A 72089-nucleotide genomic window follows, 5' to 3' on the forward strand; every position below is an offset into this window, starting at 1 on the left:
ATGTTTCCTTAATTTGCATAATTATGAATTTGATCTACTTAATACCTGTATGCATTCGGTTTGTGGTTAGTTGACGCATGTGGTAGAGGTTTCCTTTTCTCGTTTTGCCCATAAACTCCACACTGCCAAAAACATCTTTTTTGTCCCATTTGCTACATCCTACATATAGCCTGCCCCTGTCAAGCTAGTAGTCTGGTTTTTGGGATTGTTACTCGTTTTTGGTAGCCATTGTTCTTTTGAGATGAAGTTGGGAGAATGAAAAGAAGGAAAGAAATAGAAAAGAAAAAAAAAAGAAATGAAAAAGAGAAAAACGTCCTGTACTGTTCAGAGCAGTCGATCGACTGCTCATTTAGGTCGATCGACTGATGTCCGTGAAAGAAAAAGAAAAAAAAAAGAGGAAGAAAAGAAAAAAATCAATTCGCATAATTTAATCCTTATCTTTTGGCGATTTTTGCTCCCATGTTTCGTTTATATCCTATGGGGAGTTTTATTGATTTGATAGTTGGAGATTGTGAGTTTTGTGCTTGTTATAGCACCGTTCGCTTGATTTTGAGCAAGAAGTTGGATATTGTCCCTTGGTTCCGTTTTGGTACTAGCTTGATCACCTGTACCTCCACTTTTCCATAAATGTTTTGCCTCTTCTTACCCATACCTCACATTTCCATAATTATACCTCGGCATGTGTCAATGGTCATCTGTTTGGTTGGAATGCGTATGTACGGTCGTAGAGATCATTTTCATATTTTATTGCTGGCATGTTTTCATAGGTCGCAGTTAGGTGAGAGTCATTACAAATTTATTCTTCCTATCTTACATATATATCACCTGCGCTTATTGAGTGATTTGAGTGACCCGTGAGAGTCCAATTTGATAAGTCTTTACAGTCAACGGTTCAGCAGCCTTTTAACGACTTTATAATTCGTTTGCATGATTCACATTACTAATTGATTGTTGGTTGTGCATTAAATTGGTTTAGGCCCTACGGTTTGCATTTCGCTCTGAGATTGAACTCGTTCCATCAGGTCGTTAGATCAAGTCTAGTTCTTGCTTGGGGACAAGCAAGGTTTGGTTTGGGGAGATGATGCGTGTCAACTTTATGATGTTTTACATCTCTTTTTACACGCATTTCAGAGCTCATTTGTATAATATTTGTTGCTTTTCTCCCTATTTCCGTCTACTTCCGTATTTTGTACTTTATTGCAGAAATGTGAAGAATTCGACGGGAAATCAAGCCAAATCTGTTCCCGAGTAAGCTGCATTGTAAATGACGTGAAGAAATTGCTTAAGGAACGAGCTTGGTGCGCGATCCAAGGCCCAAAAGACAAGTCCACGTAGAATAAAGAAGTCAAGTAGCAGCTAATCCGGTCGATCGACCATCCACATCAGTCGATCGACCACCTATCGGGTTCCAGAAGCTACTGTTGCTGAGGAGCAGTCGATCGACCAGCCTGAGTAGTCGATCAACCAGATTTCGATTCCAGACGGAATTAAAAGATTGAGAAACTCAAGGCCCGTGAAGTTTAGGTTTTAGGAAATAGTCGTTGCGCTTATTTACTATATAACGTAACATAACTTTCAGTTTTATCATCAAGTTTCATATCACATACAGTACTTTTAGTTCTAGCTTATTTCCGAGTTAGGGTTTTGGGTTATCGACTTTAACGTTGGATTTCTGCCTTTGCTCTTAATCTTTCCTCTGAAATTCTCGGTAATCATTCTGCTTTAATTCCATTTAATTGTTTCGCTTTTTCCTTAGTATTAGAATTGCTAGATTTATGCCCAAAGCCAATTATTGTTATTGTTATTTGCTATCTATTTCAAATCATGAATTCAGTACCCTATTGTCTTAGTTTATTTGTTGTTTTTACCTTCGTCATGAGTAGCTAAACCTATAGTGCTAGGATGTAGGCGATTTATGGCTAGGCGGCAATAGGTTAGACACGGACTGAACCCGCGTGTCAGTCGATCGACTGACATTGTTGGTCGATCGACTGACCTTGTAAGGATATCTTCGTCTTAATTGTTTTTAATCTTGTATCTGACGAGTTGAATGCATGCGACCAGTTAGATACCTATTTTGTGACCGACCCATTAGACCGAAAGGTAGGGTAGGTTATTTGACCGTCAATTAATTCGACTAAACTGTGCTAAAGATCGAAAGATAGGTATAGTTTAGACCATTAGTCGCTTTTCAGGACGAAAGTTAGTATTAGTGACATTAGGGACCTATAGCGAGATCGAGAGATGCTATTTGATAGGAGTGGACCGAGAGGACCTCTTATTTCCCGCCTTACTTGTGTTTAATTCAGACCGACCTAGTTTGCTGCCGCCGAAGCTGTAATGACCCGACCATCCTAGTACCTTTCCTTTATCTGTTTAATCCACATCTTTAGTTTATTTTCTTCTTATTGTTATTAGTTATAGACCAATTCAACCAACCCCCATAACAGTTACCTTTGACTGATCATAGAACAACTAAAGTTTACAACTGCCTCCTTGCGGATCGACCCTGTTACCACTAGCCTAGGTTAGTCTTAATAGGAATTATAAATATTATCTTTGGTACTCACAACGACGGGTATCAATAGACTTGTAGCCTAACCCCACCATCCTTGTGATCGACCTCGACTTACCAAACTTTACTAGTTAGGTATCGAGCTTTATAAATTTGTTTTTTATAAGGGTGTGATGACTTTACTCTACTATCACGTAGCTCCCCCTTCATGGGGACCATAGAACCCTTAGTCACTTTCATTACTGCCCCATGAGTTTTATATCCATAACCTTCGGAGTCCAGCTGACTAAGTGAAATTAATTATGACGCAACATTGGAACATAAACAACTTTTTCCAAAGTATGCACCACCCCATTTGACATTTGATTTTTACCATTCCAATGCCCATGACATCGACCGTTGAGTTATCAGCCAAACTTAATTTCCCAGCCACGCCTTCTTGAAGCTTATCAAAACTATACTTCCGGTGCAAACGTGGTTGACACAACCAGAATATAATATCTATTCTTCCTTGGAACACACGTCGTTCACATCCGTGACCTCAAATATGTCACTACCATCGGTAAGGAAACAACTATTACTTCCTTCACCAACAACCAAGTTGGTGTCGCCCTTGTTTTCTTCATTCTCGTATTTCTTAGGACAGAACCGCCAAATATGCCCAAGGTCACCACACTTGAAACACTTCACATCATTATTCCTAAAAGCGTTCCTGGATCGAGACCTGCCATGCTTCGATCCATCCTCCTTGTTAAACGATCGACCTCTCCTATCCTGAGCAACTGTAACTGTACCCATACTGTCGCTCCATACCTTAGCTTTGTCCTTCTTCCACGCATCAAAGGACAACAAAGCAATCCGTGCTTGCTCCACCGTGATGGTGTCTTTACCGCACAGAATAGTATCCACATAAGTCTCATATGTGTCCGAGATAGAATTGAGGAGTAGTAACGCCTTATATTCCTCCTCAAGCTTCACCTCGATCTTCTTAAACTCGTATAACAGTCCATTGAACAAATTCACATGTCCAATTAAATTTTCATCCTCGTCCATCCTCAACAGATATAACCGTCGCTTCAAAAGCAACTTGTTGGTCAAACTCTTCGCCATGTAGAGCTTCTCCAACTTTTCTCATATCACCGATGGAGGGTCGTCATCAAGAACACAATTGATGATGGAATCTGAGATGCACAACCTTATAGTACTTGAACACTTGGTGCAAACCTCTTCCCAGTTGTCATCACTCATCTTCTCCGGTTTACCATCATCTCCTTTCAAGGCTCTAGCCAAGCCAAGATGTACAAAGAGATCCTTCATCCTTCTTTGCGTGAAGCTACTTTTACCGTCAAATTTTGGTACTGCAAATTGAGACCCCATATTTGACATCCTTGCCAATTAAATCAGCCAACAGACCGAGCCTAGTGGCTCTGATATCATGTTGAGAAATTAGCGCCAATCTCCCAAGCGCAACGGAAGCAACCAACCGATAAGTAAACCGTAAAAGTAAATAAACGTAAGCAATAAGAAGATGAGACAATATTTAGAGTCAAACCTTGGGCAAAATATTCCAAACCGGAAGTAAAACCCACTAGTCAAATTGACTAGAATCCACTATAATAATATAATACCCGTACAACGTAACCGTCCCGAATTGATACCGATTCAAAACCCACAATAATATAAGATAACAATCTCTAGCCCTCCAGTAATATTAGTCAATGCTACTAATAACACACCTAGAGTAACCTCCTAAATTATTGTATAAAAACATATGTTGTACTCCACCTCACCCTCAAACCCCGACTTTTTAGTCACTTTGTTTGATTACATTTTGTGAGATGTTGTTGTGTTGTTTTCCAAATGAAAACCATCCTTTATATAGGAAAGTCTATGAAACAAATTCCATGTAGTAACATCTTCATAAAGACATTAGTCCCCCTTCATAGCTAATACGGAGTACAATAAATCAAATATAATTCATTGAACTCCACAATGTACATTGTAACTTTGTAATGTATGTACATGTAACATCTTATAACATTGAACAAAATTTGTGTTGGACAATTGTGTCTTACCCAACAATTTGGACACTAGTATATCACTATATGAGGATCAATAGAGGGTCAAGATGCGGGTAATAATGTAACATAATAATAACATGGTATTAATAACCGGATAGGCTTAACTGGCTAAGGCCCATGACCTGACCATATTACAAAAGCGAGAGAATGCTCCAATGCCCCATCATTCCATGTGGCCTGGCCCTGATGAACAGAAATTCTTAGTTGTTGTTGCCACACTATTTTCATGCTATTCAATGTTATCAGACATGAATGAATACAACTATACCTCAACTCCTAAACCATGCAAATATTCCATTCTACATCACTCATCAACGATAATGCCACGACTACGACGTCCACACGAGTATGCATGTCTAATAGGAGTAACTGAGTAATCCTTACAATTAAATTTGACAATAATTTAGTTTTAGCAAGTTACACATGGTTTACGACATGTGAATAATATTTCAAATCGAAAAATTATAGTCATATAACATCTTTGAAGATGAAGTCAATATTACATAATTGAAATTTTAAATTTATTAAAACATGTTAAACGTATGATTGGGAAATAATGCTATTGATTAATTGGCAAAGGAAAATTGTGTGTGTATACACTGATTATAATCCTATATATACAAAAGAATAGGATCAAATATTTACGGAAATAAATATTGCTAACAGCTACAATTGTTATTTACGGAATATGCATAATATCGTTGCCTTGTTTATCGCGGATATGGATGTTGATTGCAACAGCTCTTTTGCAACGTTCAATTCCAACGTTCAATTGCTAACACCCCCCCTCAAGTTGGCGCGTGGAGAGATGAAACGCCCAACTTGGAAAGGAGTTCTTCAAAAGAGGCACGTCCTAGAGCTTTGGTAAAAATATCAGCGATTTGAGCGCGTGTGTGAACGTAACTCGGACTTATCGTACCTTGTAAGATTTCATCCCGAACGAAATGGCAATCTACTTCAATGTGTTTTGTTCGTTCATGGAAGACGGGATTTTTCGTGATGTGGAGCGCTGATTGATTGTCACATAATAACTTGATGGGTTGTTTGTGTGAAATACCGAGAAATCCGAGCAACCCTTTGAGCCATTTTAGCTCGCATGTAGTGAAGACCATAGCTCGATATTCAGCTTCGGTCGAGGATAAAGCGACCGTTGGTTGTTTCTTAGTTTTCCAAGAAATAGGAGATTTGCCCAAGAAAACTAAGTAAGCACTGATGGAGCGGCGAGAGATAGGACAACTAGCATATGACGCATCGCAATAGGCATGTAGAGAGAGATCGTTGTCGGACCGAAGTAGGAGGCCCTGTCCTGGGGCGTTTTTAATATAGCGGACGACATTGAGCGCGGCTTGCCAGTGTTCGGTTGTGGGAGCATTCATAAACTGTGCCAAAATATGAACCGAGTATAGAAGTTCAGGGCGCGTAATGGTAAGATACACCAATCGACCCACGAGCCGCCTATAAGGCTGGGGATCATTCATAAGCGCTGCTTTAGAGGTGCCGAGCTTGTGGTTGGGTTCCATGGGAATAGAGTTGGGTTTTGCACCAAGGAGACCCGATTCGGATAATATATCGAGAGCATATTTTCTCTGGGAAACGAAAATGCCTGATGGATGGCGGGCAATTTCGAGGCCAAGGAAATATTTGAGCTTACCCAAGTCTTTCATATGAAAGCATTCGCTGAGGTATTGCTTAAATTTGTTGATCATATTGGTGTCGTTGCCACAAATAACAAGATCGTCGACATAAATAAGGACGTGTACTTCCGTAGTGTTATTGGATATAGAAAAAAGTGAGTGGTCATATGGGCATTGTCGGAAACCATAGTGAGTGAGAGCGGAAGCGAGTTTAGCGTACCAGCATCGTGGAGCTTGTCGGAGCCCATATAATGATTTTCCTAGGCGACAAACTCTGCCATCAGTAGATGAGAGAAAACCGGGAGGAGGTTTCATATAAACTTCCTCATTTAATTCGCCATGAAGGAAGGCATTGTGGACATCCATTTGATGGAGAACCCAATTTTTTGCGGCGGCAATGGCTAATAAAGTCCGAACTGTGACCATTTTTATAGTAGGTGCGAATGTCTCGTTGTAGTCTACACCTTCAACTTGTCTATTTCCCATAACTACGAGGCGAGCCTTATAGCGTTCGATCGACCCATCTGAGTTGTACTTGATTTTATACACCCACTTGGAGCCGATGGCCTTTTTATTGGGAGGAAGTGGCTCAAGTGTCCATGTATTATTCCGTTCCAGAGCGTCGACTTCAAGTTTCATAGCTGCTCGCCATTCAGGAACCTGCACTGCATCTTTATAAAAGCTAGGCTCGTGGTGTTTAGTCACGGCCGAAAGAAACACACGATGTGTAGGTGAAAATTTAGAGTAGTCGAGATAGTGAGAGATGGGGAACCGAGTACCTGAAGACGGTGTTGATGCGGTGAGCAAGTGTGACGAGGGACGGATTTGTTGTAAAACGAAGCCTTCAAGATTTGAATTTGGTATCTTGATACGGTGACCACGGCCCAAATTGGTGGGTTCAGGGACCGGGTTTGATACGGGGCCAGATTGTGGAGAATTCGTGGGTGAGGTCGAGGAGTCAGGTGAGTGGGCTGTGTTTGACGAATTAGGCTCGTCATGGGGCGTGGTATTGGGCTCTTTGGCCGAATTGGGCTCGGGTGGGGAAGGGGTGGGCTGATTAACAATGATCAATTGGTCAATGGGAATGAGTTTGTTATTTGTAAAAGATGACAATTCGCTTTCAGAGTCGCGAATATTAATTGATTGGTACGAAAAATTATTTTCTATAAAAATAACGTCACGAGAGTCAAAATAAGATCCCGTGTCTAAATCGTAAAGCTTCCAACCTTTTTTGTCAAAAGGATACCCGAGAAAAACACATTTGCGACTGCGAGAGTCAAATTTATTTCGGGTCCGATTTTTTGCGTAAGCAAGACAGCCAAACACGCGTATGGTAGCCATGGGTGGAGGAGTTTTAAAAAGCATTTCATACGGGGTTTTCCCGTTAAGAAGTTTGGACGGGGTGCGATTAATTAAATGGACCGCCCCTAAGACACATTCGCCCCAAAACAAAATCGGTAGACTTGCTTGAAAAAGAAGGGCGCGAGCAACATTTAAAATGTGACGGTGTTTACGCTCGACCCGACCGTTTTGTTGCGGAGTGTCAACATTTGAGTGTTGAAATAAAATTCCATTGGTTCGAAAAAACGATTTTAGAGGTTCAAATTCGGTTCCGTTGTCACTACGCAACATTTTGATATTTTTGTTAAATTGACGGCTAATCATAGCAAAGAAATTCAATAAATTTTGTTGAGCATCACTTTTATTTCGTAAAAGATAGACCCAAGTGGAACGAGAAAAATCATCTACTAATGTTAAAAAATAACGAGACCCACACGACCCGTTTTCAGAATACGGACCCCATAAGTCACAATGAACCAAATCAAAACTAGAAATAGCAGTAGACGTACTCAAAGGAAATGGTGTTCGAGTTTGTTTTGCTCTAATGCAAACCTCGCAGCAATTATTTTGTAAAGTGCTAATATCAGTTTTTGAAAGAAAATTCAAATAACGAAAAACAGAGGGAGATGGGTGCCCAAGTCTACGGTGCCAAAGTTCGGGGTTGTCAGCTGATTTTACCATACACACCGTGGCCTTCTCGTCATGGACACCTTGAAGGTAATAAAGTCCCTCGCGTTGCTCACCCGCACCAATCACTATCTTCGAGGAACGGTCCTGTATAAGGCACAAATTATGAGAAAATTGGATCGTAAGTGATGTGTCGAGAAGCAAGCTAGAGACGGAAAGTAAATTACATTGTAAGTTTTCAGCATATAATACGTTGCGTAAAATTAGACGAGAAGAGAAACAAATATCGCCACTTTTAGTAGCTATGGTAAGGTCACCGTTAGGCAAACCAACTGATAACGGAGAAATTGTACGAATATTGGAAAATTGAGATAAAGAACCTGACATGTGATGAGACGCTCCTGTGTCAATAATCCAAGGAAAAATCGAGATTTTACCGTGAAGAGTGTCGGAGGCAGTGGCGGATTTGCGAGCATGCCAGAGCTTTGTAATTTCGGCCAATTCTTGCGGGCTCATATTGTTGAAGTCCAATCTGTCCAAATTTGAGAGAGGTGTTCCAGATGACGACGCACTGGTGCTGCCATTGTTCTGTCCAGAACTACCTGCCGCCATATGCACTCGAGGAGGATGTCCTACTGTGCTCTGTTTTCGGATTCGATCATAGTTTGCTCGACCTTGTACATCCGGTACAAAAGTGGCCTGGCTTAAATCTGTAGCATTGGGATCAACATAAATTCGGTCGCGGGGACGGTCTCCCCACCATTCTGGGAATTCACCGGTGACCCGATAACATTTGCGAAAATGGTGACCAAGTCGCTTACAAGCGATACAATAGGGACGATTAGACGAAACAGAGGAATTCTGCCCGGCAGAGGTAGTATCACGCCCCCCTCCCCCTGAAACCTTTGGTCCATTGAAAGCGCGGGCCGCAAAGGCCATTGTGTCGGGTGTAGTTTCAGATTTGGGTTGAGATAAATTTCTCACCCCCTCATCCTGTAACAAGCGGTTATACACGACATCTAATTGGGGGAGAGGATTAATACTAATTATTTGAGATCGAGCATTTGAAAAGCGGGTATCTAGACCCATTAAGAAATCGCGTACCCGTTTTTTTTCTCTTCGGGAATTGATTAGATTAAACCAATCGCAGGAACACGGGTTACACGAGCACTTGGGAAGCGGATCATGTTCCATTATCGCGTCCCATATGGTCGTCATTCTGCCATAGTACTCCATTAAAGTTTCTGTCGGATTTTGACGACAGGCCAGCAATTCCGCCTGAGGTTGATAGATACGTGCTTCATTAGTTTGACAAAAACGATTTTTAATGTCCTCCCATACCTGCTTTGCCTCTGGTCGGAGCGAAATCTGCTTTCGCACCGAAAATTCGATCGTATTAAGGATCCATAAAGTGACAAGAGCATTTGTTGATTCCCAAGTTGCATAGGAATCTGAGGTAGATGATGGTTTTACGATGTTGCCGTTGATATAGCCAAGTTTGCCTTTGGCCAAGAGAGCGAGGTAAAACGATCTCGACCAATCGTCATAATTATGGCCGTTAAATGTAACGGTGGAGATTGAATGACCCGGATGTTCAACATGAACAACCGAGTATGATGATTTGGGAGGATTAATGACTTCAGAATTTGTCATATTTTGATTGGAAAAAAAAACGGCAGAGAAGAAGAGGGAAAAAAAATGGATGAAACCTAATCTCTTGATACCATGTTAAACGTATGATTGGGAAATAATGCTGTTCCGGGTGTAATTCCAGAGCAAGTATCGTTACCACCCGTGGCTTGTAGAGTAATGTCTTTGGTTGGATTCTTCTTGTCCTTATCGTTCCTCTCGGCCTCTCCTGCAACAATGAACGAACTGAGGGCTTGGCTTTGTGCCAAGCGTACTCACTCCGACGCCCAAGTCAGTAAACTTAAAGGATTAAGCTGTGATACTTGGCTAGAGGCGTATTGTAGAGAGATAAGGGAGATATTACCAGATGAATAGTGTATTTAGGTTAAGTTCTGAGATCCTTTCCTCAATGAAGGTTGAGGAGTATTTATAGGCTTTCACCTTTTGTCACGTAGTGGCCAAGTGGCCAAGTGGCCAAGTGGCTTATCAGGTGGAAAGACCGTTCTACCCTCGGCCGATGGCCCTACGGCAGGCCGGCCGAGGGTCTTGGATGTGAGTACGCGGATATGTGCCCCGGCCGGCGGGTTGCCATGCCGAGACCACTGCTAGCGAGCCGATGGGCTGCATCGGCTAAGCGATCTAAGTCGTTGACTTCTTTGTGGATATCTTTGACCTTGCTCAGTGTGTTGACTTGGTCAGCGGTGCAGAATATGCCCCATCAATTTGCCCCCAGCGTAGTCTATGCCGTGGTATGGGCTCCGATGTATGCTGAGCGTATATTCTGCAGAGTAAATTTCGACAATCTTTCTGTATCGGTGTCTTCTTGTGTACCAGCGTGGCCCTTGCTAGGCCGCTCCATATACCATATCCCCCCTCCACATGGATGCGTAAAGGGTATCCGATGTGGAAAAGGACATGATGCTGGCCGAGACCAGGGCTGAGAGTGCCGGTTGATTTGGATTGCCCCCGGTCGGTGCTTCCTGGCTTGGTTGATCGGTAGCCGGCGGAGACTAGATACCTAGGAATTTGTTTGAGGGAGATGAACAGTCGAAGAGATGTGAATAGGCGTGTTGAAGACGTTTGGTCACTGTTGCATTGATTGACATTCAACTGTTGCGACGATTGACATTCCGCGGTTGCATGCTTGACACGTGTGTGTTCGCTGATTGGTTGACGCTTCATGGGCTGTGCCCTGATTGGTCCTTCTTCATGGGCTTTTCTCTATAAATAGGGTAGTTATTCCGTGATTTTGGCCTCCATTTTATTTTCGAAAATTTTTCTCTTAAAACCTTCATCTCTCCAAACTTTCAAGGGTTTTCTTCTTCTTAATCTTCGGAGTATTTGATCCGGCGAGTGTTTTTCTTTAAGGTAAGCAAGCAAACTTTTCATTTTCCTTAATAATCTGTTGTGAATCATGTCTTCTGCTGATGCTGGACCTAGTAAACCTACGTCGGGGGGCCCTAGGTCTCCTTCTCCTGAAGTTGATCCTCAAATTCTGGAGGAATGGGAGGATTCTGACTCTTTTGGTGATCTTGGTGATGATTTTGGTGATGATGCGGAAAGGTCTCGCCCTAGTGAGGGGAGACGGTACGTCATGGATCACGGCTATGTCTGTAAGATCCACCTTGATCGTGCTTGGTCCCGTAAGCTTGCCCGTTGCTTCGGCGGGAAACTTCTCGAGGATCATTTTTTCTTTGGTAGGGGGTACGAAATTGTTATCCCTGAGGAGGGTCAGGCCGTATGTTGTCCTCCGTCGGGCTGTACTGGCGTATACCTCCGGCATTTGGAGTACGGGCTCCGGTTCCCGCTGAATGGGTACGTTGTGGCCATAATTAGAGCCATGAACGTTGCTGTCGCCCAACTGCACCCGCTGGCCATGAGGACCATCATTGGCTTTGTCTGGCTTTGTCTTTTTAAAGGAGAGGCTCCGACGGTGAATTTATTCCGCCGACTCCATCATCTCAAACCGTCACTTTCTGGCCGTGTTGGATGGTACAGTGTACAGATGGAACAGGGTTATGTCTCTGCTGACAAACCTTCTTGCAAGGACTGGCAAGGTCGGTGGGTGTATGTTAAAGTGCCGAATGACTATCCGCTGCCCCGTTCCTTTCAGCACCAGGTTAATTTGCGGTGTGAGACTAGGGCGGAGCATGACAGATGGGTCACTCGGAAGCATCTTAAAATGGATGCTAGCAGGGTCCCTCTTACGGAGGATGAGAGGCTGGCAATGAGGCTCTTTGAGGTGGACAAGCGTGGGATGCCGAAAAGATGGATTCCCCCGACGCAGATCGTTCTTCAGGATGAGCCGCTTTGCTATGTCGGCCTCATACCGGCCCTAGCACGGGGTGAGTGGGGTCGGTGTGAGGCCCTCCGCCGCTCTCAATGTTTCTTTGTCTTCGAATTTCGATTCATTTCTTCTTGACTCTTGCTTTGTTTCTTTCGTAGACCACTTTGGACCGGACTTATCTGAGGATCTTCTTCGGAGAATGGGGCTGCACAAAGATAAAACCGTTGCTGACTTGCATCCCAAGGCTGCAGCCCATGACCGCAGGATGTCGCCGAACGATCTCATGGAACAGCGGCTGAAGGTCTTGAGCAAAGAGGAGGCGCAGGCGAGGGTTGTTAGCGGCGTGGTGCGTCGGACGCGGAAAACAAGGCCCTTGGTGGCAACGGCGTCGACACCGGCTTCAACTCCCATCCCCTCCCTTAAAAAGATGGAGATTGTTGAGATTCCCGATGAGGGGGATTCTGACGCAGAGGGATCTCCCCTTATCCGTAAGAGGAAAGGGACAGCTTCTACCGGTGGCAAGGAAGTGCCTTCTCCGGTCAAGAAGGCCAAACATGGTACCTATCTAGCTCGTGGCTTAAGTTCAGCCGTGCCACTAGGTATTTCTGATGGGTCGATACTGATATTGATGTTTTAACTGAATTCCTGCAGATCAGCCGCAGTCGGCTATTGCTCACGTTGGGCAGCAGGTGGTGGGGTCCTCTGCACAGGTTGGTGGTCAAGGCACCACCATCAACCCTTCATCCCAGAAGACTTTCGTCTCCCAGCCGCAGGCTAGTGGTCAGATTGCCACCACCGTCCCTTCATCCCAGAAGGCTTCCGTCTCCGAGCTTATAGAGGAGGGTACGAAGCTTATTAGGGAGCTGGCGAGGTGGAACGTGGCTACCGCTGCTCGTCTCAGGGAGCAAGAGAAGGCCGTGGCTCGGGCTGTTCATGAGCGTAATGCCACTAAGCAGGTGGCTGCGTCGGCGAAGCTGGGTCTCCTCAATGAGCAGAGGCTTAGGGAAGAAGCTGAGAAGGCGCTCTTGGCAGAGGGAAAACTCAGGGAGGACGCTGAAAAGGAGGTCCTTGCTGAGAGGGCTAAAGCCGAGGCTGCGGCTGCCGAAGCTGCGGAACTGCTGAGGAAATGTGAGCTCGCTCAGGGGCGTGCCGACCTCTACCTCAAGCGGGAACGAGTCCGGGACTGTTTAAGGCTCAGGCGGAGGTGGTTCGGGGCAGAGATGCCATTATCAAGCAAAAGGAGGCGGACATCGAGATGCCGCAAACCGACATGCTTCCCAAATCGTGCGCCAAGTTCCGGATTTGGCCGAAGATGCTGCTAGGGAAGTTATCGGGGAGCTTTTCCCTCTTGATGGTTCCTTCCCGTGGGGCAGGTTCGACGCGTTGCTTGATGACAAGCTCGAGGCTAAGGAGAAAGCCGCGGTGGAGGAGGCCAAGGAGGTGGTGAAGGCGAAGATGGAGAGGGAGGCGGCCGCGGAAAAAGCAGCTCTTGCTGAGAAGGCTAGGGTAGCTAAAGAAGAAGCCGAACGGATGAGGGCAGCTGAGGATGCTGAGGCCAAGGCTGAGGCTGCTAGAAGAGCTGCTGGGTTGCCTGCTGAAGAAGATGCGGCTTGATGAGAACAAGTTTACAGCAGATCTGTTTCACTCCCTCACGTGCTATCACGTCTTTGCTGATGAGAACAAGTTTACAGCAGATCTGCTTCAGCTGTCCGGGGGCCAACTACTCAGCCCTTCCTTCCTGCTGCCTCTTGATACATGAACATAGTGATAGTTTTTGTCTTCTTTTTGTACAATCTCGGTAGGTTGTGTTTCGGCTTATCCCTATGGGGACGGCCGTCGTCCGTATTCTTTTCACTTGTAATTTTGTAACTTATCTTCTAATAATGGTTCGTTTCTTTCGCCTTCGGCTTGGCCGAGGTCTTTATCTCATCTTTGTCAGAATTGTCTTCCTGTATTCCTAATTGAGCGCCCCTTTTGTTTCCGCCTCGGCTTGGCCGTGGTCGTTTTAGAGTGCGTATCTCAACCGTGTTTTCAACGCTTCCAAGACACTTCGTCTGTTTTTGCGAGTGTAGTGTGTGATGGCCGTTACTGTCATGGTATCCGCCTTATGAGGGTGATTGCCGCTCTTGTCGGATGGGCAGTGTGGGCCGGCACTGGTTTCTTGACAGAGACCGCCGCTCTTGTCGGTATGACAGTGTGAGCGGCGTCTCTGTTTCTTGATAGAGACCGCCGCTCTTGTCGGGATGACGGTGTGAGCGGCGTCTTTTCTTGATAGAGACCGCCGCTCTTGCTCTTCGGTATGACAGTGTGAGCCGGCGTCGCTTCTTGATAGCGTGTTACGTGGCGTCTACCACTTGGGTGATGCGACGGCATCAAACCTCTTGGGGTGATCTAGTGGCGTCTACTACTGGGGTGATCGCTGACGACGCTAATTTCTTGACAGAGAATGCCGCTCTTGTCGGTATGACGGTGTGAGCCGGCGTACGCTTCTTGATAGCGTGTTACGTGGCGTCTACCACTTGGTGTGACTGCGACGGCATCAAACCTCTTGGGGTGACTGCCGTGGCGTCTACTACTTGGGGTGACTGCGACGGCGCTAATTTCTTGACGAGAGAATGCCGCTCTTGTCGGTATGACGGTGTGAGCCGGCGTACGCTTCTTGATAGCGTGTTACGTGGCGTCTACCACTTGGTGTGACTGCGACGGCATCAAACCTCTTGGGGTGACTGCCGTGGCGTCTACTACTTGGGGTGACTGCGACAGCGCTAATTTCTTGACAGAGAATGCCGCTCTTGTCGGTATGACAGTGTGAGCGGCGTACGCTTCTTGATAGCGTGTTACGTGGCGTCTACCACTTGGAGTGACTGCGACGGCATCAAACCTCTTGGGGTGACTGCCGTGGCGTCTACTACTTGGGGTGACTGCGACGGCGCTAATTTCTTGACAGAGAATGCCGCTCTTGTCGGTATGACAGTGTGAGCCGGCGTCTGCTTCTTGATAGCGTGTTACGTGGCGTCTACCACTTGGAGTGACTGCGACGGCATCAAACCTCTTGGGGTGACTGCCGTGGCGTCTACTACTTGGGGTGACTGCGACGGCGCTAATTTCTTGACAGAGAATGCCGCTCTTGTCGGTATGACAGTGTGAGCCGGCGTCTGCTTCTTGATAAATAACTGATGGGAAAATTCTGTTTTGATGGAAGGCGCGGGTGGTTTTTCACTAGGTAAAAACATGCGTTGGGGTGTCCACAGCTATCTTGGACACCTCCGTAGCTACATAAATTTTACAAGATTACCAATGCCCTAACGGCTCATCCCAGGCACATCCCCCCCCAATCAGCCACTAGTCGCATCCATGGGGTCGCCTCCCTGCTGTAAGGACGGGCTTTTTCCTTTTTCGGACTTCTTCGCCTCTTTGAGGGATTGCATGTTGCAGCCTCGGGCAGCTATCTGGACGTTGACCACCTCATCCTTCTCGTCTTTGGAGACGAGCTTATGCGCTTCCCCCCGGTCCGAGACATACATCAGTGTTAGGGCCCGGATGGACATCACTGCGTCAGCCTCGCTCAGGGTGACTCGGCCTATGAGAACGTTGTAGGCGGATGAGCCGTCAATGACGACGAACTCAGCTAGGATGTTTTTAGCCGCGTTCTTCTCGCCGAACGTCACCGGGAGTTTAATTGATCCCAGCGGTACCAGCCCGGCCCCGAGAAGGCAGATAGGGGTTGGTGCGGGGGCTTAAGTCCTTGACCTTCGGTAGCCGAGGCCGAGAAAGCACTCTCTAAACATGATGTTCGTGTATGCACCTGTGTCAATCAGGCACCTCTTGACCAGGTGGTTGGATATGTCCAAATTGACTACAAGCGGGTCGCTGTGAGGGGCGATGACCCCTTCGTAGTCCTTTCTTCCGATAGTTATATCGGGGATGCTTGCAGAGGGGATCCTCGAGTTGGGCACAAAGTTGATGGCCTGATATAGCTCGTTTAGGTGCCGCTTGTGCCCATGAGCGGACCCTCCGTTCTCGTTGCCCCCGATGACAACATGAATCACGCCTATCCGCTCGAAGACGGATTTCCTGTCTGAATTGCTGGCGTCAGTCTTTTGGCCTTTTGCAACGTACTTGCCGAGGCTTCCCTTCCGGATCAGCTCCTCTATAGCATTCTTCAGGTGGCGGCAGTCGTTGGTTAAATGGTCGGTGTGGCCGTGGTACTCACAGTACTGGCTCGTATCACCGTCACTTTTGGGCTTGGGGGGTCTCTCCCACTTCTGGCCCTCGTTTTTGCTCAGGGCGAAGACTTCGGCGGCTGATACGACGAGAGGGGTTTTTTCACTATACCGCCTCTGGTGGTACGTTCCTGAATTCCACCCGGCACCTGCCGAGTCTTGTTTCCGGTCGGATCTGTCCGTTCGTGATCTGTTATTCTCACGGCGTCGACTGTCGGACCGCGAGCCGTTGTTGTCGCGGCGTCCTTCGTCCTGACTGTCCTGCCTGTGACTCTTCTTTTCTGATTGCTCGGCTTCGCGGGGATCTTCCCAGGTCTTGTGGTAGTCTTCCACCTTGATGGCTTGGTCGGCCAACTTTCTGGCGGCGTCCGAGCCCGGCCTCCGCTCTTGATGAGCTCGTTTTTAAGGCTCCCCTTGGGAGGCCCTTCATCGATCATCGCGAAGGCCGCCAGCTCGGGGTTAATTTCTCGAATCTGCTGGACCTTTCCATCGAACCTCTTCACATAGCTCCGGAGAGACTCCCCCCCCTCCTGTCTGATAGTTAGGAGGTCAGATGTCTCTACGGCCCTTCTCTTGTTGCAGGAGTATTGGGCTAGGAAAGCGCCCTTCAGGTCGGCGTAATAGTACACCGAGCCATCAGGAAGCCCTTTGTACCAGCTCTGAGCCATCCCATGCAAAGTTGTTGGGAAAATTCGGCACCAGACCTCATCGGGCTGCTCCCATACCGACATGTAAGACTCGAAGGCCTCAGCGTGGTCGACTGGATCACCATCTCCCTTGTATGACAGAGGTGGCAGCTTGAGTTTATTCGGCACCGGGACTTCGAGGACGTAGGCGTTGAGGGGTTGCCTAACCACGTGTCGAACGGCACGCGGCGATCGGCTCCGTGGGTCCCTAACCTGGCTCCTTCCCCCGTAGCGGGAGGGGCTCCTTCTTCGACTTGGACTTCTTCTCCAACTTTGCTGAGTCGGACTCCTCTGGCTTCTTCGGGGTGAGCCTCGTTCGTGCGGCGGGGACGCTGTCCTCCCACGAGTGCGGGAAGGACTTAGGTCTACCGCGCCCACTTTGGGTTCCCCTGGCGACTTGGCTGGGTCAGCTTCTCCTAGCGCTCCGTCCAAATTTCTCGGAGTCACATTTTGGGCCCCGGTCTCCCGGACGCTTTCCGCCGCTCTTGTCGATGTGACAGTGTGAGCGGGCGTACTACTAATTAGGTCTAGGAGCATTTTCGGTTTTGCTATGTCAACCACATGTCCCATGATGGTGACCTGTTGGTCGGGCGTGCGTGTCGGTATCGATGGCATCCCGAACTCCGGTTGGACTACACCGCCGGTGGAGGGCATGTATGACTCGAAATTGTTGAAAGTATCATCTTGGTAAAATGCGGTTTAGTCGATTACGATTGCATCTTGTTGTTTCGACATTTTCTTAGCTTTTTGGGTGGGTTTTTTTTTTTTTTTTTGGGAATGAATGTGACTAGCTTCTAGTGTCTTTCCCCACGTACGGCGCCAATTGTTCCTGGTGTAATTCCGAGCAAGTATCGTTACCACCCGTGGCTTGTAGAGTAATGTCTTTGGTTGGATTCTTCTTGTCCTTATCGTTCCTCTCGGCCTCTCGCAACAATGAACGAATGGCGAGGGCTTGGCTTTGTGCCAAGCGTACTCACTCCGACGCCCAAGTCGGTAAACTTAAAGGATTAAAAATTTGTGATACTTGGCTAGGCGTATTGTAGAGATAAGGGAGATATTCTGAGGATGAATAGTGTATTTAGGTTAAGTTAAGATCCTTTCCTCAATGAAGGTTGAGGAGTATTTATAGAGCTTTCACTTTTGTCGCGTAGTGGCCAAGTGGCCAAGTGGCTTATCAGGTGGAAAGACCGTTCTACCCTCGGCCGATGGACCTACGGCGGGCGTAGGGTCTTGGATGTGAGTACGCGGATATGTGCCCCGGCCGGCGGGTTGCCATGCCGAGACCACAGCTAGCGGCCGATGGGTTTGCATCGGCTAAGCGATCTAAGTCGTTGACTTCTTTGTGGATATCTTTGACCTTCTTCGGTGTGTTGAGCAGTCGGCGGTGCGAATATCCCATCAAATCTTTATTGATTAATTGGCAAAGGAAAATTGTGTGTGTATACACTGATTATAATCCTATATATACAAAAGAATAGGATCAAATATTTACGGAAATAAATATTGCTAACAGCTACAATTGTTATTTACGGAATATGCATAATATCGTTGCCTTGTTTATCGCGGATATGGATGTTGATTGCAACAGCTCTTTTGCAACGTTCAATTCCAACGTTCAATTGCTAACAAAACATGATTGGCATAAAATAATGGGTCAGTGTAAGAACATTCTTTGTAGCAATTATGTTAAGGAAGTAGTCCCCCACGTACTTGATTAAAAGATCATCTACAAAATCTAACCTTTCACTAAGTAGTATCCCCACTAGAGAATGTCGTATAATATCTACGTGTCTTGGCCCTTTCATGTGTATTATTATTAGAGTGCATATATTAATTAGGCGTATATACATGATAAGTTGATAACAAATATATTATCTTAACCATAATATATTTTTCTAATATTTCTAATACTCAACAACGGGCCTGTGCTACACCCAAACAGAGAAGAAAGAGTCCACAATACAAACCTAAGAGGCCGAGTTTCACTCTAAAACCAATTTGGCAATAGAGGGAGTAGCCCCTTGCCTTATAGAGTGAAATTTTCTTTTCTAATTCTCCAATGTGGGATCCTCTTCTATAATAACCTTGGTTTAAATTCGGTCAACATTAAAATCATCGTTCTTGTAATTCCTTTACACCAATTATATTTACTGTATAGTATATATATATGTCTGATTTTAACACTCCGGTATAACAAGTTGATAATTTTTCTTTTAAAAAAAAACATTAAATTTATAATGTTTGATTTATTGGAATCACATTACAATTTGAAAAAAATCATACCACTAGCTTTTAAAAAAGCAAATAAAATATACTTCCTTTCAAAAAAAAAAAAAAAGCAAATAAAATATAGGAATATACATTTTTACTATAATGTGAGACAAATACTAGAATTAACAAAGGCACAAAGCTATAACAGTTTTAAACATTGTATTCATATACCACCGTTTAAAATTTCATGTATTTTGTATTTATATATATGCATTACATAATTTAGAGATTATTTATGTTCAGTCTGGCGTATAATTGTGAAGAATCACATGTAGGCTTCCCACATCGGAGAAATAGAGAAGAGTGATCCAGTTTATAATCCAAGGGGCTACTCCTCCAATTGCCAATTGGTTTTGGGATTGAACCCCCTTGGACTTGTAAAATGGGCACTCTCTCCTTCTCGACGGGTGCGGCCTAGGCCCGTGTGCGATCTAACATGGTATCAGAGCCCAAGGTTTAGTCCTGTGTTGTGAGGCGAAGACGGGTCTGAAAAGCGACGGCGTTCCCGTCTGACGAAAAACTGGGCCACTATTTAGCGGGTCCGAAAAGCGACGACGTTCCCGCCTGACGAAACAGGTTCGAAAAACTACGACGTTCCTGTCGATCAACCGAAAAGGAGACCTTACATGTGGGAGGTGTAGACCTCCCACATCGAAGAAATAGAGAAGAGTGATCTAGTTTATAATCCAAGGGGTTACTCCTCCCATTGCCAATTAATTTTGGGATGGAACCTCCTTGGACCCGTGTGCGATCTAACAATAATAATAACAAAGGCATTATATACTGCACATTTTTAATTCGTCTTCCATTTTTCGTATTTTCTTCTTTCACTTTCTGTATTTAGTAATAACAAAGTCATTATATACTTCCAATTTTTATTCGATTTCTTCCATTTTTCGTATTTAATAACAAGTAGCAATTTTAGCAACAAGAAGTTTTTGTAATGATTGAATATGAAAGGACCAAATTAACATAAATTCCTCCCAATTAAAGACCAATGCGGTTAGGCAAATGTGCAACTTATAGGCCCGTCGTAAAGAAAAGATATGAATCCGGATTCACATTTGGTATCCCTTGAAATGCTGTAACTTTGTCTGACAACTGACAAGAAAGCAAACAATAAAGTTTCATTTCATCAATCATCATAATTATATTCATTGAGATATTATTAAATGTTTATAGTCATATTCATATAGAGTATCATTCTAAATATTATTTGGGTAGGTCAAATACATGATTTCATGGCCCTAATCCAACATTATTATACATCTAATTATACATTAAAATCACCATTGATATCATACCCAAAAACTTACAATAGTCTTAAAACATGCAATAATTTGGTTTGGAGCTTGAAGTACTCTTCGATCTATATGGTGATATTATTGGCTTATGCTCCCTCGTCATTTAACAGATTCTTTAAGTTTTATTTATATATTCTTCACAAAGAATAAAAACTGTAAAACATGTTGAATAGTGGAGAGTATTAAATAATCAACTACAACATGTCGAACAAAAATAAACATAAAAATGATAGATCACTCCAAATTTATATTAGGCATATGACACTAATTAACCCAAACATCCGTTTACAATAATGTTTTAAGCTATTAATAATATTTAGTTTTAAAATATACACGGGTGAGGTTTCACACATGATTGTCTAATATCTGTTTGTTCTGGTGATAATATTACCTCCTAAATGGTTCTGGTGATAATATTACCTCAATACCTTCTAAATGGGATGGAAGGAGTAATAATTTACGACGAAACATAATTGTTCTTCTATCTCATTAAATTTTCTTATTATTAGCACTAGTATTGATGCTCCTCACAACATCTACACTTTTGTGATTCCTACACCCCAATAACCCACCACCTATTGTGGATGAGCTCTTTTGTACCTTGATCTTCTCCATGTTGGCCATCTTCTTATCCATTTTCTCGTCAACTCGATACTCCGAAACAACAGAGAACTCAGCTGCACTAGCCGTAACCACGCTCCACTCGATACTAGCCTCACTAGTGGCATAAGAACTTTGGCTAGCCGGAATTCCCGAAAGATGTTCTATCTCAAAAAGATCTGAGCTTGCTTCACTTCTAGCATCATTATGTTCATTTGTTTTTTTCTTAGTACTAGGGAATGGAAATGTGAATTGACCATTTTGTGAATTTGGGATTGCATCCCATGTAAGAATTGACAATTTTCTTTCAAGGCTTTGTGCTATGTCTTGTTTCCCTATGTGTCGAAACCCGAATATCTCCAATGATTTCCTTGGTTGATCTTCTATATTATTGCAAGGAGATTGAACAATAGGAAATGCAAAATGTTCTTGATGAGAGACCTTACTTTCTCTATACATGTCATCTCCCTTGTGTAACCTTGGAGATTGAACCTTATTATTATCTCCTTTGTGTGACCTTGGAGATTGAACCTTAATATCTTGGGTGTCAATGGTATCAAGAGACTCCTTATCAATACATGTACCCTTACATTGTAAGCCATTAAGAATTTTGGTTCCAAATTGACTATTCCAACTCCCTTCCGATTTATAACTTGGAGTTAATGACTTGACGCTACTAGTTGTAGTACAACTGGTGATAGTACTTAACGTAGACTTCTTTTCTAGTAGATCAATTGTTTTTTCTCTACTATACCTATTGTTCTTGCTCTTAACACCGCGATTTTTCCTAGGAATTGGACACTTTTGATCATCCAGCTTTTCATTAAAGTATCTATCAGCTCCAAAAACACCCAACTCAGGTCGTGTGAATCGAGTTCTCCCTAGGCATGCTCGTGGAGTAACAGAAGACTCCCGAGCAGGAGATTGGATATGAACCGATGCAGCCAAGTTTCGAACAAAATCCCTCTCATTGGAATCAAGATACGACGAGAATGAAGCATCTCGAGGGCGGTGGGACCCACCGTCTTCGTTAGCCTTATAGGTTGAGTTTGAGTAAGTAGTCATTGCCATGGAAATTTGAGTATATAATGAAGTTGGTATATAGAGTTGAGAATGAAGAGGTATTATAACTTTATGAGAATAATGCTAGGCCTTGGCAATTGTATGCATTGAATCATGTAAGTATATAATGTAATAGGAGTAGGACTAAGTAGTAATGAATGGTAATGTTGGAGTGGGTCCATTGTGCTTGAAGCTTAAGTGACATTTTGTTACCTTTTCCTTAGCTTAAGATGAAATGCTTCCAAGATCTATCTTTGTCTTTCACTTAAAAAATTCTTTCTATAAAGGTTGTAATCGTCTCTTGGCTGCTCTACCAAACAAATTTGCACCTCCTTTTTCATTAGTTGTCTTCTAGATTTGTCTTTATAATAACAAGTTTGTACTATGAAGTATATCTATGGTAGGCTTGGTAGCTAGTCTAAGTAGATTAATAAGGATTCGGACGGGGCACATAAAACTACGAAATTATGAAAGTGGCGGATTTAAGTTTTTTGACAGTGAAAAATATGGTTTTGACATAATTTCTTACTTGATTATGCAAAATATACATAACAAAATGGTAAAAAGAAACGTTGAATAGAATTAAAGTGTTTACTAGAAGCATTAAACTCATGACCTTTGTTGGTAAATATGGCAATGTAACAAAATTATGATAACGTACGACACTAAGTAAAACGCTAACCACTGCCAAAATCAAGATTTACAGTAAGGGGGCGAACAAGTAATGCCTTAAGGCAAACTTGAAAAAATTCAAAAAAAATTGAATTAAGACTTTCGTAGTTCATGGGGTTTGAACGCCCATGCTAGCTGGCCCCGACCTCTAAATGCGCCACTACCACTATCTAAGAAAGTCATGATCATGGTTTCAACTTAAGTTGTAATACTACCCACCTATTATAGATAGGTGAATAAACCACTATCTAAGTCTTTTTAATAACAATAAGTGCGATTTAAAATATATCTATTCGTTGTCTCCCTTTCTCTTCCAAAAATAAGCATCATATAATCGTACGTAATGCTATTAATTTGCATACACTATAGAAATGAGTAACGTAGTAGACATTTTAGCTATTCATACGTCTTTCAAGTTCCGTCCTACACATGACAAATATGAAATGTTTACAAATTAACATGGACCATGTCGATCCATGTAGCAGAATTTAGAAATGTAAAGTAAAATAGCTAAATAAGCACCAACAAAATTGAAGCAAGTGACCCTAATTGTAGAACTAAGGTGTGACCTAGTGCAGAGGAAATTGATGTACATGTCCGACAGAGGCAAGTATTAGGATAGGAGGGACACTTGAATTGTTAACAAGTGGTTAACAAAGAGCTGAATATCGGCCATTCATATAGGAATGGGAGGCCCCCTACACTAAAATTGTAAGTGGTCTTTAATTTGAAATGTAATTTAGTAAATGGGGTGATAAAGACATTGTCCCATCTGCATCTACGTGGTTTTTAAGCTTTTTTAGTTAATCGAATATGTCTTAGTCTAATGGTTAAAGAAGATATATAATAGGTACAGGTTCGAATCTTCCTACCTCGATATCATACTACCCTTGTGGCTCATGTAACACCAAGAAAAAGCTTTATCAATTGAATAAAACACAAATTTTTATTTAAGACAATAACATTTGTTTCAAGGATAAAATAGTTTCAAATCAGTAGCATATGATAAGCATGATTGTCTATGTAATAGTAAATTGTTTGTCTTATATAATCAAGTGGAGTATTTAAATTTGTTTTACTATTAAACAAAATTTGTTGGAAATAAAGTTATGTTCATCTGAGTTGGTAAAATTGATTTTCTAAGGCCCTGTTCTTTTAGACTTAAAGTCACTTAATTTCCGTTCACTTCAGATCTTATAAGTTCAGTTCAGTTCAGTTCAGTACCTATAAGTTCAGTTCAGATCTTATAAGTTCAGTTCAGTTCAGATCCTATAAGTTCAGTTCAGATCCTATAAGTTCAGTTCAGATCCTATAAATTCAGTTTAGAAAAATTCAGATCTTATAAATTTAGTTCAGAAAAGCTATATACAGAGTATTATTTTTAAAGACCGATACAAAAATATTTGACATTAATTATTCGATACATACATTATTATTTAAAAAAAAATCACTCCTCTCATTAATAATTTCAGCGTCACAATAGATTTGGGCATGTTTGATAAAAAGCGGAATAAGGCCATGTATTAGGTATGTACAAAACAACATAGTCAAAAACATTTGGCGAGGCAATGGATCCGTTGTTGAGAGTGATAGTGAAGATGAAAGTGATGAAGATTATGATAATATGGAAATAAATGGTTAGAAAAAAAGATATAATATGTGATTTATTTGTTATCGTAATGTAATCGTAGTATAATGTATGAACAAACTAATGCATATAAAGGGGAAAAATTTTATTATTTTACCTTGTGTTTTAAACTATAATTTTTTTTATCAATGTTCTCTCTTGCCAAGTAATAATAATAATAATAATAATAATAATAATAATAATAATAATAATAATAATAATAATAATAATAATAATAATAATAATAATAATAGTCAAGTTAAATAAAATAAAATAAAATAAAATAAAGTTAAGTTCGACTCCTATAAGTTCAGTTCAGAAAAGTTCAGATCTTATAAGTTCGATTCGATTCGAGATCCTATAAGTTCGATTCGATTCGATCCTATAAGTTCGATTCGAGATCCTATAAGTTCGATTCGATTCGATCCTATAAGTTCGGATCGATTCGATTCTATAAGTTCGATTCGAGATCCTATAAGTTCGATTTAGTTCGATTCGATTCGAGATCTTATAAATTGATTCGATTCAATTCAAATCAGATTCATTTCAATCCAAAAAAACAGGGCCTAAATATAATTTGTCTTGAGCTTTTGACTTGTTGAATTAGAGTCTGCCTCCCAGATAAAAAAGATGATTGACAATTTGACATTGATTGTATATGTAATCGCACACTATCTGATATGTTAAAGGTTACCTTATCTTTACTTTGATTTAATCCCCTATATTTTATGTTTTTTTTCGCCTAACTATATTATCTTTTATTTGGGCCTTTAATTTTGCATTCTACTAAGCACACTATGGGACAAATCTGCAAGCTTAAAAAATAAAATAAAAAATATAATGTAAACTGGATGAATCATCAATCATTGTTATAATTAAATTATCTCATCCCCTATATACTAAAAGGATAAAATTCTCCAAGATTCTCCTTCCAAAAGCATCAAGTTAAATAAGGAAACGAAAAGACTTATTCATTACATTATTATCATTTCATCAAAATATAATCTTTTAATCAAATAATAATATTTTCATTAAAATCTAAATTATAATCTTTTATTTAAACTAAGATAAATTTGTTATAATTTTATAAACTATAAATTTCTAAGTTTTTATTGTTGCTATTATTATATATTAGAGAATGACCTAACACAGATATTATTAGATTCATCAAAAAAAAATGATCATTAAAATAAATTGAGAAAAATTATATATTGTAATAATTAGTTTTAAGGTAAATAAAAAATAGATTTTTTTCGAGTAGATATACATTTTATAACTTTAATCTTCTTGATTAGTTCATAGTTCAAATTTTTTCTCATATCGAAAAATGAGGTGTATGACAAATTACCGATGACTCAATTCAAAATATAAATAATAACTAAAAATAAAATTTCTATATATACCGCACACGTGCGAGATCTACACAAGTAATCAAATATATTAATAAAGGTTTACACTATCTGATATGTTAAAGGTTTACCCTATCTTTACTTTGATTACGTTAAGGCCATGTTTGACAAAACTAGCTGAAAAGGTACCTGAAACCTGAAAAGGTAGCTGAAACCTGATAAGGTAACTGAAAATTAAGAGCTGATAAGGTAGCTGATTTTTATTAAAAGTGTTTGGAAACTAGCTGAAAAGGTAGCTGATATTTGATCAAATGACGTAAAAAGCCATGGTTATTATTGTTATCGTTTATGTTTTTGCTATTATTTTTGTGTTATTATCATTGTTGGCGTTAGTAATAAAGTCATAATGTTATTTTTTCAATGTATTTGCAAGTCTCCAACATGTTTCAAAGAGAATGAGAACACTAATTAATATATCACGAATAGGTAAAAGAAAAAAAATTCAGACAATATATCATGGACAAATGTATTCTATGAATACAAAATTAGTTCCCTATTAAAATCATACACACACAAAAAAAATCGATTTTTTCCGGTGAAGTGTATTGAAGAATTTTATTTGACGGTTGTTTGTGTTATTTGGGAGAAAGTATTGAATGAGATTTTAGTTGACAACATTTAAAAAACAAGGGTAATATCGGTAGACAAAAAAGAATCACGTACATGATTTCTCACATGCTACATGAGGTAACATTTCATTTCAGGTACTTTTTTTGGTAAAAAAAAAGTAGTTGCCAAACATTTTAAACAAAATAAGGTACCTGATTTTTTTTGACAAAAAGACTAGTTGAAGCAAATCAGGTACCTAGAGTGGACAGCCAAACGAAGCCTAACTTTTTTTCTTGGGCATTTTGAAATCAAATATTTCTATATCTTCTCCTATATATCTTCCTTTAAAAATTGTAACTTCACATAGTTTGACTAATATGACACATTTGGATTATTAATTAATAACTAGTTTTGGGATCCGTGGGAATCACGAGTTTTATTTTTTATTCTTCTGTGTTTGTTTATTTTTTTTATATTTTTTAGTCGTTTTATAACCGTAATGTTGTTTGTTTATTTTTGAAGTTTAATTTTTTGTTTTTGTTTTTGCTATGGTTTAGGAAAAAACTTTGATACTGTGTTTTTATATGGATACGATAGGTAGAGCTGGCAAGTCTGACCCGACCCGAACCCGAGCAAACCCGACCCGACCCGAACCCGAAAATATTGTGACCCGAAACCGACCCGACCCGACTCGATGACGACCCGTAACCCGACACGACCCGATTATCAGTGACCCGAACCCGACCCAGACCCGACCCGATATTGACCCGACCCGATACTGACCCGATTAAATTGATGACCCGATAATTATTAAGCTTAATTTTGATCAAAATGAAAGTGATTTTGTGTTTAGATTGATATGTTTGACTTAGTAATGAATTAATTAAACCAAATAATAGGTTAAAAAATAAATTTAATGGTAAAAAATTATAGTAATGCGATTAAGTTACCGGACCCGATAATGACCCGAGCCAAACCCGACCCGATACATCATTTGACCCGAAATGACCCGACCCGATAACGACCCGAACCCGACCCGACTCGACCCGAAAGGGTATGCTGACCCGATATGACCCGAACCCGATATGACCCGACCCGACGTGACCCGACCCAAACCCGACCCGAATGACCCGATTGCCACCTCTAACGATAGGTGTAATACCCGTCCTTTTAGGGACCCGTTGACCAACCTTGGGAGCAGGTAATAGCCCGTGATGCGTGCCAGAGTTACCTTGTGCCATGGTTGCCTTTAGATTTGAGTGGTACTCGATAGAGTAGAGGTTACTCGATCGAGTAGTCTGATTACTCGATCGAGTAGGGGCCACTCGATCGAGTACGTTAGTTACTCAATCGAGTAGCGTCTTTCCAGCGAGGGTTTATAATCGTGTTTTATTAAAACCGCAAATCATTTCCGCCTCCTTTCTTCAGACCTAGATGTCGCCTTCTTCCTTCCCCTTCACCAAATACCTTCCATGGGAGCCTTTGAGGATGCTTGTGCCATAGGAGTGACTAGCTTGAGTCGGGTAGCGGTCTTTTTGCCAGATTTCTACGTGTAGGTATGTCGTCATCATCATTTTGTCATTGTGTTTTCAGTTAGGGTTAGAATGGTAGTGATAGAGGATTGTATTGTGTGTATAGGTGTTGCTTGATTGATGGGTGTTGCGTGTGTGGACGTGGAATCGCTGCGGTCGCTTTAAGATAGGTTCGCCTACTCAGTTTCTGTTGGTTGTCTAGTGTGTCGGTCGTTGTTATACCTTGTTGTGATCTTGTGGTTGAGTGTTATGGTAATCGGTTGGTGTATACTGTTTCGTTGGTTGTTGGTGTGATGTAGCTGTCTGTGATTGTTTGTGTCTGGTTCTCGAGGTGCGTCCTCGACTGAGTGGAGGCACTTGCGGGAGTGGCTTCACGCCCTACTTTTGCCCTCCATGGAACCCGCCACGGGAGGGGATGTGCACATTAATGGGACAGGTTTATCGCTCGGTATGATGAGCGGGGCTTAGATGGGAACGGCTGCGGTCCCCCACTGGCAGGGCTGGCCCAGTGGACAGTTGGTGACGGAGATTAATTGGAGTGGGTATGATTGTGTATGTGTTTGGTTGTGTTTGTGTTATGTGACGGTTGATTGTTGTGTCTTACCTCAGTTACTGACCTTGTGTGGTTTGTCTTATTTGTCTTGTGTGTCTGTCGTGATCTCTTATGGTGAGCAGTCCGTCTTAGCAGGTGCTGTCTTGGATGCTAGCTAGAGTCCTGGTTGGGATGAGTCCTCACGAGTAATGACATAAGTAGTATATAGTCCACGAGTCATATCTTTCATTTAGTAATTCAGCTGTAACACTTGTAATATAACTGTAATTGTTCTTTTATCGACTTTTGATGATTACTTACCTCGCGCAACCGAGATGGTGATTCCCTTATATGCTAAGGAAGGCCTGGTTTAGGCTCCTCGGTATATGGGGGTGTTACAAAGTGGTATCAGAGCGACGATTTTGGAACCTGTAACAAATGAACCCAATAAACGTAGTGAATCTAATAAAATGAACCTGGTGTATGTATAATGGGAGCCCCAGCTGATGCTAGATTTTGGGTGAGTATGCGCCCTCATTTCAAAATCCTGGCTCCATTGTGCTTAAGCCAGTCACTGAGTATGGGAATGTGGAGTCGGCAAATATGTGCTTAATGTGTATGGTGATTATGTTAGTAGTGATTGTGGTTGAGTCTTTGGTGAAGTTAGTATGTGTGTCAGGGTCATGTTAGAGTTATATGTGATTGAGTTCCTAATGGAATTAATTGGTGTGTGTGTGTGTGAAAAGGGTAGAAACGTGTGATAAGATATGGAATGTGGTAATGGCTGTGTTTGTTTCAGGTTGTTAGTAATGGTAGTTTCTATACAGATTTAGAGTTTTTTGTCAGGGAGTACCTAACATTTAGCCTCATTGGCACCAAGGTACCTAACTTTTTATTTTTTGCCCAATGGTACCTAAAATTTATATTTTGTTTGTTAACAAATACCAATTGATGAATTCCGTTAAAAATAGTCAAGATTCCGCTAAAATTAACAGAAAAACATAAATAAAAATTGTTTTAAAACTTATAATTACAATTAAGATCTTATAATATCATTGTTAATTCACTAACTCACTCCTCAACCTTTCTTCCTCCTCCAAATCTCCCTCCCATTACCCAACCCCATAACTACCCTCCTTACTCACCTTTTTTTCACCACCATCTATCTCTCAATTACCGCCACAAAACTTGTAATCCTAGTCTACTTCTTCCTCTTCAAGAACTATAGCACGATTTACAACTCATACATATAATTATTATCAATCTCCATTGTTGTTCTTCGTCATCTTCTTTGTTACCCATCTTCACCTTCTTACTTTCAACTCTAATCATCTTCTCCATGTCATTTATCTTTATCTTGCATCCTTTTGAAACTCCATTACTTCTCTCTTCTTAAACCCCTAGATATTATGGGTATTGTACTTGTTAGTTACAAAGTATTTTTTTTCTTGTTGAATTAGTCTATGGTGGAGGAAAATTGAATTAGATGGGGGAGATGAAGAGGGTGGTTAATTAGGATTGGTTGGAGTAAATGAAGAAGGGGTTAATTTAATGAAAAATTATTTTTAGGTAAAGGATTAAAGAGAAAAAGTAAGGTCTTCATTACGTTTTCCGTTAGTTTTGACGGAAATCTGACTTTTTTTTACGGCAATTAGCATTTGGTACCTCTCGACAAGTCAACATAAAATTTTAGGTATCTCTGGGCAAAAAGTAAAAAGTTAGGTACCTTGGTGCCAATGAGGGTAAATGTTAGGTACTCCCTGACCAAAAACCCACGGATTTATAAGCCTTATAATAGTGCTAATGATGATAGTTAAAGAGTTGTAGAATTGTAATGAGGATTATCAAAATAGTAATGATGAAGGTAATATATGAATGGTTGAAAGCTCCCGCGTGTGACGTGATTAATTTGAGTAGACTAGTTGTTCATGTTAAAGCATAGTTACATTGCTAGTAGACTTGGATGATACATTGAAATTCAATGTTAAATAAGTGTTTAGAGTAATGCGATTATAAGTTGCTAGAAAAGTCGTTGACAAAGGTTAGATATGAAGTATTGCATTAAGTGTATACATGAATGCTTTAATAGTGTGGTAAACAACGTTGTGAAGTTCGTTATGGAATAATGTGATATGAATCTTAGTTGGTGAAACCGTTGCGATATATTTGAGTAGTAATGGTATAATGTGAATGAATACGATAACCGGTGATGACTTCCGAACGTGGTTTGGAATCGACACGTAATGTTGTTTTGCAGAAATCTTCAGTTAAACTCGTAAATTCCGACCATGTACCCAACCTTACTTGACCGAGCGTGAGTGCTTACTAGACCGAGTAGACCTCACTCGATCTAGTTAGGAAGCTATGACGTCGAGGATGTAGGAATTTCCTATGAATACTCGATCAAATAGCGCCTACTCGATCGAGTAGAAGGCACTCGATCGAGTACCCGAGACACTCGATCGAGTAAGCTACAGTACCGACAATCTCACGGGTTCATAAACCCCTTTTCTTTACTCTTTCTTCTTATTCTTCCTCACAACCTCGCAAACCCTAACCCCTATATCTCTCTCAAGCTCTTGAATTCTTGTGTTTGTTGTGATCTAATTGGTGATTTTTCATAGCTTTTATTTGTGCTTTTACTTCTTATTTGATTAAGCTATGATTTCCTTCCTATTTTAATGCTTTTCATCAATTAAAAAGACAATTAGGTTGATAAAAAATCTGAAAAATCGATTCATATGGAAGAAAACTTGCTTGTAATTGTTGTAATATGATCTAGATGCTTCCCTTTTATGATTATTGTTGTTTATAATACAAAAATCGAATAGAAATTGCATATGCTTGTGATCGAAATTTCTAGGGTTTGGTAATTTGAAGTGAGTTTTGGTTGCTTATTACATGTAAAAAGGGGAAACTTGGGCAATGTATGTTATCTATATCTTGTGGGAAGTTAATTTTTGTGATTTTCACCTCAAAATTTGTCTTAAAACTCCGTCTTAAAAGTGCCTCAAACTAAAATTCGTTTCATATGATTGGGAATTTGGGTTGTACATGGATGTGTTTTGAAGATTTAAGTCCTAAAGATTGTAATAGTTGAGTTAATTCATGTTAATTATGATGAAATTTTCACAGCTGTAGAGACCGTCTGAGATATAAGAAATTGAAATTTTGCTTGTAATTTGGGGAAATTGTTTGTGATAGTGTGTACTTAGATGATTCTTTCATGGCTTAATTTATGTAGTTAGCATGTTTTGGTGCATATGCGTTGGTGTACTTAAGTAATATGTTGAAACAGATGCCGAGACTAAACTTGGGGACCAAACAAAGTAAGAGGGGTAGGGCTTCCCAGCCTGAAGTTGGGGAGGGTAGTGGACCGGTGGTACCAGCTGTACCAGAGTACCCTTCAGTAGTCTTTGTGGACTACACACAACGGGAAAGGTTTGTAGCCTTACAATCCCATAAGATGAGACCGACTCGCTGTGTGGATACCACTCTTTTAGAGGACCTGGGGATTGAGACGGATGTCCGTCATATATTCGAGACTTTGGGGTTCACTGGGTTATACCATTTACGGAAGCATTCTTATGCTTTTCTGACCCTTGAGTTCATGAGCTCGTTTAAATACGAGCCGGCTGAGCAGACGGTGCAGTTCCGTCTCATGAACACCAGTTTTGTTTTAACCATGGACTTATTTGCCTCCCACCTTGGTTTGGCTAAGCCTCCAAAGGGATCCCTCCATGACATTCCAGCTGAGTGCGGGGCTTGCCGTCATATGCCCTGTATTACCGGGAAATCAGCTCCCACCTCTAGTAACAGGTTGATTAATGATGTGCAACATGTTACCTTGAGGATCTTTCTACGTGCCGTGTCGAATCTTCTATACGAGAGGCCTGATATGAGTAAGTTGAACTCCCACGAGTTGTTGCTTCTGACGGCTTACCTTAACCCTGAGCGGACCGAGAGAGTGGTCTTTAATGCCCCCGCTATGGTTTGTGCCAACCTTGCTTTGAGGGCCTCTTCTAGTACTAGGTTCCTGAGTTGTGGCGCTATTGCCACCCGGTTAGCTGAAAAGCTAACTTCTTTTGAGGCATCCTCCGAGTACGTTCCCTTAGCTACCCCGGTGCCTACCATAGATAGAGATTATTTCCTCGACCTGAAATGGTTGAGAACCTTGGCGGATGGTAGCCTAGCATGGAGGGTGTGGGGCATGAGCTGGATGACGATACTGGCCCCTGAGCATCTCCCACCGACTGAGCCGTTAGATGCGGTAGTGGTAGCCGCCTATTCTAATGAGGAGGAGGATGAGGATGCACCTCCAGCGAGACACACGTACCTTATCGATGATACGATCCTTCAGGTTATGCCCGAGCCGAGAAAGGGGGAGAATGTGAGAGCTGCTGTAACACCCCGTAAATTCGAAGACCTTTATTATATTTTAAAAGTAATATTTTAATCTATTTTAATTTAATATTAATTTATTTGAAATAAAATCTATTTGATAAAATATAATCTTATTTTATTTTGAAGAAATGTAATTATTTTTGATAGTTTAGAAATGTTTAAAAGTGATTTAAACTATATTTAAACCTTTTCCTTTGATAAAATAGATTTCGGATAAAAGTCGTAAAATCGGGATTTTCCCATTTCTTACGGTCGTTGGGTAAACGAGTTTGGATATTAGGCATATGCGTACTTAATAATCTTTTAGTAAAATCGTGTTTAAGAACTTTAATTTTCTCGGAAATCGCGTTCGAATAATATTTCTAATTTCTGTCGAAACGAACCAAAACGTAAACAATTGAAACTCACCCAAACACCCTACCCAAAACCATGCACCCTCCATCCTCCATGGGTCTCCTCTTCATCTTTCATTTCCTCAATTCTCATTCTATCACTTCCTTCTCTCAAACACCAAATTCCTGTCAAAATAACCTCCTTACAATCCCTAAATCCACCATAACTTCTTCATTTCTCCACCAAATCGCATAAAAATTATATATTCGGAATCCTCTCTTCAATCCTCATCTACTAGTAAGCTTTATTTTCATTTCCCCCAAATTTTGTTTAAGACACTTTTTTTAGGGTTTCGAATTTAAGCTTAATAATTGTGTTTTTGTTGTTCTTATAGGTGAAGAATTTGAAGATGAGTTAGGTGACTCATATGTTGTTGAAGATGAAGAGTAATTTTGGGTTTTAGAAGCTTTCTCAAGTTATTACTTGTCTCTTTGCTAACTTAAGGTAACTATTCCGAGTTACTCGACGAATTAATGTCACATTAGTAGTTGTATTCGTTGTTTGTTATTGTTTGTTGTTGTTGTTGTTGTTGTTGTTTGTTGTTGTTTGAGACGATCTTGTTGATAAATGAATGAATGGAGTAAGATGAGTATGCTTATGTTTAATTTATGTTAACCATTTGTATATTATTGTTTAGAACAAATTTGGATGAGGAATTATGTGTTGTGACAAGTCCGCGTGTTGGCTGGAACGCGTCAGTACCAGACCGAGACATTTTCCAATGTTTCCAAAAATATGACAGATTGAACGGCATCGAAAAATTAGGTGGTTTAGCCACTTGAATCACTCAATTCGGAGTCCGTATGAGTAAATGGCGTCGTTTTATCGATAAAATTTATAGAAAAGTTTACCCTTGTGTGAAAGCCGTGAAAACAGGCACTGTTCACAGACCCGTGGTACTGTTCACAGAAGTGAAACAGACCCGTGACGGGCCGCGGCAGGCCCGTGCTTGACCCGGGGTTGGTCCGTGACTTTGGGGTCGGGTTTTGGGGTCTAATGTTGAATGTTTGAGTTCTTTGGAGTATGTATTTAAGCATGGTAGTACTTTTAGCATGTGATTAGTTTTATTATGCTAAAATTATGTTGAATTAGCCATTTTTGTAAATTAAAATAAAGTCTTTAGTTTGATAGCATTCACATGTTAAGAATTGAAATTTAGCATGAGAATGACATTGTGATAATTGGTTGAGTTAGGCCAAAATGAGCAATTTTATTATGATAGAATATTGTTGAGATAATCATTTTATATGTTGGTTATTTTTAATTATGTTGAAATTATTCACATGATAGAAATTAGAATGATGCATGAGAAAGATATTATAATGAATATTATGATTTGGGCCAAAAATAGGCCAAGACTCTGAGCTGGGCCAGATTGACCGAACGAGTTTGGTCAAACTAGATTTAAACCGGTCAGCCTCGATTTGACCAATGACCCGTCGCGGGACTAGGGTCGAGGGTTTGTCTTTGAGGTTAGTTTGGTTGTTATTGGATGTTTTATGTTTATGCCTTGATATTTGTAATTATCATTTCACATGTTGGTTGTTGGATGCTTTGGATGCCTTATGCTTGAGTCTTATTGCCTCTTTGCCATTTTAGCTTGTTCTCATGGATTATGGTACTGTTGGTTAGCTGGAATTTGGATTATTATCGATATTGGAGATATTGTTGGATTGTCAGCTGAATATGCTCTTGCGTAGTCTTTCATATGCTAGGGTGTGTATGATCTTTTGTGTGTGCAAGTTTGGACTCTTTGCCCCTCTTATGATTAATTGGGTGTCCTACTTGTCTTGTGTGGAGTGGGTTAAAGTATTCAAGCTGGGACTAGGTCCTAGGTGAGTATTTCGGTCTTCGTCATAGATAGGCTATTATAGTCTTTGACGAGTATATGTTCACCGCTTAATAGCCTTTGTGTCTTAGCTTGGTGGGCTTATATCCAAGTTAGGGCATGACCTCCTGACGTACTCTTAGAAGTATGTGGTCAGCTTAAGTACTAGCCAACCCTTTGGTGGACTCCTTAGGTGTACTCATGTGTGTGATCATGGGTCTTGGATGCGGTATTTTCCGCATGTCGCTAGGTCTGCGCGGGTTTAGGACTAGGGTGTTTACCTTACCTCGTGGTATAGACTCGAGGATTCTGAGTGACTATTGACCGTCCTAAGAACTTATGCCTCTCTCTAGATATATTGTCCTTTCTTGTTTGATGATTCTATGAATCATAGAAGGTGAGATGCAAGCCGGCTATGGTTGATAGAGTTTGGATTCCTGGATGTTATGTGATTCATATGATAGTGTAGTATGAGTCGGTCTAGTATTCACATGCTAGGACTATGTGTTGTTATATTGTTGTTCACATGATAAGCACGATTGTCTAGCATTTATATGCTAAGGCTATGTGTTATTCGTATTCATATTCTTATGTTTACATGTTATATTAATTATGACATTTCGTGGCTGGGAGAACTCGGAGTTACTCCCCACTGACTGTGACTTTCGTATTTGTATAAAATGCGATTGACAGGTAGGTGATGCATATATGGGTACATGGACGAGCTAGCGAGCAAAGTAACCGTGAGACCTAGATTGGCTTTATTTTATTGTGACCCTTGAACACTTTTTATGTCATATACTTTTTAGGGACATATGTCTCCCTTTTTCATACTTGGGTTGTATAACTTTATTTCGCGACTTTAGCGATGTTTTATTTATGAGGTTTATTTTGGACCTTGCATGTTTGACACCTTCCCATTTGGATATTTTTATAACAGGTTCAGGTTTTAAAAATTACAGGTTTTTACCCAAATGAACCTATTACAAACATATCCATGCAGTTTTTATCTAGAATTATGTGTTTACTTTTCCGCAATAAATGAAGGTGTCACAGTTGGTATCAGAGCATATTTGCTCCCGACGCACGTTTGTGCACCCCAATATAAATAACTTGACCTTAAAATAATAAACTTGAGAGATGGGTAGGATGGGTAGAGTTAGGACCTTATGTTGTAGTCTCTTTGTGCTTGCTCTTTGTTAGGTTCTAACATGTTTGTTGATTGTCACTTAATAATGGTTGTGCCCTTGGATAATGACCGTGAGCTTACCTACATGAAGATCAAGATTTGGTGCCTATTGCCGAGGACTGGAGATGTGTTTACCTTTGAAGAATGCTTCTACTTCCTCGAAGACGTTTCTCATTCTTTGTGTTCCTTGCCTTATTCTTTATATCTTGGTGCTTATTCTTCTTCTAAACTCTCTTTTCTCTTTCCTTGAAAGTTACTCTTGTACCCTCATAACTTGTCCTTTGTTCCTTACTTATCCTCTCTTAACGCCTGTTGATAGTACTTTTTCTTTTGAGGAATCTTAACCTTGGTTGGAAGAATTGGACCTTTGAGGAGTTTGTTTATGGTTAACCCATAACCCTGGTTTTGAGAGGTTGTGATGTTAGAAAGACTTAGGTAGTGTGATGAGACATACCTAATGATTCTTAGACCTAGATCCTTGATAAAGTGAGTATTCTTGATTGGTGGATTTTGGGTTGTCAAGTGTGAGTTGTGTTTGTTTCTAAGGCTATAGAACTTGTCTTTGTTGTTTAGGTTTGGGATTTGAGAGCCTTGGGGAGTGTAGTGAGACATGTCTTGGGATACTAGTGCTTAGTACTTGACTTTAAATGGATGGAATTGAATGGTGGAATATTTGAGGAACCCTTTCTGGGAATTTATAGTTTGGTATTCAGATCTTTGATTGAGGACTTTACTATTTTAGGAAACCCATGGTTGACACTAGTTGGATATGAGTATAGCTTTGTTGGAACTTTGACCTTGATCTTGTGGAAGTTGTTTGTGGATGTTTGAGAATTTGGAGTGGTGAAATCACACTTATAGTGGAGTACCTTGTTTCAGGGAATAGATTAGGATGAAGTAACATGAGTGTTTTGAGGAAATCCTTGGGAGTGTTGTAGTCATAAGATTTGTTGTTAGGAAGTTTCGGGACCATTTGGATGATGTTGTTGTTTCAGATTGAGTACCTGGCGTTTCCTTTGGCAAATGTAGTGGCCGATGCTTTGAGTAGGAAGACTAGTCACTCTTTGAGCACTATCCGTGTGTTACCTGATGAACTTACCACGGAATTTCAAAAGTTAGGGATAAACCTTGTTGGGAAGGGCTTTGACTATCTTAGTGCCTTGAGTGCAGAACCCGACTTTTACCGTGAGATCCGTACGTGCCTACCTGAGGATGCTACTTTCAAGTCCATTCAAGCAAAAATCCAACTTGGGCAAGCTAAGGATTGTGTGGTGGATAGTGATGGATACCTTCGTTACCAAGGTAGGATGTATGTTCCGAGAGTAGCCGAGTTGAAGAAGAAGATCCTTGATGAAGCTCACCTTTCTCCTTACTCTATTCATCCTGGTGGTGACAAGATGTATAAAGACTTGAGATTACAGTTTTGGTGGCCTAGGATGAAGATTGATGTCCTAGAGTATGTTAGCAAGTGTCTTACCTGTCAGAAAGTGAAGATTGAGCATCAGAAACCCGGAGGTTTGCTACAACCTTTGGATGTTCCCCTTTGGAAATGGGAGTCCATCTCTATGGACTTTGTGATGGCTTTACCTAAGACTGCTAGCGGAAAAGATGCGGTTTGGGTGGTTGTAGATCGTTTGACCATATGTGCTAGGTTTATACCTATCAAGGAGACATGGAAATTAGATGTCCTAGCTGGTGCCTACGTGAAAGAGATAGTACGCTACCATGGAGTGTCTAAGGATATAGTTTCAGATCGTGACCCTAGATTCTGTTCCCGTTTCTGGACTGCTTTGCAAGAAGCCATGGGTAGTAAGCTACTGATGAGTACTGCTTTTCATGCCGCTACAGATGAGCAGACTGAGAGGACTATCCAAACTTTAGAGGACCTCCTCCGTGCTTGTGCTTTAGACTTCCACACTTCTTGGGAGAAATGTTTACCTCTTGTCGAATTCTCCTACAACAATAGCTATCATTCCTCTATCAAGATGTCACCTTATGAAGCTTTGTACGGTAGGAAGTGCCGTAGTCCTGTTTGTTGGGATCAAGTCCAAGATGCTCATGTGTTGGGACCCGATTTGGTGACTGAGACCATCAATCAGGTTCAGATCATTCGAGAGCGTATGAAAACCGCTCAAGACCGACATAACTCTTATGCCGATGTCCGTCGTCGATCACTTACCTTTGAGGTTGATGATCGAGTGTTCCTTAAGGTATCACCTATGAAAGGGGTGAAACGGTTTGGTGTGAAAGGAAAGCTGAGTCCCAAATACATTGGACCTTTCCGTGTGCTTGAGAAGATTGGCCCCGTTGCTTACCGTTTAGAGTTGCCCCCGAATTTGAGCAAGGTTCATAATGTCTTCCATGTATCTCAGTTGAGGAAGTACATTAGTAATCCGAGCCATGTTATTCAAGAAGAAACCCCAGATTTGGAACCCAACTTGGCTTTGGAAGAAAGGCCGATCCGAATCCTCGAAAGGGCAAACAAGCAACTTAGAAACAAAGTGGTGCCCCCAGTTCGTATACTTTGGCGTTGTGGAAATGTCGAAGAAGAAACTTGGGAGCCTGAATCCTCTATGTTAGCTAAATATCCCGAACTTTTCTCGTGAGGTAATCTTCTTTCCTTTATCTAATTCTTGTGAGTTTTAGCTATCCTTTCGAGTGTTCCTCTCCTTCTCTTAAATACTCTCCGCGTTAGTAGTCCTTGCTTAGTTGTTTAAAAGTCGTAGTTAGAGTTTGGTCATAGCTAGTGGAGTTATTATCCTTTTTATAGAGTTTCGAACTAAAAATTTTTGAAAATGTTTTACTGTTTTCCACTGGTTTTAACGTCAATTAGTGTAAAGCTCGTTATTGGAGACGTCCGATAATTGGTTTTCTCATTTGTTGGTGTAAAAATATATATTTTTGTGTCTTTGATTTGGAATGTTGATGTTCTTGAACGGCCGACGAGAATATTCCGTTCCATTGAAAAGACACTTATATTTCATACGTTCATATTTCGAAGATTTTGTTTACTTGATTTTAAAGAGATAGACCTACATATAAACAATGTTCCTTCTTCTAAGTTTCGGGGACGAAACTTCCTAAAAGGAGGGATGATTGTAACACCCCGTAAACTCGAAGACCTTTACTATATTTTAAAAGTAATATTTTAATCTATTTTAATTTAATATTAATTTATTTGAAATAAAATCTATTTGATAAAATATAATCTTATTTTATTTTGAAGAAATGTAATTATTTTTGATAGTTTAGAAATGTTTAAAAGTGATTTAAACTATATTTAAACCTTTTCCTTTGATAAAATAGATTTCGGATAAAAGTCGTAAAATCGGGATTTTCCCATTTCTTACGGTCGTTGGGTAAACGAGTTTGGATATTGGGCATATGAGTACTTAATCTTTTAGTAAAATCGTGTTTAAGAACTTTAATTTTCTCGGAAATCGCGTTCGAATAATATTTCTAATTTCTGTCGAAACGAACCAAAACGTAAACAATTGAAACTCACCCAAACACCCTACCCAAAACCATGCACCCTCCATCCTCCATGGGTCTCCTCTTCATCTTTCATTTCCTCAATTCTCATTCTATCACTTCCTTCTCTCAAACACCAAATTCCTGTCAAAATAACCTCTTTACAATCCCTAAATCCACCATAACTTCTTCATTTCTCCACCAAATCGCATAAAAGTTATATATTCGGAATCCTCTCTTCAATCTTCATCTACTAGTAAGCTTTATTTTCATTTCCCCCAAATTTTGTTTAAGACACCTTTTTTAGGGTTTCGAATTTAAGCTTAATAATTGTGTTTTTGTTGTTCTTATAGGTGAAGAATTTGAAGATGAGTTAGGTGACTCATATGTTGTTGAAGATGAAGAGTAATTTTGGGTTTTAGAAGCTTTTTCAAGTTATTACTTGTCTCTTTGCTAACTTAAGGTAACTATTCCGAGTTACTCGACGAATTAATGTCACATTAGTTGTTGTATTCGTTGTTTGTTATTGTTTGTTGTTGTTGTTGTTGTTGTTGTTGTTGTTGTTGTTGTTTGTTGTTGTTTGAGACGATCTTGTTGATAAATGAATGAATGGAGTAAGATGAGTATGCTTATGTTTAATTTATGTTAACCATTTGTATATTATTGTTTAGAACAAATTTGGATGAGGAATTATGTGTTGTGACAAGTCCGCGTGTTGGCTGGAACGCGTCAGTACCAGACCGAGACGTTTTCCAATGTTTCCAAAAATATGACAGATTGAACGGCATCGAAAAATTAGGTGGTTTAGCCACTTGAATCACTCAATTCGGAGTCCGTATGAGTAAATGGCGTCGTTTTATCGATAAAATTTATAGAAAAGTTTACCCTTGTGTGAAAGCAGTGAAAACAGGCACTGTTCACAGACCCGTGGTACTGTTCACAGCAGTGAAACAGACCCGTGACAGGCCGCGGCAGGCCCGTGCTTGACCCGGGGTTGGTCCGTGACTTTGGGATCGGGTTTTGGGGTCTAATGTTGAATGTTTGAGTTCTTTGGAGTATGTAATTAAGCATGGTAGTACTTTTAGCATGTGATTAGTTTTATTATGCTAAAATTATGTTGAATTAGCCATTTTTGTAAATTAAAATAAAGTCTTTAGTTTGATAGCATTCACATGTTAAGAATTGAAATTTAGCATGAGAATGACATTGTGATAATTGGTTGAGTTAGGCCAAAATGAGTAATTTTATTATGATAGAATATTGTTGAGATAATCATTTTATAAGTTGGTTATTTTTAATTATGTTGAAATTATTCACATGATAGAAATTAGAATGATGCATGAGAAAGATATTGTAATGAATATTATGATTTGGGCCAAAAATAGGCCAAGACTCTGAGCTGGGCCAGATTGACCGAACGAGTTTAATCAAACTAGGTTTAAACCGGTCAGCCTCGATTTGACCAATGACCCGTCGCGGGACTAGGGTCGAGGGTTTGTCTTTGAGGTTAGTTTGGTTGTTATTGGATGTTTTATGTTTATGCCTTGATATTTGTAATTATCATTTCACATGTTGGTTGTTGGATGCTTTGGATGCCTTATGCTTGAGTCTTATTGCCTCTTTGCCATTTTAGCTTGTTCTCATGGATTATGGTACTGTTGGTTAGCTGGAATTTGGATTATTATCGATATTGGAGATATTGTTGGATTGTCAGCTGAATATGCTCTTGCGTAGTCTTTCATATGCTAGGGTGTGTATGATCTTTTGTGTGTGCAAGTTTGGACTCTTTGCCCCTCTTATGATTAATTGGGTGTCCTACTTGTCTTGTGTGGAGTGGGTTAAAGTATTCAAGCTGGGACTAGGTCCTAGGTGAGTATTTCGGTCTTCGTCATAGATAGGCTATTATAGTCTTTGACGAGTATATGTTCACCGCTTAATAGCCTTTGTGTCTTAGCTTGGTGGGCTTATATCCAAGTTAGGGCATGACCTCCTGACGTACTCTTAGAAGTATGTGGTCAGCTTAAGTACTAGCCAACCCTTTGGTGGACTCCTTAGGTGTACTCATGTGTGTGATCATGGGTCTTGGATGCGGTATTTTCCGCATGTCGCTAGGTCTGCGCAGGTTTAGGACTAGGGTGTTTACCTTACCTCGTGGTATAGACTCGAGTTACAGAGTGACTATTGACTGTCCTAAGAACTTATGCCTGTCTCTAGATATATTGTCCTTTCTTGTTTGATGATTCTATGAATCATAGAAGGTGAGATGCAAGCCGGCTATGGTTGATAGAGTTTGGATTCCTGGATGTTATGTGATTCATATGATAGTGTAGTATGAGTCGGTCTAGTATTCACATGCTAGGACTATGTGTTGTTATATTGTTGTTCACATGATAAGCACGATTGTCTAGCATTTATATGCTAAGGCTATGTGTTATTCGTATTCATATTCTTATGTTTACATGTTATATTAATTATGACATTTCGTGGCTGGGAGAACTCGGAGTTACTCCCCACTGACTGTGTCTTTCGTATTTGTATAAAATGCGATTGACAGGTAGGTGATGCATATATGGGTACATGGACGAGCTAGCGAGCAAAGTAACCGTGGGACCTAGATTGGCTTTATTTTATTGTGACCCTTGAACACTTTTTATGTCATATACTTTTTAGGGACATATGTCTCCCTTTTTCATACTTGGGTTGTATAACTTTATTTCGCGACTTTAGCGATGTTTTATTTATGAGGTTTATTTTGGACCTTGCATGTTTGACACCTTCCCATTTGGATATTTTTATAACAGGTTCAGGTTAAAAATTACAGGTTTTTACCCAAATGAACCTATTACAAACATATCCATGCAGTTTTTATCTAGAATTATGTGTTTACTTTTCCGCAATAAATGAGGGTGTCACAGCTGCGGAGGACAGACCCAAGATAGGGAGGGGACCACGCCGTGTGGGAGAGAGGATGGCTGAGACCCAGCCACAGCCGGCACCACCACCAAAGCACCCATTTCCTAGCTATCCCTTCCTTGGTACCCCAGAGACGCGTGCGAGCTACCTGGCAGAGAGAGTGTCCTCTACCTTGACGCTCCGGAACATGCACGAGATGGCATATACTCAGGTTATTGGGACCGAGGGACCGCATCCAGTGTGGTGGAGGGGATTTGGTGACTACAGCGGGGTTTTCCACTCCTACGGGGTGGACATGTCTACGTGGGGAGCACCACAGTCTTATCCTTACGGCGGTTTGACCCCATGGTACGTGAGTCCAGAGGTTGGAGCAGAGGATAATGCAGGTCTTGGGACTTCAGGAGCTGGCACTTCAGGTGGTGACGGAGCTGAGGATGAGGTCATGGATGAGCAGCAGCAGCAGGAGTGATACTCCTTTCTTTCTCTTTTGTTTATGATTGTTGGTTGTGTTGGACAGTAGTTTATTTCATTTCGTACTTATCGTATTTGGTTGTATTGGTGGCCATAAGGCCGTACTTGCTTTGCCTAGACTTGTTTGCAGGATTTGGGGCCGGGTTATCATCCCGACTCGCGGTTATGCGATAATATGTATATATATTTTGTGTTATGTTAGGACGTATTTGAAGTAATTTGACATGTGGCCACTCGACCGAGAGCCCCTCACTCGATCGAGCAGCTGCAGGTGTGTCAATTGATGAGCATTCTGATCTCGGGCTACTCGATCGAGTAGGGCCAACTCGATCGAGTACCCTGTACACTCGATCGAGTAGCGCTGTTTCAGGGACCTTTCAAGAATTAGATTGTTTTGATGTTTATATTTTTGCATGTTTCGACATTTGGTATGGTTTTTGAAGGATAGTAACATGTTCGGGTCGACGTATTACTTATAAATGTCATTTTGTGGGAACAAATGTGACACAAAAGCTTCTTTTATTGCATTCTTTTTATATTGTCAACATCTACAGGAGAGCAAAACTTATTTATTATCGAAAAGACTTGTTACTTATTTCGCAGAATTTCCATAACTACATTATATACAATTGACATATGCATGTTTTTATGATTCATGATAATTATCCTTGTAAGGTAGCATTTATATGTATATAAGTCTATGTTGGTCGTGATTAATGGGTAATGTCGACAAGATACAATACGTGTTGGGTAAATGACAAGAATAAGTATTTGTAGTGCGTACAATAATTCTGTGGCGAACTTCGGAGACGAAGTTCCTTTTTAGGGGGGAAGAGTAACGTCGCAAAATAAAAAGGCCGATATTACAATAATTTTGTTGTTTGTTTGTAATGTTTTCTATTGCCTCGGTTATATTTTTAGCATAAAGTTATAATTGTTTTAATCGTTTTGAGGAGAAATCTGTATGTTGGTTATAAAAGTTGAGTAATTTACAACGAAAAGATAGTCATAAAGAGATAAGTATGTCAGGAACGGCAACGAAGTGGTACAGCTTTGAGTCATGCATGGTAATAGGATCGTTGTGTGACATGTTTTGGTATTGGTAGTTGTGTGCTAGTGAAAGTATAGGTTCGTAGTTGCGTGGTTAAAAGTTCGGGGTAGTAGTATAGTCGTTGGTCGTGTTGGTACATGTTGTGAATTTGGTAATTAACGTTGTGGTTTGTAGGAGTTGGTGTATATTGTGTGTCGGACAGTGATGATGATGACATAGTGGGGCAGTGCTTCTTGAGAATAGTGACCTGTGTCGGGAGAACGGTGATGTCAACCTTGGTTTCTTGTCGTGCGGTTGGGGAAGGGTGAGTTGAACTTCGGGGACGAAGTTCTTTTTAAGGGGGGAAGACTGTAATACCCGTCCTTTTAGGGACCCGTTGACCAACGTTGACCAACCTTGGGAGTAGGTAATAGCCCTTAGTGATGCGTGCCAGAGTTACCTTGTGCCATGGTTGCCTTTAGATTTGAGTGGTACTCGATAGAGTAGAGGTTACTCGATCGAGTAGTCTGAGTACTCGATCGAGTAGGGGCCACTCGATCGAGTACGTTAGTTACTCGATCGAGTAGCGTCTTTCCAGCGAGGGTTTATAATCGTGTTTTCTTAAAACCGCAAATCATTTCCGCCTCCTTTCTTCAGACCTAGATGTCGCCTTGTTCCTTCCCCTTCACCAAATACCTTCCATGGGAGCCTTTGAGGATGCTTGTGCCATAGGAGTGACTAGCTTGAGTCGGGTAGCGGTCTCTTTGCCATATTTCTACGTGTAGGTATGTCGTCATCATCATCTTTGTCATTGTGTTTTCATTTAGGGTTAGAATGGTAGTGATAGAGGATTGTATTGTGTGTATAGGTGTTGCTTGATTGATGGGTGTTGCATGTGTGGACGTGGAATCGCTGCGGTCGCTTTAAGGTAGGTTCGCCTACTCAGTTTCTGTTGGTTGTCTAGTGTGTCGGTCGTTGTTATACCTTGTTGTGATCTTGTGGTTGAGTGTTATAGTAATCGGTTGGTGTATACTATTTCGTTGGTTGTTGTTGTGATGCAGCTGTCTGTGATTATTTGTCTCTGGTTCTCGAGGTGCGTCCTCGGCTGAGTGGAGTCACTTGCGGGAGTGGCTTCACGCCCTAGTTTCGCCCTCCGTGGAACCCGCCACGGGAGGGGATGTGCACATTAATGGGATAGGGTTATCGCTCGGTATGATGAGCGGGGCTTAGGTGGGAACGACTGCGGTCCCCCATTGGCAGGGCTGGTCTAGTGGACAGTCGGTGACGGAGATTGATTGGAGTGGGTATGATTGTGTGTGCGTTTGGTTGTGTTTGGTTGTGTTATGTGACGGTTGATTGTTGTGTCTTACCTCAGTTACTGACCTTGTGTGGTTTGTCTTGTTTGTCTTGTGTGTCTGCCGTGATCCCTTATGGTGAGCAGTCCGTCTTAGCAGGTGCTGTCTTGGATGCTAGCTGGAGTCCTGGTTGGGATGAGTCCTCACGAGTAATGACAGAAGTAGTATATAGTCCACGAGTCATATCTTTCATTTAGTACTTCAGCAATAACACTTGTAATATAACTGTAATTGTTCTTTTATCGACTTTTGATGATTACTTACCTCGGGAACCCGAGATGGTGATGCCCTTATATGCTAAGGAAGGTCTGGTTTAGGCTCCTCGGTATATGAGGGTGTTACAATAGGAGACACGGTTCTTTCTTTATTATTTTTCGTTTATTGGAAATGTTTTAATGTATATATGAATATGATATGATACGGTTTTTTAGTAGTTGTATTGGTGGGGTAATATTGGTACGGTGTATACGGTTTCATGACGGTTTTTGTCTCTTAATTTTGAGAAATTGAGAAATAAACGAAAAAAAATTTAGGGACTTGCTAAATCGTGCACACCATTTTACTAAATCCCGCACAAAATTACTGCTCATTCCAGTTTTGACCCTCCCACACATACACGATTAAAAAAAAATCAAAACTAACTTTAATACATCACCCTTGTCTTTCTCTCCCCTCTCTCAATCGACCCCCTCTTCCTCTGCCGCCTCAAACAACGTCACTTTAGTCCTCCATGGAAACACCGTCACCAATTTTGGAGAAAAACTAATTCGGAAAGTCTCCTTTAACGACCTAAACTGTTTCGTTTGCTTTGACAGAAAATAGTTCCTACTAGTACTCCACTAAAACACAGGAACACCGATCAAAATCAAAGCCATTAATGGGATGACATTGGCCGTCGCATTATCAACGAAAACGGAGTTGACTTCAGTGCACAACATCGTCGTTAGAGGTGTAGAGAAGACAACGTCGTATTTGCGGTTTTGACAAATGAGAATTGGGCGTTGAAGAGTGACGACAGATGGGCCATAGGATATGTAATTGGCATAATTATTGTCGTCGATCAGTGGCTAGTGACAGCCTTAGACGCGGCAGAGGAGGGTAGTCTGTTGGCAGAGGAGAGAGAAAGAGAAGGGTAAGGAATTGGGGTTAGGGTTTAATTTTCATTGTGTGTGTGAAGTGAGACTTATGAGAGTGATAAAATTGGAATAAGATAATTTGTGAGGGATTTAGCAAAATGGTGTGTGGGATTTAGCAATTACGAAAATTTAAACTAATCAATCTATTATGTTAAACGGTGAGAACACAGGCACACAACCACCTAACATTTTAGATCTCCCATTCCGCTTGCACTTGGCATTAGATCCCCAATTTTTGATCCCTAAATGATCGATTTCCGCATCCCGAATTGATGAATAGTATTGCCATTCCATCCGTTTATGATCCTATCATTCCGTCCCGTTTGCTAGTTCCCCAATACATCCACCATTTCTCAATTATATCCCCAATATGTCAATCGTTAATGTTCGTCTCCTGCCAGACGAAGTCCTCAATCGTATTGTCATTCCGTCATTTTTTGGTTGTTGTCATTCTTCCCGTTTTGCATTTGGTTTTTTGTGTTCGTCGGCATATTCAATCGATCTGGTGGGTTTTATTCGCATGCATCCCTGTTTTAGCAGGATTTTCCCTGAATGGGTCCGGCTTGATTGAGAAATAAGATGGGTATCTAGCTCTATATGTTTGGAGTATTTATAAATGAATTACAAAGAATAACTATATGAAAAGAATAATGCTTATGCTATTTGAATAAACTGAATACAAATTTGGTAATTGGATGATCGTAAAATAACGAGTAGTGAAGTAATCTTATATTGATGAATGAATTTACAAATGCTAGATCACAATATTTATAGTCATAATCATGAACGTTGTATTGATCTCCAACGTTCTTCTCTTTTGTCGGGGTTGTTGCCGGATTAATAGGGCGCATTCCCTATTAATTCGGTTGACTGGTTCTTCTCCAACTGATTCTTAGCCTTTTCCCCTTTTGCACGTCTAAGTTCATGGATGATGTAGTCCCATAATTAGTCTTGGTCTTCCTTGAGAATAGGACACGGTTATTTGACTTATACAACTCGTATTTCTTGTTTATCATCTTAATCCGACGCTTTAATAATCGCCAAGCTATTCTATATCGACCATCGGCTTCTCTTCCAGGATTTAGTAGCTTGCTTGCCGTAATATTCTTCAACAACTAAATAATAGTTAGATTTGTCCGGTCTTTGTTTTCTTCAATCACCCTTGTAAGGTCGAGGCGGGTTATGGTCGGGCCAGGTTAATCTGGGCCTAACAATTGCCCCTTGACATTTTACCCGTCTTGGATCGGGCCGGGGTGAGATGTCAATTTTACCGGGTTGAATAATAAAGAGACTTACACTTAATCAATGACTCTTAGACTCCTAGTTACCGTTGAACACTATAACGGCTAGGTGATGTCATCTTTGAGAGAGTTTGCAATCCCTAGGGTTTTCATACCGTTATAGATTTTCTATAAATACGGTATTTAGGGCGAGGTTATTTTTCACCAAATTTCCTCCACTTTCTTTGCTAAGTATTCTTCTGAAATTCTCCTCTATTTCCCGAACTTTGTTCGCTAATTTATACTTTCTCAATAATTTCAATTTCATCACAATAAATCGAACATTCGAGAGATATGGGAGCCAAGAAACGTCCCGCATCCCGAGAAAGTCTGCTGTTTTTGTTGAGCTCGAACCCACGGACATCCAAGAGGAAGAGGTGAGGGAAATTGATCCTCCTGCTCGTGCTGTGGCTTTCAAGTATCAGGATTCTGTTTTTACTGCTCTTCAATCTCTGGATTCTTCCTTTCCTGAGGAAAACTTGCTAAAGACAAACTATGACAAGATTCTAAGGGAGAAGAAAATAATTCCTGAATCAACTGAGGTATGGATCCCTGAGTCTTGTCCGGTCAGGGCTAACTGGGTATCACCTGGCTGGTTCTGTATTTTTGAATGGGCGTTCAAAGCAGGCTGTAAGTTACCTTTCACTCTCTTAATGATTGACACCATTCGTGCTATGGAGGTGTCACCTTTTCAGATTATGCCAATGGTTTGGAAACTTCTCCATTCTATTGAAAATTTATGTGCTAAACATAATCTTGTAATTACTATTAATGATATCAAGGCAGTATATCATATGAAAAATCCTGTTGATGGTCGCTTTAATTTGAGAATAAAATCGAAAATGTCTCCATTAATTACTAACCTGGACTCTGGAGATGATAAAAATTGGGCAAAGACTTTCCTGTTTGTCCGGACTGAGACTTTGGGATCAGGCTTTGATTATCTGAGATATCCTCCCTTGGAGAGTGGTAGGTTCCTTGTACTTTTTATTTTGCAATATATATTACATGGAATTACTGGATTTTGATTCTTACCGTGTAACTTTGACGGTTTTGCGGCTCCCGATTGGAGTTGTGATCCTCTTGATGAGGAGGTCATTTTCCGGGATAGAGGCTTTCCTTGCTATTCCCGAGGAGGAGAGGACCTGGCCAGCTAGTTTGGGCGGGAAGTTGTTGCCCCGGTATATGAAGACCAAGTGATCAAGTTAGAGTGCCCAAAGGCAAGCCTAGTTCTCTTTGCTCTTTCTTGTATGTCTTACGTATGCTTTTATGTTGGCCGTTATCTTCCTGTCGTTCTTTGTTTGATACTCACGTATTTTTTATATATTCAGTATTTAGGTCTTCTGCTAGGCTGGCCAGCTTTTCTGCAAAGGATTTGAAGGCTGGGGTGGCTAGGATTGCTGAATAGTCCAAGAGCCAGGAGACTAGTGGAAGTGACAAAACGCTTGATATCCTGGTTTCTGAGGTTCAGCCTCCTCAAGATCCTCCCAGGGTAATGTCACCGGAGATCGTCCAGGCTCAGAAAAGAAAGAGGGAAGATGTTATCCTGGAAGAGGAGGAGGGAGAGAAACAGCCTATCCCGGCTCAACCACTCAGGAGTATAAGGCAAGTGCCAGCTAGGATTGATGACATGGATGATGCCCGGGCACGGATAGATGAGTTTTCTGCAAAGATGAGCGACCAGCTATTGTCTGCTAGTACCCTTGAGTCGTCTACCAGGGTGGTTTCTATTCGACTTCTCTTGTAACAAGGGTGCTGAACTTGCTTCCCAGGCTAGGGAGGTTAGTTGTAAAGGGATATTTTTTAATTGTTCATGTGCTTTTTGTTTTGCCTTGTATTTGGCTGATTGATTTTGTATGTATGTAGGGGTTGGATGCCGGGCTGGCTACTGCTTGTCAGCTTAGAGACGCCTAGGCTAGGGTTTCTAGTTTGGAGGAAAAACTGGATAAACTTAATCGTGACCTGCACACGTCCAGGGGTAATGAAGTGGTACTTCAATCTCAGTTGGGGACAGCTAGGGAGTCAACCAGGGCTGCTATAGTTTGTGAGGTGGCTGCGAAAAATGCTGAGAAGGCTGTCAGGCTGGAGTTGGAGGTGAGAAGCGGGCAATGCGGATCGATTGAGAAAGAATGAGGAGCTTGCTTTGGTGAAAAGGAATTGGTGGAGGCAAGGTTGGTGATCTTTCTCAATACTTCTTCGGGAAAGGCCGGGTTGATGCTATGAGAGATCCGAGAATCGGCCGGGCTAATGGAATCCGGACCGGGATGAGACAGCTTTGGACGCTCGATATCCGATTTGGCCAGTATGGGTCAAGAAGAAGAAGTGGATTCTCCTCCTTCCAAGGCAAAGTCCGGTGATCGGAAATGGTGGATGGTTGTGAGTCGATTCTTGGCTCAAAAATAACTTAGTTTTGTTTTTCTTTTTGGTTTTGGTCTATCCAGGGGGAATGTCCCTGGAATGGATGGTTATTAGGTGTGTGGCAAGGCCAATTATTTTGAATGAATAAATATTTGGTCGATTTTCTTCTTGTGTATTGAAAAGGTGATGTTGACTTCTCTTTGGATCTCGCCGATTATTCGACTAGATCGTGCCGCTTATTGTCTTTGAATCTGCCGTTTAATGTGTTATGGGTGTGATTGTTGCCTGTCTGGAGGGCTTATGTCCCTTGCCTGTCCTGGAGGGCTTATGACCCATTTATGTCATACTGATCCGGGAATAGATTTTCCAGGTTTGTATGTTGAGCTCGATATTATAAGGCTGTTTTGCAACTGAATTTTGGATATCAGTTGGGTATTAGTTAAATGTTGGTGGGGGTAGCCCCCAATCTTTAAGATTTGTTTTAAATAAAATGCAGTATGTAAAAACAAGTATTGAAGATTCTACTTGGTAGAGATATGGGAACATAGATCAAGACTTTGTACGTAATTTTGAGGAAATCATATATTGCATTTATTCACGTAATGGTAAGTATCATACATGTAATTTCATATCAAGCTAGGCAGGAAATGTGAACACGAAATTTATACCGAACCGGAGATTTATTTTATATGTGAAATAATTTTAGGTGTGCAATGTTCCAAGCTCTTGGGATCATCTCGCCTTCCAGGGTTTGTAATCTGTAGGCTCCCTGGCCGACTATTGAGTCAATTAGGTAGGGACCTTCCCAGGTTGGGGCCAATTTGCCAGCATTCTTTTCTTTTGTGTTTTGGAAGACTTTCCTGAGGACAAGGTCTCCTACCCTGAATACCCTGGCTTTGACAGTCTTGTTATAGCTTTTCGCAACTCTTTGCTGGTATGCTGCTAATCTGATGCTGGCTGCATCTCTTAGCTCTTCTGTTAGGTCCAGGCTGTCCTCCATTAGAGGTATATTGCTTGTTATTGTATTCAGGCTGCATCTGGCTGATGGAACGTCCACCTCAGCTGGGATTACTGCTTCACATCCATAGACCAAGGAGTAGGGGGTTTGGCCTGTGGATGTTTTAGGTGTGGTTCTGTCAGCCCAAAGGACCAGGGGGAGTTCTTGACCCATCTGCCTTTTCTTTTTCCACTTTTTCTTTATGCAGCTGATTACCACCTTATTACTGGATTCTGCTTGACCGTTGGCTTTTGGATATCCTGGTGTGGATGTCACCAGATTGATGTTCCATTGAGCACAGAAGGCTGCTGTTCTTTTTCCCACAAATTGCGTGCCATTATCACATACTATTTCAGAGGGGATGCCATATCTACATATGATGTTGTGTTTAATGAATGCTATGACATCCTTCTCCTTGACTTGCCTGTATGATTCAGCTTCTATCCATTTGGAGAAGTAATCAGTCATTGCTAGCATGAAAACCTTTTGTCCGGGCGCTTGAGGTAGTTTTCCTACTATATCCATGCCCCACTTCATAAATGGCCATGGTGCGGATATGGAATGTAGTTCCTCAGATGGCTGATGGATATATGGTCCGTGAATCTGACAAGCTTTGCATTTAGAGCTAAAATCCAGGCAATCGGCTCTCAAGGTAGGCCAATAATAACCTGTTCTGAGTACTTTGCTTGCCAGGCTTCTTCCACCTTTGTGATTTCCACAGTATCCTTCATGGATTTCTGATAATATCTGCTCAGCTTCCTGTGGTTCCAGGCATCTGAGGTACGGCCCGGCCTGCGATTTCTTAAAAAGCACGTTGTCAATAATAATATATGAAGCAGCTTTTATTTTTAGTGCTCTGGCATCTTGCTTATTTAAGGGAAGGATTCCCTGTTGTAGCCAGTCATAGTAGGGTTTTGTCCAAGAATTAGCAATGTAGATTGGGAAACTCTCATCTTGTTTATTTATTGCAGGTTCTAATAATTGCACGATGGGTATTTTGTCGAAGTCAAGGGGACTAAAGTTGGATCCTAGGCCGGCTAGAGCATCGGCCTGGGTATTCAAATCCCTGGGAATTTGGTCAATATTAAAATTTCGAAATTTACCTTTTAAAATTTGGACAACGTCCAGATAAAGCATCATTTTGGGGTCTTTTGCAGTATATATCCCATTTACTTGGTTGGAGATAAGAAGGGAATCAGTACGTACCTTTAGGTTTTGCACACCAAGGTCAATACATACCTTTAGTCCGGCTATCAGGGCTTCATATTCTGCCTCATTGTTGGTAGCCTCAAATGCACAGCTTATAGCCTGTACTATCTTATCCCCCTGTGGCGATTTTAGTACTAACCCTAGTCCTGTGCCCCTCGTGTTGGCTGCACCATCGACGAATAGGGTCCATTCTAGGTCTGTTTGGTCGCTGGTCAGTTTATTCACTTCTTTTATTAGGTCGGGTTCTAGGGTCGGACTAAAATCAGCCACAAAATCAGCTAATGCTTGTGACTTAATTGCTGTCCTTGGTTCAAATGTTATATTGTATGTGCTTAGCTGGATTGACCATTTGCACATTCGTCCGGACAATTCTGGTTTCCTAAGTACAGACTTGATAGGAAGGTTGGTTCTGACTATTATAGGGTGGCTTTCAAAATATGGTCTTAATTTTTTGCAACTCATAATTAAAGCTAAAACATATTTTTCTAGTAGGCCATACCGATCTCTCGCATCCAATGAGACTTTTACTTACATAATAGATATGGTGTCTTGTTGTTTAAATCGCTTCTTTGACCAGACTGCATGACACAAATGATTCTGTGATCGACAGGTATACTTGTTAGGGGTTCATCTTTGACTGGTTTTGCCAGAAGGGGGAGAGGATAGGTATATTTTCAGGTCTTCAAAGGCAGCCTGATGATCGGGGGTCCATTGAAAGTCCTTGTTCTTCCTTAGCGAGTTATAAAACGATTTGCATCTTTCCGATGATCTTGAAATGAATCTGTTCAGGGCTGCTATTCTTCCATCGACTTTTGTATGTCTTTGACTGTCTTTGGTGGTTCTAGCTCCAGGATAGCTTTGATCTGTTCAGGGCTGGCTTCTATTCCTCTTTTTGTCACCATGTAGCCAGAATTTGCCTGCTTTGAGACTCAAGTGGCATTTTTGTGGGTTGAGCTTCATATTGAATTTTTCCAGTATTTGAAAGGCTACTTCCAGGTCTTTGACGTGGTCTTCTGCCTTTTTTGACTTGACTACCATGTCATCTATGTAGACTTCCATGGTATCTCCTATCTGATCTTTGAACACCATGTTGACTAGCCTTTGGTAGGTTGCACCTGCATTTTTAATCCAAAGGGCATAGCAAAGATAACAATATATACCTCTTTCGGTGATGAAAGCCGTGCTTTCCTGGTCTGCTGGGTGCATTTTTATCTGATTGAATCCGCTGGAGGCATCCATGAATGTCAACATTTCGTGGCCTGCAGTGGCATCTACCATTGCATCGATGTGTGGTAGTGGAAATGGATCTTTTGGGCAAGCTTTGTTTAAGTCGGTGTAATCTACGCGGACTCTCCATTTGCCATTTTTCTTTTGGACGACTACCACGTTTGCAAGCCGTCGGGGTACATTACTTCCTTCATTTCCCATGTCCAAGAACTTGTCAACTTCTTGGTTGATGATTTCATGCCTCTCTGCAAAAAAATTTTCTTCTCTTTTCTTTGTCACGGGGCTTAAAGGATTTGTCAATGTTTAACTTATGAGTAATAACATCAAGATCTATACCATCATATCAAAATGTGACCAAGCAAAATAAGACATTTTAGTTTTAAGAAAGTCGACCAGTTCGGTCTCGATTGAATCGGGTGCATCGACCCTACGAGTACTTTCTGTCGGGAATTCTGGTCTAATATGACCTCTCCTGTTTCCATCTGTGATTGCGCTATATATTCTTCCCCGACAGGTGACTTTAATTGCTATGCAAGGGACTTACCTGACTTTGAGGGTTTCAAAGCCTGAGTGTAACATTCCTGAGCTGTCCTCTGTTCTCCCCTGATGGTGGTTATCCCCCATTCTGTTGGAATTTTCACGCATTGATGGTATGTTGATGGGATTGCTTTGACATTGTGGATCCATGGTCTGCCCAGGATTACATTATACGAGGATAGGCAATCCATTACTCCAAATCTCTCATATGAAGCCACGCCTTCCACATAGGTAGGTAAGCTGATTTCTCCCAAGGTGTTCTTTGTTTCTCCACTGAATCCAACCAGGATGCTGGATTTCTTGATGATCTTCCCTTCGTCTATCTTCATAGCTTTAAGGACGTCAAGCATTACCAGGTTGATTGAACTGCCTCCGTCTATTAGGATTCTTGACACCTTTGCTGTGCCGATTTGCATGGTGATTACCAGGCTGTCATGGTGTAGATCTGATATTCCTTGGAGATCCGAGTCATCAAAGGTAATAGCAGGCAATGACTTGGGCCTGGGAGGAGGTTGGAGTCTGGATTCCCTGGATATTCTTTTGGCGGCTGAGCTGGTCAGACCACAGATTTCTGATCCTCCATTTATGAATTTGACTTCATAGATGGGGGGAGGAGGAGGAGGGTCTCTGTTGCTTCCTGAGTCTCTCTTGTTTTGTCCTTCATCTTTGTTCTTTGGCTGCTGGATTATGTCTTTCAAGTAGCCTTTCTTTAGAAGATATGCCACCTGTTTCCTGAGTTGGATGCATTCCTCTGTGGTGTGTCCGATGTCCTGATGGAAGTCACACCATCTGGTTGGATCTTTCCCCGGGGTTATCGATTTCTTTGGCCATCTAACCGTGTCTCCCGGGTTTTCCAGGCGTTTGATTAATCCTGCAGTATTAATAGAGAAGTTATATTCAGGAATAGTTGGGAGGTTAGAAAGGTTACCTTTATGTTCTTGTGCCATATTGACTTCAGATCGTTCAGGCCTGGAATAGGGTGCTGATCTGGGATTGCTTCCTTTCTGGTAGGAACTTTTCCTGTTAGTGTGTCCATAGCCTTGCTTTCCTCCGGATGAGTTCGTTCTGAAGTTGAGGTCTTCTTCCAATCTGACATGCTCTAAAGCGATGGATTGAACAAAGGCGAAGGTTGGACATGCTTTCTTGGTCAGATCTGCGCATAGATGTCACTGTCAAGCAGGACTCCTTGCCTGAATGCTTCTACCGCTGTTTCTTCATCGCATCTGGGAATGGCCACCTTTTCTTTGACAAATCTGGCCAGGAATTCTTTGAGAGATTCTTCAGGAAGTTGCTTTACCCTGAACAGGTTACTGGGTCTCTTGGCCATATCTCTGCTACTTGCGAATTGTTGATTGAAGGCATTGATCAATTCTGCAAAATTCTTGATACCTCCATTTGGGAGATTGATGAACCATTGTAATCTTTGCTCCGGTCGGGTTGTACCAAAGCCTTTGCACATGCAGACTTGCCTGAGTTCACTGGGTATTGAGGCAGCCAACATTTTTTGTTTGAATATGGCAACATGATTTTGTGAATCAGAGGTTCCATCATAAGTTCTCATGGATGGAACAGTAAATTTCTTGGGGAGATCAATCTTTGCAATTTCATCCGCAAAGGGTGAATCTGCAAAGTCATCAACTTCTACTTGACCACGAGTCCGCACTCCGGGTATATTTTCTATTTTTTTGTGGAGTTTTGGATTTCTGCAAATAGCCATCATTATTGCTGCTTCAGTTTTGTTTGTCTCATCATTGGGAATGGTTGGAGTGCCGGATAATGTATCCTTCTCCGGGGTTCCAAAATTAGAGAAGTCTATATTTTTGATAATGGATGAGAATGGAGTTCCTGGTTCGAATCTGGTCCTGGAACCCGAAGCCTGATTTTCTAATTTCTTTTTCAAGCTAGACTCAGATTCCTTCAGCCTATTGATTTCTACTTCAGCCTGAGCTGCCTTCTCTTGGATTGTTTCCAATTCTTTGATCTTGGCCAGGGCAGCCGCTAATTGTTGTTCTGCGGTGAGTTCCACCATTTTTGTGTGTGAATATTAAATGAAAGATGATAAGGAGAATTTTATTGGTTGAAGAACTAGATGCCCCACGGTGGGCGCCAATTGTTTTAGCAGGATTTTCCCCGAATGGGTCCTAGCTTGATTGAGAAATAAGATGGGTATCTAGCTCTATATGTTTGGAGTATTTATAAATGAATTACAAAGAATAACTATATGAAAAGAATAATGCTTATGCTATTTGAATAAACTGAATACAAATTTGGTAATTGGATGATCGTAAAATAACGAGTAGTGAAGTAATCTTATATTGATGAATGAATTTACAAATGCTAGATCACAATATTTATAGTCATAATCATGAACGTTGTATTGATCTCCAACGTTCTTCTCTTTTGTCGGGGTTGTTGCCGGATTAATAGGGCGCATTCCCTATTAATTCGGTTGACTGGTTCTTCTCCAACTGATTCTTAGCCTTTTCCCCTTTTGCACGTCTAAGTTCATGGATGATGTAGTCCCATAATTAGTCTTGGTCTTCCTTGAGAATAGGACACGGTTATTTGACTTATACAACTGTATTTCTTGTTTATCTTCTTAATCCACCGCTTTAATAATCGCTAAGCTATTCTATCTTGACCATCAGGCTTCTCTTCCAGGATTTAGTAGCCTGCTTGCCGTAATATTCTTCAACAACTAAATAATAGTTAGATTTGTCCGGTCTTTGTTTTCTTCAATCAGCCTTGTAAGGTCAGGCCAGGTTATGGTCAGGCCAGGTTAATCTGGACCTAACAATCCCCTTGATCCCTTTTTCGATTTCTGGCTGGTGGTTATCAGTCACTTTTTTTTGTCTCCATATGGGTAATTTTCTACTTTCGGTTACTGTTAAGTTTATTTGTGTATCAGTTTCTTATGGCTGTTGATTTCTCTTGTGTGGTTGAATTTGTTTTTTTTCCTCATATTTTGTGTATTATGTTTTTTGGTTAATTTCCTTTCCCCGTGGGTACCCTGTATTCCGTGTGTTGCGTTTATGCTTGTTTGGTTTAAAAATTTGTAGTTTTATTTTTTGGCGACCATAGTCAAATTTTATTACTGTTGTTGGTAAACTTGGTTTCAAATACAAGATTAGCTAGTTTGAAATTGTTTCTATTGGTTTCCTTCATCTTTCTGCGTAGTTGCATTTCTCTTTTGTTGTTTATCAATCTGAACCTTCTGATCTGTTCCCGTGTTTTGCCTTGGTTGCTGTATTGTTACTTGTTCCTTTGTTGTTGCTGTGAACCTTGTCCGTTGGTTTGTCGGTGCCATCTTCATAGTGTTCTGCCTCCTCACTTCGCTGCTTCTTGTTTGTTTCCCATTTTTCTTCTATTGGTAGGGTTATTGTATGGTCCATATTGTGCCTGTCATTTGTGTTTATAATTTTTTGTATTTCATGTGGTTGTTAGTTTTGTCAGTGGTTTTGTTGTGTTCTTCATACTTACCCGGTAGTTTGTTTCCGCTTGTCCTTTTCAGGTGTTTTGGGCTCCAGTTTGTCAGTGTTTTTCATGGCTCCCGTTTGGAGTGCCTGGTTTTAGTTAGTGGCTTGTTAGTTGTCGATGGGGAAGACTTGTTTGTGTCGGGTTAAATTTGTGGGCGTTCTTACCGATGGTGGTCCGTTGGTCAAATATGTCTTTACCACTGATGGTTCAAGCTTAACCTCGCAAGTGAATGTGTGTAGTTGCACTACTTGAGGGTCGAATCACAAGAAGTATGAGAGATTACCAATTGTTATTATTCTAAAGTTTAGCTAAGTCAAGAAAAAGGATTGATTGGCAAATGACTAGATAGGCTACACTAAATGATTAGCAAATTAAACTAAATAAGCAACAACTAAATTCAAAGAGAAAACTAATTAGAATGATATTTTACTCAAGATATGAAAGGACTAGGGCACGATTAGGTTACATACATTTATGATTATCATGTTGATTCCAGCAATAAGTCACCTTGGGTACACGAGTGCAGATACCTCATTTCTGCACCTCTCGCAAACCACACGGTGATGATTGGGCCGCATGTTTGATACGCGGAACGATTTGTGACAGTTCGTAAGTTTATCGTCAAGTGATTGCTCAAACACTATTGTCTACCTCTTAGTTGTCATCTACACGCCGATACGGTCGTTTTGTCAGTAATTAGAGTACATTTGGAGTCCGGGCCTAAAACCGTCTTCATTTTCTGACAACCGTTAAATCCCGCGTTGGAATGTTCTGGAATGTTCCGGATATTTCTATTCCATATTTTATAAATATTTCACAATCTTTTATTCTTTAGTAAACAAATTCCCGTAATATTCATACAAAATATTAAGGAAAACCAAATTATTCCGTCATTCCATAAGTTAAACACGGAAATCTTTCTTCCGCAGGAGGAAACCACTTGGGAACAGACGCAGCAGATGCTGCGCCTCTTCCAAGAGACGCAGTGACTGCTGCGTCTCTTCCCAGGTCTTTTTCTGCGTATTTCTCGTATCTTTTTCATATCTTTCTGAGATTCACTTCCAAAGTCTCTCCAAAAACCCTATTCGTTCACGTGATTAGTATAAATAGGAGCCTTCGCTCCCCATATTTCTCACGCGAGTGTCCGCCCTTCTCTTCTCCCTTTGCATTCTAGACCTTTGTTCTTACTTTTTGGCGTCTACGTGCTTGAACATTCGACCACGTAAGCTCGGATCCTTCTGAGTACCAGCCTCGTTTGCATGACTGACCAATTTGACCAACTCCACAACTAATCAACTTAATTAATCTAATCGTTTTCCTCTTATGAGGGCACTTTCGTCTACATTCGAGTCGAGCATCACTAATCGATAACTTAGTTTATCTCGTTTCGTCAAACATGTAAGTCTGAGGGTGTAAATCTCTCTTTTATTTATTGTTCTTTACCTTTTGTATCATTAATGGAAGGTTTATGTCGAAAACACCTCTTAAAACCGATTTCTAAAACCGTGTTTAAAACCTTTTTTACGGATTTCCAGAAGACAGACCGTCGAGAAAGGACGCAGCAACTGCTGCGCCTCTTCGAAGGAGCGCAGTTCCTGCTGCGCCTCTTCGTGAGGCTGCCGCGGTTTCTGCTTCCTTTCTTCTTCCTTCGTCCTCTGTAATTCGTTCGTTTTGTTCGTTTTTGTTTGTTTTCGTTAATTCTTTGATACAATAGCATAATATTTTCACATGTATATTATTGTTCATTCATTAACACGTTTAATCCATCATTTAAATCCGACTTAAATCCCTTATAATCTCATATTTGCGGGTTTTCGTTATTAAACTCAATCCGGGTTGTAGAGATTCGATTTGTTCATATCGGGTTTCTGGAATTCGATCTTTGATATATTTTCATTTGTCATTTTCGTCATTAATTTGTCGTTAATTTGTCATATCTAACCTATTTAGTTCACCCATGTCACTAATCAATCTTTCATTCATGTAAATAATTCGTCTTAAATCCGTCTCATCCATGTTTTATTACTTTTATGACCCTCTTTCACATGTAAATAATGTGTTAATCACTTTCATCCGAGTAAGTATATTAATTAACCATTAAAATCCCCAATTTACATTAAAGATTTGCAGTTCCGGCTTCACAGCCAGAACTCACCCTTAGAACAAACGCAGCAACTGTTGCGCCTCTTCCAAAGGGCGCAGTCCTGCTGCGCCTGTTCCAGGTTGACTTCTGTCTCTGAACTCCGTTGTTGCTTGACCTAGTTCAATTAGTTTACGTATAATTAACTATTAACCGTATTATCACCTACTGATCTATTCGTTAATTCTTTCTTTTACTCTTTTTCTCAAATCATCCGTTTTAAAGGTATTTTCGACATAAATCGTTAAACCCGATGTAATTATTGTAATTTCCATTATTGTAATTTTATTTATTGTATTTATCATATTTCTTGTATCATTTGTATGCCTTCATATGTAATTGAGCATTAAATCCTATTTCGACATTAACTGTATGCCAAATTACGTGTTAACCGACTTAGTCTAATCTTCACATGCTAGGCTTAAAACTTGGATGTTGCATTGCATGCATATAATCGACGATATATCGAGTATAGATGATGTCCCTAATCATTAGTAGAGGCCGCTATCGAGGCGGGCGGGAATAGGTGTTCGATCAAAAGAGCTTCCTAATACGTACCCTCACCCCTTACTCTAGATCTCTGTGAACATCCGTGTTCATTGGCATCCACGAGAGTCATTCTAGACATAGAATGCTAAGGGTAACGATTGCTTAGTGTTCATGTCACTACTTTGTCTCTTGACATGGCAAGAGGTATTCGAACAGTTCCAATTTCCCATAAAAATTGGTGGCGACTCCACAAAAATGCAAACGCTTGTTCTCTCTCCCAAGCGCCCCCGTGGGCCCATTGTCCACAGTTTGGCGACTCCGCTGGGGATAATACACTTATGTGTAGCCAAGGGTGAAACTTGAACAAGGTTAGGGAATAGTTTGTACAAGACAATTGTCGGTTTTCATAACTCGGTCTTCCTAGATCGTTTCATTCGGCCTTCCTAGGCCCAACCCAACCCACTCGACCAATCGTCCCGTCTAAACGGTCCTAATTATTATTTGGGCCTAAGGATGGATAGCGATTGACGTCATCCATACCATGATGCTTACTCTTGTTTGTATCAAGGACCTTCACTACTTGAGGAAATGGACTAGGAATCGGCCTTACTCCTGTTTGGTACGAGCCTCTCCACAGACTTCGGGTTTGATTGTCCGGTATGGCAACCCACCCTTTAAACCAAAACCCTTTTAAATGCACTCAGCATCCCGTTATAATGCTTGTATAAATGTTTGTACCTTACGTGATCACCATTTCTAAACGAAACCATGACGATTTTTGTAAAAAATCAAAACCCATTTTTAAATGAAAATTTCGAAAAAGAGCCTATAATTAGCGCAAAACCCAGTCAAAACTCTGTCCGTTTGTCGAGTCAAAATTTCGGGCCCAAGCCCATTTCAAAACCTCACTTCAAGTCCACTCCTACAACTACACTATAGTTGACTAGGATACACATTTTCAAAACTTTGTTCTTTCTTCAAAACTCACTCGACACAAGTGGCACACACCCACTTCACAAGTCAAATCATTTCTTCTCTTAGCAATTGTGTTAGAATGGTCGATCGTGTTTTGATTCGTCGTCGATCTCTTATCCAGTTTTCAAGATGCCTGAAACAAGTGACGCGAACTTCAATCAACTTCAAGATGGTAATGATCGAATCCTAGCCGCACTAGCTCAAATCCAAGTTACCCAAGATCAAGTGTATGATCGCCTCGACACCATCGAAGGTCGGATCTACGCCGTAGAAACGAGGATCCCTCCTCGAGAAAGCGAAATCGTTGATGACTTCGTGAATGACTTTAGGGACGACAGCCCTCCCATGGGTGTGACTGCAGCTGAGAAAAGGCTCCAATACTTAGAGGAGCAATTGATGTATCTTAAAGGGGATGACATTTATAGGGAGAATAATCGCAAGTATGAGGCCGTCAATTCCAAATTGCCAACCAACTTCAATATGACGGATATCCCCAAATTCAAGGGGCACGAAAACCCTTTGAACCACATCCGTGCCTTCAAGGATTACATGTCTATCAAAGGCATCAAACCCGAGATGTTCTTAAGGATCTTTCCTTCGTCTCTTGACACCATCCCAAAACAATGGTTCTACTCTTTAGAACACAAGAAGATCGCCACTTGGGAAGATGCCGCAATCGAGTTTTCTAAGCAATATGCGGATAATGCCGAGATCCAAGTTAACATGCGCACCTTAGAGGTTCTTACCCAAAATGACAAAGAAGGATTCACCGACTTCCTAAGTAGGTGGAGGAAGAGTAGTACCCAACTAGTTGAACGCCCGGATGAGGCTACCTTTGTGGAGAAGTTCGTGGACAATCTCAAACCCATCTATGCCAATCATTTGAGATACCAAAACATCAAAACTTTCAAGGACTTAACCGTACTAGGAACAAGGATTGAAGATGACATCCGTAAAGGGCTCTTGTCCAAAACGGTAGGTCGAGGATATCAAGGCTCAATTAATTGTTCATACGGTTCCACTAGCAAGACCGATGAGGTTAACCTTCTTGAGCCATCCAAGAAAAGTACCCCACCAAGGAAATTCACAAATCTTGGGGACACTTACTCCATCGCTCTAAAGAGGTTAATGAAGCAAGGCAAACTCCAACCCATAGGAACTACTCCTGGGCCCGAAAAGAAATCCAAATTCTGGGACGAGAACTCGTATTGTGAATACCATAGGGGCAAGGGGCATGACACAGAAAAATGCTACAAATTGAAAAATGTGCTTCAAGACATGATCGAGGAAGGTCGACTACCAATACCGCCGGGAGGCAAACTCAACAACACGCAGAACCCTCTTGGGATTCTAGTGATCACAAGTGAAGAATCTACCTTAGATTGTTCACACCTCATTTCTCCAATTGAAGGTGAGATCCACGCGATTGAGAATGAAGGGTTCTACTCTACCATCTCCCCTACCATTTCCGACTTCATCACATGAGCAAGGAGTGTGGATAGGCAAGTTTGGGAATTTGAAAATGTAGTGACAACTTTACATGACCCCAACGAGACACCCAAAGAACATGTGCCACTGATCTTCTCTTAAAATGCCACTATGCAAGAAATAGTCGTCGTGGTTGATAAACTAGTCGACCAAATCACGCAATTAGAAGACAAAATAATGAGAATGAGGGAACTAGCTACAATCAATGGAGTCTGGGCCGATGATGATGAGGACAAGTATCTCATTGAAAACTCCCTAGTCAAAGAAATAGTCCAAAATGGTGAAGACCAGGATGTGGACCACCTAACTCGTTCGGGCCGTCCATATCAAAATACTACTCAAAATGGTCCAACCAACGTTGTCGCACCAAATGATGACAAAGATGACTCCACTGATCATTTGCTCAAGCAATTACAGAAGACAAAGGTTGATCTTTCAGTCTGGCAATTAGTAGCAAGCTCTTTCCCACATCACCAAGCTTTACTGCAAGCTTTGGCCAAGCTAAGTGTAGCACATAACTCCACACCCGAAGATGTAGTCAACTTGGTCTTCCAAGAATCACCGAAGCTAAGCAATCCTATTACTTTCTCAGACGAAGATTTGCCACCCTTTGGCGCTAATCACAACTTGGCTCTTTACATCACCGTCATTTGTCTAAAGAAGAATGTGCCAATGACCTTGGTAGATGATGACTCCGCGGTCAACGTCATACCCCTCAAAACGGCATACAAACTAGGCATGAAAGAGTTGGATTGGACCCCTACCAATCAAGGTGTTCGCGCATATGATGGTACACGAAGAAAGGTAGTAGGACTCGTTAACCTAACCATAGCCACATGGCCAATTGAGCGAAAGGTTAACTTCCAAATAGTGGACATTGAAGCTTCCTTCAACATACTCCTAGGAAGACCTTGGATTCACGCTTCTAAAGCGGTGACATCCACCCTTCATCAAAAGATCAAGATCCCACTAGATGGCAAAGTGGTGACGATCACTTTGTCACCTATCAAGGCAATAATCGAAAAGATGTCAAACAATCAAGTCCTTGCGGATCCAGTATATGAGCTTGGGGGCTTCCAAAGAATAAGTGTCATAGAAAGTGAATTGGCACCCATATATTACGATCCCTACTCCAACTTGGTGGTCAACCACATACTCAAATCCCAGGGATACTTCCCTGGAATGCCTTTAAACCCTATCCGAAGAAACACCTTCGCACCCTACAAGGAAGGCAACTCAAAAAGGATACCACTTGGACTAGGGTACAAACCCACCAAAGAGGAAGTTCTCGAAATGCTCGCTCAAGTTCAAAACCGTAAGTACGTAGGAGTCCAAATGCGACCCTATCTCCCTACCCTAAACGGATACTTCGTAAAGGAAGGAAGTCTAGAACTCTTTCACGGATTTCCCGAACCTTGGCACTATCTCGAAAGGAAGCTAGCCGGAATCGAGATCTTCACGATTGCTACTTCATTCCTCCAGAAACGGTTCCTACCGTCAAAGCTCGTCAAGCACCTTGCTTAGACGAACAAGCTGTTAGTCTATTGTTTGGAGAAGATCTATTTGTTAGAGCCGCGCAGGATGAGATCATTACCATGATACTTCAAGACGATCACTTCAACCCTACCGCGTTAATCACAGAAACAAACGCGAATCAGCAGAAAGGATGGAGAAAATCAATCAAGTGGACCAACAATCAAGGAAGACTCTTCAAGTTCACCACTGGAGAAGGAGATATGTTCAAAGGAGAACCAAAAGGCGATGAATTCGAGTCAGAGTCGGAGTCGGAGTCTGAGTCGGAGTCTAGAGAAGTCACTAAGGAGTCTCCTCCTGTCGTCATCCCCATTCCCTTTGTTTCTCCTAGCTTAGCCTCAAATAGTAACAGTAGTTCGGGAAATGGCCCCACCACTGTCCCTTTACCGCCACTGACCACAGATCAGATGGCTTCTTTGTTTTAACTTTTCTCAAACTTTAATATGAATAAATCAGGTTCTGCTTACTCTTTGTGTCATCTTGAGTGCAATTCTGCTTACGATGATACTGAGGATGACCAAGACCCGGACTCACTTGAGATACCTCCCTACGTAGCCAAAGAAATACTACAGGAAGGGGAAGGAGGGCCAGTAATAGAGAATACCGAACCCATCAATGTAGGAACCGAACTATAACCCCAAGAACTTAGGATAGGGACTACCTTGAGCTCTATCAAAAGGGACGACTTCATAGACCTCCTACACGAGTTCAAAGACGTTTTCGCGTGGTCCTACAAAGACATGCCAGGGATCGACAGGGATATCGCTGAACATAGAATTCCGATTAAGCCAAGTTTCAAGCCTATAAAACAGAAGCTTCGTCGAATGAGAACAGAAGTTTTCGAGTATTCTGACTGGGTAGCCAACATAGTACCTGTACCCAAAAAGGATGGGAGAATCCGTGTTTGTGTTGACTTTAGAGACTTAAACAAAGCAAGTCCTAAAGATGACTTCCCTCTACCACATATTGACATATTGGTGGACAATATTGCAGACCACGCACTACTATCCTTCATGGATGGATATGCGGGTTATAACCAAATCAAGATGGCCATAGAAGACATGCATAAGACCGCCTTTGTCACTCAATGGGGAACCTATTGCTATACGGTAATGCCGTTTGGGCTAATCAACGCCGGAGCTACATATCAACGCACCGCAACGACACTCTTACATGACATGATGCACAAAGAAGTTGAGGTATACGTAGACGACATGATTGTCAAGTCCAAGGATAGAGAGGGGCATATTGCGAACCTTCGCAAATTTTTCGCAAGGCTACGAAAGTACAACATGAGGCTCAATCCTCAGAAGTGCGCATTCGGAGTAACATCTGGCAAACTCCTGGGATACGTTGTTAGCCAACGAGGTATAGAGATAGACCCTTCCAAAATCAAGGCTGTGATCGAAATGTCACAACCTCAAACAGAAAAAGAAGTCAGAGGATTCGTGGGAAAAGTGCAATATATAAGTCGATTCATATCAAAACTCACCATGATTTGTGAGCCTATCTTCAAGAAGCTCAAGAAAACAGACCACACCATATGGGATGATGATTGTCAAAAGGCATTTGACCGAATCAAGGAGATATTCGCTAAACCACCAGTGCTCATGCCACCTCAACGAGATCAACCTCCTTGTCTGTATCTCACAGTGACTGAAACAGCCATGGGCGCCATGCTAGCTCAAACCGTGGGGAAAGAGGAAAGGGCTATCTACTACCTTAGTAAGAAGTTCTTGGAGTACGAGTGCAAATACTCACAACTCGAAAAGACATGCCTCGCTCTTGTGTGGGCAACGAAGAAGCTACGCCATTACATGCTTAGCTACTCCGTCAAAATATACTCCAAAATGGATCCAGTCAAGTACCTCTTCGAGAAACCCGTTCTCAACGGACGTCTAGCAAGATGGACTTTGATGCTCTCAGAGTTCGATCTCAAGTACGTGCCCCTGAAAGTTATAAAAGGGCGCGCCGTTGCCGAATTCTTTGCAGAGAATCCCATCAATGATGCACAAACAATAGACACTTGGTCATTTCCAGACGAGGATATACTCCAAACTGATGTAGACTCCTGGGACCTTTACTTCAATGGAGCATCAAACTTAAGAGGATTTGGAATAGAAGTGTTGCTCATTTCTCCTGAAGGCGAGCATACACCAATCTCTGTCAAACTCGACTTCGAGGTGACAAATAACGCTGCAGAATACGAAGCTTGTCTCATTGGACTACAAGCGGCAGTGAGCTTAGACATTAAAAACCTCCGAGTACATGGGGATTCATCCCTGATCATCAATCAAGTTACGGGATCTTCGAAAATCCGAAGCGAAATCCTAGCACCTTATCAAGCCAGAATAGACCAAGTTGCCCAATTCTTTGATCACGTGACATATCTACACCTACCTCGGGAAGAAAATCAATTTGCAGATGCTCTTGAAAAACTTACATCTTTGATTAATATGCCATATGACATGGTAGAAATGCCTTTATGTATCGAACGACGGTCAGAGCCAGCTTATGTCCATCAAATCACCGATGAAGAGGAAATCGCACAAGAACCCTGGTTCCAAGCAATCCTAAATTTCAAGCTCAATGGCACCTATCCACCGGATATGGACAAAAGGGGACAACGTGCTATACGCCTGCTAGCTTCCCAATACGTTCTCATACAAGGAGAGTTGTACAAAAGAACACCTCTTGGTGTAATCCTACGTTGCCTTGATCATTCACAGGCACGGAAAGTAATGGAAGATGTCCACGATGGAGAATGTGGTCCTCACATGAGTGGGCCCATGATGGCAAAGAAGATCACACATTTGGGGTATTATTGGACCACAATGGAATCCGATTGCATCAAATATGTAAGACATTGCCACAATTGCCAAATCTTCGAAAATGTACAACATGTCCCACCTTCATTGCTCTATACGATGACATCTCCTTGGCCATTTTCTGCCTGGGGAATCGATATAATCGGGAAGATAACCCCAGCCGGAACAGGAGGTCATTGTTTCATCGTAGTGGCAATTGACTATTTCACCAATTGGGTAGAAGCGGCTTCCTACACTAGTCTTACGGCTAAAAACGTGGCAAAATTCATACAAAACAACACCATTTGTCGATACGGTTGCCCACATGAGATCATTAGTGATAATGGATCACATTTCCAAGCTGAGACTGACCAATTGCTAGCCAAGTAAAAAATTAGACATCACCACTCTTCGCCATATAGACCACAGACTAATGGCGCGGTAGAGACAGCAAACAAGAGCGTTGTCACAATTCTCAAGAAAATGATTGACAACTATCGAGATTGGCCAAGCAAGATACCCTTTGCTTTGTGGGGATATCGCACATCTCGTTAGGGCACGCCCACCGGGCCACCCCTTTCTATTTGACTTACGGCATGGAAGCTGTACAACCAGTCGAGTTAGAAATACCATCATTGCGTATCTTACTCGAAAGTTAAATCCCGGAAGCCGACTGGAAGAGGGATAGATATGAAGAACTCATCCTCCTGAATGAACGTAAGCTACGCGCCTTGCATAATGTCCAAACATATCAAGCACGTATCAAACGAGCTTTCAACAAAAGGGTTAAGCCAAGGAACATCAAAGAAGGAGACTTAGTACTCAAGTCGGTTAGAGCTCTTTTACCTGTTAATCCACGGGGAAAATTCAAACCTAATTGGGCCGGGCCATTCCTAGTCAAGTCTATACTCCCATGGGGTGCGGTTAGAATCACAGACCTAGATGGGAATGAGTTTTCCAACCCGACAAACCTCGACCAACTAAAGCGGTATTATGCCTAGAATAGGAACAAAAACGCGCCTCGCGTAACCTCACGTGTCGCTCTTGTGGCACTAAATAAATGGCCCCTGGCCAAGCTGAAATAAGCTAATGTCACTCTGCTCTTGCATTTTGACAAATTTGTCATCCTCATATCATCAAATAAACTAAATTTGCACCATAAGAGTAAGTAAAAAGCCCATGCTTATTTTCTAAGTTCATTACAAGCTCTTGCTTAGAACAATTATTCTTTTACATTTACTCGAACTACGCGCAAGGGTTTGATTTCATTTTCTTAATAAATACGTAGGCAATCCTTCACAAGATAAAACCCATTATTTTAAAATGTAAATAGAAGGACATTTGCGTTGCATTTGGAATTCGACAAGAATAATAAATAGAAAATCACAACGGTTTCATAACCAATTAACCTTTTTTATTTCATTCATTTTCTAATAATAATACGCTACATGATAAAAATAAAATAGGCTAGGATTCTAAAAACCCCACCTTTTATTACAACAACAATAATAATAATAATAATAAATAATAATAAAGACTTGGGCTATTCCTCCATTTTCCCTTTGCCCTTGTCATTCTTGTCATATTTCTTGTCACGACCTCGAGCCGGACGCTCTTGCGCCACTTCGGACCTAATCATCAACGGTCTTTCTCGAGGCCTAGACTTCCCATTCTTGTCAATCACTTTATCCACGGCAGAAGAGGTCTTCGGTTTCTTCGAAGGATGAACAACTCGAAACCCGACTTCTTCCTCTCCCTCAGTCAAATGCTTCTCTTTCTCTTTTTCCACCTCGCGCACCTTGTAATCAACAGGCTCGCGCTTCCTCAATCTCTCACGCTCTTCCGGAGTAGTAGCTTTCCTCCATCGCAGATAAGAATCCGACACCCATAAGGCATTAGCAGAGGAGTTCAAGAACCACACGTTTCTTTGGGCCCATTTAATGGCCCACTCCCTTCGACTCTCAGTAGTAAGCGCCACGGCAGTCTGCGGGACGGTATCAAGCTTCGGGATCGTCTGCTTTAGTCCAACCTGTCTCATCAACCTCTCCGGGAAGATGCACACCATGAATTCCAAGCCAGGAATGCGCACAGATCGAGTAGGATCCAGGGAAGATACTCCATTGACAGATTTGAGGTGCCACCATGGTACAATCCACCTAATCAAGGGGCCATCATCACTCTTCAATTTGTTCTCCCAATAATTGCAGACTCGAGTGAAGTCCACCGTGTACAGCCTAATCCTCATTGCAATCGAACGAGCATGATAAGAAGGAACATGAATTGGGGGCTCGATCAATCGAAGGCGCTCCATAAGCCAAACCTACCAAAAGCGGGTATTAAAACGAAAAAAAAAAGAAAAAAAAAACGAAAAAAAAAGAGACGAAAAAAAAAAAACGAAAAAAAAAGAAAGAAAGAGAAAAAGTTCTTTTACCTGCAAAATAACGGGACTTCCCAAGTACGGTAGGTCACGATTGACTTTCCTATTATCCAAGCCCAACAGGATCTCTCCTAGGCATAAACAAGCTGGGCTCCTGCGCAGCTCCATTTGCTCAACTAGGCCCAGAAGATGGGGATCACCTCTCAAGTCTTCATCAACATGCCCTTGGAGGACATACACATGCAACAAGCAAAATCCAAATGCCCTTCGCCTAGCAACATAAGAAACGGTGGGATTGGCCCTGTTAATGAATCGGTCAATGAAGTCCAACATTCGCACTCCCTTCGAGGTCACTAAACGGTCCACCTCAAGTCTAGTCAATCCGAGCAAGTCTCTAAATTTGCTCTTATACCCTTGCGAAGTAGAAGGAATCGTAGGCAAGTGTTCCGGGTCCCACCCACCGATCGCAGCAATTTCTTCAGGAAATGGGCAAATGTCGCCTCCGGGGAAAGCAAAAACATGGTAATTCGGGTCCCAATAATCAAGACAAGCATCTAAGAACGGTTTGACAACCTTGATGAGCTTCAAACTCAACAATGATCCAAGGTTATAGGCGCCCATGTCGTGTTTCTCCATGTTGGAAAACTCGTTAGTCCACTCTTTTAGGCGAATCTCCAAAGTATTCATGATGAGTACTTATATTAAGAATTTTATGTAATAAGACGAAGAAGAGACAGAAGAATTGTGTGAATAAAACCTCTATCGACATCTCTATTTATACTAAATTCTGTTTCCTAAAATCTGCTAGAACAGACACACCTGGGAACAGGCGCAGTACCTGCTGCGCCTCTTCAAAGGGACGCAGTTCATGCTGCGCCTCTTCCTCAGCTAGGTTTATGTGATTTTCTGCGTTGGATCTTTCCTAAATTCCTTGACGAATAATTTCCTATTCCTACGGGTTATTATTTTGGTAAATACGTAGAAATAACCATATTCCATGTTTCCTAAATCCGCGGGCACGCATTTCGAGACGATATCAACATCTTCGTCATTTTACCACACTTGTATATTTTCATTTTAGGAAATAATTTTCTTTTTAATGTAATTCATTTTAGGAAATAATTTTCATTTGTAATTTAATTCATTTCAAAATTCATATATTTATTTAACTTATATATTATTTTTTATTTCTTTTTTAATCATTTCATTTCTAACTTATAGGTTTCTATTTTTTTTTTCTTTTTTTAGGGGTAACCCTCCCTACCGCCCGGTCATTTCCGGCAACTTTTTTGCATTCTTTTGAGTCATTCGTTTTGCGCTAATTTAGGCCGTGTGTATATACAAATGTATGTTCTACGTGATTTCTATGTAAATTTCGGCAGCATGACGGCATAAACCGCCATCTACCAAACCTGTTCAAAGCTAACCCTGCAGATACAAGCAACACAACCCAGCAGCAAAGGCACTCAGGCCGTCATATATACAACCAAAAAAGGGGAAATGTACAACAAACTGGGGGCTCGAGCCCCAAGCAAAGTCCAAAATGTCCAAAATGAAGGTCCAAAATGTACAAATGTGCAAAATACAAAAGGACACACTAAAGCAAAACTACTGCCGGTCGCCCTCTAGCTCCGCAACTCTTGCCGCGAGAGCAGCAACCTCGACGTCTCGAACCTCGAGCTCCCTCAACAAGCGAGCTGTCTCCTCCCGAGACTGAGCCAACTCTCGCTCCAGCTCACGGTCCCCCTGCAAACAACAAAATTGGCTCATGTATATCATTTCAAGCAATTACAAGAGAAGTTTGAAAATCAAAATTCAAAAATGAAATAGACAAAAGGTTCATACCTGACGACCTCGACCACCGACAAGTGCCTCGACGGCAGTAGCTCGCAGCCGGTTGGCCACCCTCCATAACGCCACGAACCGAGACGGTGCTACCTGCATTTTCAAAAAGAAATTCTCAATAATTGAATAAGCTCAATCAAATGTAATCTTACACAAAAATTATGCAAATTAGAGGCTCACCCTCCGAATCAGATGCTACCAATCGTCCACGCCAGCATCCGTCACAACCACGTCAAGGTCACGCAGCTCGGAGATCGTCGTCCTCCCGGTCGCGTTAGTGTACTCGAGGGTCTCGGGGTACTCTGGGGGCTCGATGCCCGCCGCCTCAACCTCCTGCAAAGTCAGATGTTTCTCATTAATCGATGATCTTTCATCGTATTCTCAAAATCAAAATAAAGAAGGATAAAAGCACTTACCACAACCGGCCAGTACGCCAGCCTCCCATAGAGGAACGCCGAGTAGTCCTCGCCAGGAAGAAGGAGGGCGTTATCACCAACGCCAGCCAAGTCAGCCTCCCTCTCAGCCTCAGAAGGCTCCCTGAACATCGTCCTAGGAGGATCGATGGGAACCGTCAATACG

At 41.4% G+C, this 72089-nt stretch overlaps 2 protein-coding genes and 1 long non-coding RNA gene across 3 annotated transcripts; 1 reads left to right on the forward strand and 2 right to left on the reverse strand.

The window, feature by feature from the left end:
* Positions 1–14104: 14104 nt before the first annotated feature.
* Positions 14105–18427, reverse strand: LOC141655143 (uncharacterized). Its single transcript, XM_074462255.1, has 2 exons — positions 14600–18427; positions 14105–14323 (listed from the first exon to the last, which is right to left on the reverse strand). Exon 1 carries the CDS (start codon positions 17675–17677, stop codon positions 16397–16399), a length of 1281 nt encoding a protein of 426 aa, XP_074318356.1. The 5' UTR covers positions 17678–18427; the 3' UTR covers positions 14105–14323; positions 14600–16396.
* Positions 18428–21082: 2655 nt separating this feature from the next.
* Positions 21083–22573, reverse strand: LOC141655198 (protein PHYTOCHROME KINASE SUBSTRATE 1-like). The gene has a single exon (XM_074462303.1). It carries the CDS (start codon positions 22267–22269, stop codon positions 21088–21090), a length of 1182 nt encoding a protein of 393 aa, XP_074318404.1. The 5' UTR covers positions 22270–22573; the 3' UTR covers positions 21083–21087.
* A 10942-nt stretch (positions 22574–33515) lies between these two features.
* LOC141655255 (uncharacterized) lies at positions 33516–36109 on the forward strand. Its single transcript, XR_012548169.1, has 3 exons — positions 33516–33615; positions 33713–33822; positions 35900–36109. It is a non-coding gene; the product is annotated as an uncharacterized LOC141655255 (long non-coding RNA).
* The last annotated feature ends 35980 nt before the right edge of the window (positions 36110–72089 follow it).

The sequence above is a fragment of the Silene latifolia genome, chromosome 1 (assembly GCF_048544455.1).
Source record: "Silene latifolia isolate original U9 population chromosome 1, ASM4854445v1, whole genome shotgun sequence".
Classification (NCBI taxonomy): domain Eukaryota; kingdom Viridiplantae; phylum Streptophyta; class Magnoliopsida; order Caryophyllales; family Caryophyllaceae; genus Silene; species Silene latifolia.

What these genes read in the sequence shown, in the direction of transcription:
- LOC141655143 (XM_074462255.1), bottom strand. Translation starts at nt 17,677, where the DNA reads ATGCCCTCCACCGGCGGTGTAGTCCAACCGGAGTTCGGGATGCCATCG.
- LOC141655198 (XM_074462303.1), bottom strand. Translation starts at nt 22,269, where the DNA reads ATGGCAATGACTACTTACTCAAACTCAACCTATAAGGCTAACGAAGAC.